The sequence below is a fragment of the Pholis gunnellus genome, assembly GCF_910591455.1.
Source record: "Pholis gunnellus genome assembly, chromosome: 12".
NCBI classification, from domain to species: Eukaryota; Metazoa; Chordata; class Actinopteri; order Perciformes; family Pholidae; genus Pholis; species Pholis gunnellus.
Window position 1 is genome coordinate 22,349,032 of NC_136539.1, and position 71,210 is coordinate 22,420,241.

The 71,210-nt window shown below is 40.7% G+C and overlaps 7 protein-coding genes across 7 annotated transcripts in view; all 7 read left to right on the forward strand.

The window, feature by feature from the left end:
* Positions 1–864: 864 nt before the first annotated feature.
* On the forward strand, positions 865–11,720 carry LOC306704096 (uncharacterized protein; the record flags this gene model as incomplete). Its single annotated transcript, XM_079170309.1, has 8 exons — positions 865–937; positions 1,009–1,110; positions 1,597–1,776; positions 8,128–8,229; positions 8,600–9,199; positions 10,153–10,295; positions 11,206–11,312; positions 11,564–11,720. 8 exons carry the CDS (start codon positions 865–867, stop codon positions 11,718–11,720), a joined length of 1,464 nt encoding a protein of 487 aa, XP_079026435.1.
* Positions 11,721–15,473: 3,753 nt separating this feature from the next.
* Positions 15,474–19,367, forward strand: LOC306704429 (uncharacterized protein). Its single transcript, XM_079170780.1, has 6 exons — positions 15,474–15,560; positions 15,632–15,733; positions 16,445–16,666; positions 16,988–17,130; positions 18,094–18,197; positions 18,458–19,367. Exons 1-6 carry the CDS (start codon positions 15,488–15,490, stop codon positions 18,609–18,611), a joined length of 798 nt encoding a protein of 265 aa, XP_079026906.1. The 5' UTR covers positions 15,474–15,487; the 3' UTR covers positions 18,612–19,367.
* A 5,199-nt stretch (positions 19,368–24,566) lies between these two features.
* On the forward strand, positions 24,567–27,990 carry LOC306704097 (uncharacterized protein; the record flags this gene model as incomplete). The annotated part of the gene is made up of 5 exons (XM_079170310.1): positions 24,567–24,639; positions 24,711–24,812; positions 25,262–25,494; positions 27,449–27,552; positions 27,837–27,990. The coding sequence occupies 5 exons, from the start codon at positions 24,567–24,569 to the stop codon at positions 27,988–27,990; spliced, it is 666 nt and encodes a 221-aa protein (XP_079026436.1).
* Positions 27,991–29,155: 1,165 nt separating this feature from the next.
* Positions 29,156–33,958, forward strand: LOC306704098 (CD209 antigen-like protein C; the record flags this gene model as incomplete). The annotated part of the gene is made up of 7 exons (XM_079170311.1): positions 29,156–29,228; positions 29,300–29,401; positions 30,234–30,344; positions 31,090–31,232; positions 31,902–32,011; positions 33,066–33,532; positions 33,667–33,958. 6 exons carry the CDS (start codon positions 29,156–29,158, stop codon positions 33,220–33,222), a joined length of 696 nt encoding a protein of 231 aa, XP_079026437.1. The 3' UTR covers positions 33,223–33,532; positions 33,667–33,958.
* A 574-nt stretch (positions 33,959–34,532) lies between these two features.
* vtcn1 (V-set domain containing T cell activation inhibitor 1) lies at positions 34,533–38,895 on the forward strand. Its single transcript, XM_079170663.1, has 5 exons — positions 34,533–34,687; positions 35,468–35,532; positions 36,823–37,182; positions 37,522–37,773; positions 38,388–38,895. Exons 1-5 carry the CDS (start codon positions 34,656–34,658, stop codon positions 38,498–38,500), a joined length of 822 nt encoding a protein of 273 aa, XP_079026789.1. The 5' UTR covers positions 34,533–34,655; the 3' UTR covers positions 38,501–38,895.
* Positions 38,896–39,179: 284 nt separating this feature from the next.
* On the forward strand, positions 39,180–47,653 carry trim45 (tripartite motif containing 45). The gene is made up of 8 exons (XM_079169640.1): positions 39,180–39,936; positions 40,421–40,709; positions 41,392–41,537; positions 41,710–42,026; positions 44,029–44,158; positions 44,885–44,999; positions 45,479–45,605; positions 46,159–47,653. The coding sequence occupies exons 1-8, from the start codon at positions 39,464–39,466 to the stop codon at positions 46,311–46,313; spliced, it is 1,752 nt and encodes a 583-aa protein (XP_079025766.1). The 5' UTR covers positions 39,180–39,463; the 3' UTR covers positions 46,314–47,653.
* An 11,363-nt stretch (positions 47,654–59,016) lies between these two features.
* Positions 59,017–71,210, forward strand: part of man1a2 (mannosidase, alpha, class 1A, member 2) — a 94,149-nt gene continuing 81,955 nt past the window's right edge. The window contains exons 1-2 of the mRNA XM_079170620.1: positions 59,017–59,183; positions 60,652–61,195. Coding sequence (XP_079026746.1) covers positions 60,882–61,195 — 314 coding nt within the window. The 5' untranslated portion in view covers positions 59,017–59,183; positions 60,652–60,881. The remainder of the gene's footprint in view (positions 59,184–60,651; positions 61,196–71,210) is intronic.

Consider the following 71,210-nt stretch of genomic DNA (forward strand, 5'->3'; position numbering starts at 1 on the left):
TGGATGTTTAATCTCATTGTTTCATGTTTTTCTTTGGGCCCATTCTGGAATTAGCTGCAAACAACTTGTTTCAACCATCAGAAAGAAAAAAACAGATAAATACTGAGAGGATTTAGTTCTCACACATGTTGTTTGAAGATAAAAGGCCTGCTTTACCACTTCTCTTTTCTTTCTGAGACATTGTTAAAATACAATGAAGTGAAGAACACCTTCCTGAAAATGATTCTGAAATGGTGTCAACTTTTGTGTGTTTATGATCATCAGCGGACAGCTTCCACATTTCAGGGAAGAAAAAGACAGACTTTATATTTTTTAGGTAGTTTACTTAATCAGGTTTCATTTATTAAAGCTTGACTTTACAGGTAAAGCAACTCAAAAACTGTTTTTAAGTTGTTCTTTCTGCTCTGTATGTGTGTAATCTTAGAAATAAAACCTTTTAAAGTCTTCCTCAAGTGTTCTGTTCTGTGTATATCTATCTATATAGATCTATATAGATAGATATAAAATATATATATATTATATATATATAATATCGATCTATACAGATCTATATATAATATAGATCGATAGATTTATTACAATGTTGCAATGCTACATAACTCTATTCACACATTTCTATATTCTGTTTTTTGTAGATTTATGTAAATGTTTTGTTTTTATTTCATACTTTCTTTGAAATTAATTAAATTAAGTAGAATAGAAGCATAGCAGACACATATAGATATGATAATATTGTGGCAGAGGATTGTCACAGAAACTCTTTTTACCACAATTGAAACTTGTGACTTCCTCAAAAGTGAAGACATTTAGAAGTTGAAACCAGCAACACGTTCATCATTTAACAGCTGAACGTCTTCATGAGCGATGGAGGAAATCTACGCCAACGTTGAATATGACAAGTCTGAAGTTTCCTCAAGACCTTCAAGAACTCACACAGGTGAGAATGATCAGTGTGTGCTTCATCCTCTGATCACTGTTTGTGTCCTTTACTGTATTTACTGTGTTCAGGTCCCAGGAGCTCAGAGAGCAGATCTCATGGAGCTGTTGTTCTGTCTCTGGGGCTGCTGAGTGTTTTCCTGCTGGCTGGACTCATCGGCCTCGGTGTCCACTGTGAGTCTGATCTTCATCCAAGTTTGATCTGCTCTGAAAGATGCTTTACCTAAATGTCTATCTGCCATCCTCGCTCCTCTGTGACGCTTTTCTTTTCTTTTGTCATTTTCTTACTGTTGCTTGTTTTCCTTGAAGCACTTTAAGATTCAACTGAAATTAAACACTTACTTCTTGGGGTAATAGTTTTGTAGATATATTTGTAATGAATATGAATTTCTCCATCTCACAGCATCATGTAGATGAACTCCTCTGGTCGATGAAGAGCATCGCCTTTCGCCAACTTTTAAATTGACACTAAACCATGTTTGAGTTCAGGTTGCTGCTTGTCATTTCAACATTTGCTCAGTATCTTTATATTAGCTGGAAAAAATGACGCAAAGTAGCTCAAATGTTTTGCCCGTCGCGTCGCCTTAAATGATCACCAGTATGAATACATGAATACCCCAGTATGAATACATGAGGTGTTATGATCTTGATTTATTCCAGACCATAACTCAGTGGGTGGATCAGCTGCAGATCTGTCCACTATCAAAGCCAACCTGACTGAGCGTCTCCGGGCCAGTGAAGACGAGCTGTCCTCTGTGTCTGAAGAGAGAGACCTGCTGAACGCCAGCCTCACTAATCTGACCAAAGAGATGGACAGACTTCAGCGTTGGTGCAAACAGAGTGAGTGCTTGTCTGTGTGGGTTCTTCTGAGTCATGTACCTTTAATATATGACGCTGTTATATCAGCTCTGTGAACTATATTTACAGTCTGTTTAGTTAAACATGAATGTATTTATGTACAATTCACCTTTTCCAAGTGTTGGTAGCATTTTATAGCTAAAAGCCAGAGATTTAGTTTTAAATGTGGCTTCTGTCTCTTCACTTCAACTGTTCCCTAAAAAGTCCTAATTTTGAAAGACTTTCTCGTCCTTTAATGATTCTGATCAACTTAAGAACAAGTTGTACATGTGATTAACATCCAGTACAATATTAAAGTCATAGAAAGGGTTAGGACCATACAAGTGTTTACTTCTGCCTCCTCCTTATTCCATATATAATATTGATATGTTTATATTGTTATCAACATGAATATTTTAGTTTTTCTTATTTGTTACATGTACATATACATTTTTACTTTTTAGGCAGAGGAAGGAAGATTTCAAGTGATTTATTTTCATATGCACAACTACAGAGAAGCAATTGTTTGCAATGAAAACCTTAAATCTCAGTCTCCCTACAACAATTAATTAAATATGTATTTTTTTAAATCACACAAGTACAAATGTGTGTATGAGACATAAAACAGTTCAGAAGTTCCAATATAAGGATAAAATGTAACATGTATAAAATTAAATAATGTATTTGTGGAAGATAATAATTGCAAGATGCATAAACTTTTATGTAAACAGGTATTTAGTTCATTTCTCTGTGTAATGAGAAGTAATGAATCTTATATTCAGAGATGTAGAACAGTAAGTTAAAATAAAGTGATGTGTGTCGTAGTGATGCGCTCCACAGATCAACAGTTCAGTGGTCTCAGCAGGAAGTCAACAAAAACACACAACTTCTTCATTTTAAGGACGTGGGTCTTGTCTGATCTTTATTGGTTTATGTTTGCATCATTTTTACAGAGAAAACGTGTCCTGAAGGATGGAGGATGTTCAGTTGTTCCTGTTATCTTGTCTCTACACGGACTGATTCCTGGGGAAAGGGCAGAAAGGACTGCAGAGACAAAGGAGCAGATCTGGTGATCATAGACTCGCTTGAAGAACAGGTAGTGTGTAGTAGTATATATTTATATTTAGTTTTTCCAGGTGACAACCTCTGGGTTTGACAAGTGAAGTCAAAGCTTCATGTGTTAAAGCTGCATTCTCTCTAATGTCCACCAGGGGGCGACTCCTCTGGTTGTATAGAAGTCTATGAGAAAATGACTCTACTTCTCTCTTGATTTATTACCTCAGTAAACATTGTAAACATGAGTTTATGGTCTCAATCTCTAGTTTCAAGTCTTCTTCAATACAGCATGATGTTCATTTAGTACATGATGGTCCATTTAGAGTCAAACAGACCATAAAGCAGGGGATGCTTTAGGGCGGGGCTACACAGTGATTGACAGTCAGTGTATTCATCTTAACACTTTCACAGTTTGCTTAAATACTTAAATACAATTCTGAATGGAGTACTTTTACTGAGTAGTGTAGTATTTCTACTTTTATTTGAGTAAAGATATGAGTACGTCTTCCACCACTGACCACGCCTGCTCCTTTTTCACCACGCTGCACTTTAATCTTTTTATTGTTCATATACTTTTTATTCTGGAATATATTTTTGGTTTTTATTTCATGGGTATTCATGCCCTCCTGTCTTTTCTTCTTTTTTACTCTGCTTGTATTCTGTATATTAGTCTATACAGATGTGGACACAACATTATGATGTATTATTTACTGTATATCATAATTATTAGATTAAAATATGGATCACTCTAAACTGCATTAAAAATTAAATAAATTGTTTTAATAAATACATTTAAATACAGACTTTCTGTCCTTTTTATCTTGAACAGAAATTCCTCTTAAGCATCGTCACACATCGTTATTGGATTGGTTTGAGTGACAGAGACGACGAGGGAACCTGGAAATGGGTTGATGGAACTCCACTGACTGAAGGGTAAGACACACAACAATGTTCATACAACTATTGCTGCACCTACTATTATTATTATTATTTTTAGTAAAACTCTCAATAATTATTATCAAAATCAGACTTAACTGAAACATTTTTTTTGTAAGTGTTGCTGCACTGCACAGAGAATTCAACTCATTTGGTCAGAAGATAAAAAATCCTTGTTTTTATTTTACTAGAAAAACTTAAAAGCTGCAATATTACATGTTTTAAATAATCACCTCCTAGGTACTGGGACCTTAAAGAACCTAATAACAATGGAGGAGATCCATCGTTGGGTGAAGAGGACTGTGCTGAAATGTTAGTTGACAGGAACGCAGAAAGAAACTGGAATGATCATGGGTGTGATTACCCTTGGCATTGGATCTGTGAAAATCTGGCTTAATATTTCAAGGTTCAAGGGTTCAAGGATCATTTATTGTCATTATTAAACACAGGGATGTACAATGAAATGAAGTTGTAGCACATTTATAACAACAAACACAACAAAACAGAAACAGAAGTACATTCCTGTAGTGCATTTATTGAATTTGCTTCATAAGGAATGTAAACAGCAGCAACAAAAACAATTCTCTGGTCAGATAATATGGCCGACATCTTCACATTAAACATTCAACATGAGGAGAAAACATTGTCCATCAGCTGTGACTGTGTTTGAGCACCAAGCATCATGATGTGAACACAGAGTCCACCTCCTCTGGTCCCTCCAGAGTCCTGCTCTCTGTCCTGCTGTCCACCCGTCAAGTATTACATCTGTCAACATGTTATTATGATTATGCAAAAGGCTTTAAATGGTGTATGTGTGATATAAAGAGAGCATGTAAAGGGTTGGAGGTCAGGTATCAAGTTCTCAGTGTGATTGTTTTGTGTAAATCAACAGCTTTGTATCAGGAAAATGAACCACAGGAAGCTGTGATCTGTATCTGTATACATGTGCTGATGACTGCCGTGTGCAAAGAATTAAAGCTGCATATTATACTGAATAGATACTATAATGAAGCTTGACCCTGAAATGTACTTATTAGGGTAATAAAGTTGACTTAAACTCTTTTCTTCTACATTTAGAGGACTAGTCGTTTATTCTCACATTCACCAATGCACCATACTAGAAGGAACATCTCCTCAAAGCTCTTCGGTGTGTCTGTGTGCATTGTGTCCATAAACCATAAATAAATAATATGCAGCAGACTTTTCTTTTAAGCAGTCGATCATGTTCATCTAAATGTGCAAAAGCCAGAATGGTGATTCATATTTGATTCATTGTGCAGCCCGAATTCACACTGCACTGAAAAAGCTGCCACACTAACACAGACAGTACACACATACACACAGGAAGCAGTGCCTTGAATCATTACTACATTCAAAGTAATGTAGTAAATACATGATAGTGGAGAATGTAATGACTGACCTGCTGCGTGTATCAGTGTCGTACGATTAGTAACAGTTTCTCAGAGTGACCTCGTCTCTTGACTGCAGTGAGCTTGTGTGTTTTAAAGGTGCTGCACCAATGAACTGGCCTTGCTTCACATTTATAACTACCTTCTGATTGCTTTATTGTAGGATACAAAATGATGTAAATAAAGAATATACACTAACAAAGATCAAACGCAGAATAGAAATACAGTTTACACATCATGTTGAATTCACACAATCTCTCTCCATCGTTTCCGTGTTGCAGCGTTTAGCGCTGGCTAGACGATGAGAACACTGATGAGCTGATGTCTGTCAGATAAAGAGTGCTGGAGGAAGTATTCACACCCTTCACTGAAGTAAAAGTACTAATATCACACTTTCTTTAAAAATACTCCTCAACAAGGAAACGTCCTGTATTCACTGAAGTAAAAGCATTTAATGTCTTTAGTATTATCAGCTAAATGTGCTCATTATTCATTGTGCAGTAAAATGTACCTGTCAGTGTTTTACTAATATATATATATTAATGTTATTATTAATGTGCATGATACATTTTACAGCTGTCGATGTTTAAGGTTGTGCTCAGAAATGTGTCACAAACATTCAAAATAGAGTAGAAGTATAAAGTTGCATAAAATGGGAATAATCTAGTAAAGTACCTTGAATTTCTTTACCACTTATTGTCTCTTTAACACTTCTCTTTTCTTCCTGAGAAGTTCTTCCCCCTAAAAATACAATGAAGTGAAGAACACCTTCCTGTAATTGATTCTGAAATGATGTCAACACTTTATCAGGTTTCATCGTTTCATTTATTAAAGCTTGACTTTACAGGTAAAGCAACGTAAAAACACAGTTGTTCTGCTGTGTGTGTGTGTGTGTGTGTGTGTGTGTGTGTGTGTGTGTGTGTGTGTGTGTGTGTGTGTGTGTGTGTGTGTGTGTGTGTGTGTGTGTGTGTGTAATCATGAACATTATTAAAATCTTATAAATGTTCCTTGAGTCTCTTAAGATCTCTTCTTGTGTTTATGTCTGTTAAGTCACTTTCTATCTCAGAAAGACTGTTTGGATCTCTGGAATGTGAATACACACCTGCAGTTACCACTTATGGCCACAAGTGCCGCTAAAGAGAAAAAAACACATCTTCGAAATTGTAACTGAGAGATTTTCGGTTAAATATTTGTCTCTTAATGTTCAGCAATAGAGCAAGTTAGCATTTCACAAAATGTATAACGGAGACTCTGCTAGGTGTCCCTGTAGTTTTATCAGTGGCGGGCCGTGCATCTAATACCTTCACTGCTGTCCTGCAGCTGAAACACAGCTACGGTTATTATTTGTTTCGTGTAAAAATGAAGCTCAACACCTATAAATACACTAACTGCAGATAATACACAGAGAGTGCGTCTCCTCTCTGCTCTGACTGCAGTTGGGACTGCTGAGTGGCCGCCTGTGAGTAACTTGGGGCGGCTCACGGCAGCACCCGGTACTCGTTCACGACAGTGCAGAACGTGCGTGCTTTCACGTCAGAGTCAAAACACCAGAAAAGTCTCTAACAACACCAGAAAAAATCGTTGAGGGTTTGGAAAGTTGCCAGATTTAGCAAGAAAGTCGCCAAGTTGCCGACACTGGCACCGACTGAATATGTCCGCAGCGCAACATTGGACGTAACAATAGTTCCTATCACATATAAAACCAAATAAAAATCCATCTTCATAAAAACAAGTTGTACAAATAATAATATATAAACAAGCATATTAAAGCTATTAAATTACCAAATGCTGTTCACTTAAAGACAAACTCCATCCTCCTTTCTTTGTTGACAAAGAGTTTCATCCCACGGTTAAATCCCAGCTCACAAATCCGTTTCTCCTCCTTCAGCCATTGAGTGTTAAAAACACAAATCTAGGTAAAAAAAATAATAATCTACACCAAGCAAAATGCAAAAAATGTCATCATTTCTTCCATATCTTTCAATTTGAACTCTTACTACTCCGACTAAGCCTCTGCTTAAGTTTCGTTTTCCAATAGGCTCGCCCACTGACCAATCGCAGCACACGCTGCACCTCACTGCAGAGCTGCTCCTGCAAACTGAGCTGCACGTAATGCTGACGTAGTTGTAGGCCAGCTAGCAGGCTCTGACACGTCAAAGAATACGCCCAACATGTCAAACTAAAGATCTGATTGGTTGAAGACTATGACAATCAACAATATCGTCCCCATTCCCTTAAACTGCACATGGATTCACTGGGTGAGTCTGCAGGCCTGGGGCCTCTCTTCTTACCTAGAGACACAGTGGTGAAATCTGATTGGATAAAAGCTCTACTTCAAACAAGCTGCACTGGAAGCAGAGCAACTGAGGAACACAGTAGCTGTGCAATGAGAAAATAAGATAATGGAAAAATATTTTTATAAATTATAATACATGTAGTGTATTGAAGAAAAAATATTAAATTATAAAATAGCTATAACTTTGTGATTCTGTTTAGGCCAGCAGAGAAGGCCACTGAGTTTTATCATTCATGCATTTATTTATTCGCTTCGGCTTAGAGGTCATTAAGAGTCAGAAATGCATTTTAAAATCAAGATTAGAGGAGATTTTCAGGATGCATGTGTTCATGTGACTGCCGTTAAGCGGATGTTGAACTTTAAAAAACAGTTTCAGCAGTGAATGATGAAGAAAAACATACATTTTTTTCAAGTCGTGACTTCCTCTTTTTCTGGAATAAAAGGCAATAGATTCCTCATTTCATGTAGTTTGTGCTGCAGAGCTGACCTTCTATGAAATAGCTGGCATCCTCGAGAGCGATGGAGGAATTCCATGTCCATGAACATGACAAACCTGTCGACTCGAGCCCTTCCACCAATCGGACAGGTGAGAATGTGAACAGATGTGTGTTGTTTATTGTATTGATGACTGTGTTCACTGGTCTTCTCTGTGTTCAGGTCCCAGGAGCTCAGAGAGCAGATCTCATGGAGCTGTTGTTCTGTCTCTGGGGCTGCTGAGTGTTTTCCTGCTGGCTGGACTCATCGGCCTCGGTGTCCACTGTGAGTCTGATCTTCATCCAAGATGATTTTTTTATTGACTTTTCATCTGTTGCTTGTTTTCCTTGAAGCACTTTTTAAATATGTTTTTAACAGCACCACAGAATAGAATTAAACACTGACCTTGTGAAGCACTTCTTTTGTATATATATTAGTTATGAATATGAATGTTTCCACCCTAGAGCATCATGTAGTGATGAAAGCACTACATGATGCAAATCATGTAGTCAAATAAACACCTGAGTGTGTTTTCGATGTTTTCTCTCCACGAGTCTAAAAAGAAGCAAAGTAGCTCAAAGTTGTTGCCCGTCGTGTCGCCTCAAATGATCACCAGTATGAATACATGAGGTCTTATTATCTTGATCTATTCCAGACCAAAACTCAGTGGGTGGATCAGCTGCAGATCTGACCACTATCAAAGCCAACCTGACTGAGCGTCTCCGGGCCAGTGAAGACGAGCTGTCCTCTGTGTCTGAAGAGAGAGACCTGCTGAACGCCAGCCTCACTCATCTGACCAAAGAGAAGGACAGACTTCAGCGTTTGTCCACTAATCTGACCAAAGAGATGGACAGACGTCAGCGTTTGTCCACTAATCTGACCAAAGAGAGGGACAGACTTCAGCGTTTGTCCACTAATCTGACCAAAGAGAGGGACAGACTTCAGCATTTGTCCACTAATTTGACCAAAGAGATGGACAGACTTCAGCGTTTGTCCACTAATCTGACCGAAGAGAGGGACAGACTTCAGCGTTTGTCCACTAATTTGACCAAAGAGATGGACAGACGTCAGCGTTTGTCCACTAATCTGACTGAAGAGATGGACAGACTTCAGCGTTTGTCCACTAATTTGACCAAAGAGATGGACAGACGTCAGCGTTTGTCCACTAATCTGACCGAAGAGAGGGACAGACTTCAGCGTTTGTCCACTAATCTGACCAAAGAGATGGACAGACTTCAGCGTTGGTGCAAACAGAGTGAGTGCTTGTCTGTGTGGGTTCTTCTGAGTCATGTACCTTTAATATAAGACGCTGTTATATCAGCTCTGTGAACTATATTTACAGTCTGTTTAGTTAAACATGAATGTATTTATGTACAATTCACCTTTTCCAAGTGTTGGTAGCATTTTTTAGCTAAAAGCCAGAGATTTAGTTTTAAATGTGGCTTCTGTCTCTTCACTTCAACTGTTCCCTAAAAAGTCCTAATTTTGAAAGACTTTCTCGTCCTTTAATGATTCTGATCAACTTAAGAACAAGTTGTACATGTGATTAACATTCAGTACAATATTAAAGTCATAGAAAGGGTTAGGACCATACAAGTGTTTACTTCTGCCTCCTCCTTATTCCATATATAATATTGATATGTTTATATTGTTATCAACATGAATATTTTAGTTTTTCTTATTTGTTACATGTACATATACATTTTTACTTTTTAGGCGGAGGGAGGAAAGTTTCAAGTGATTTATTGTTATGTGCACAACAACTACAGAGAAGCAAATGGTTGCAATGAAAACCTTAAATCTCAGTCTCCCTACAACAATTAATTAAATATGTATTTTTTTAAATCGCACAAGTACAAATGTGTGTAAGAGACATAAAACAGTTCAGAAGTTCCAATATAAGGATAAAATATAACATATATAAAATGAAATAATGTATTTTTGGAAGATAATAATTGCAAGATGCATAAACTTTTATGTAAACAGGTATTTAGTTCATTTCTCTGTGTTATGAGAAGTAATGAATCTTCTATACAGAGATGTAGAACAGTAAGTTAAAATAAAGTGATGTGTGTCGTAGTGATGCGCTCCACAGATCAACAGTTCAGTGGTCTCAGCAGGAAGTCAACAAAAACACACAACTTCTTCATTTTAAGGGCGTGGGTCTTGTCTGACCTTTATTGCTTTATGTTTGCATCATTTTTACAGAGAAAACGTGTCCTGAAGGATGGAGGATGTTCAAAAGTTACTGTTATCTTGTCTCTACACGGTCTGATTCCTGGGAAAAGGGCAGAAAGGACTGCAGAGACAAAGGAGCAGATCTGGTGATCATAGACTCGCTTGAAGAACAGGTAGTGTGAAAATCTATATATATTTATATTTAGTTTTTTACAGGTGACAACCTCTGGCTTTGACAAGTGAAGTCAAAGCTTCATGTGTTAAAGCTGCATTCTCTCTAATGTCCACCAGGGGGCGACTCCTCTGGTTGTATAGAACTCTATGAGAAAATGACTCTACTTCTCTCTTGATTTATTACCTCAGTAAACATTGTAAACATGAGTTTATGAGACAAACTTCAATGTTTCCATTTTATACTACTTTATTGATATACTCTTACATACATTTTTGGGGCAAATATTGTACTTACAAATAAAAACTGCATTTACTTCTAAGCTTTAGCTACTTTGAGATTTCGATTATTTAAACACATTTGTATCAACAAATAAACTATCATGTAATATAATAATAATAACAATAATAGTATAGACTGTTTTATGTTTAAATGGGCCATTCTACACAATGAGAACTTTTACTTTTGTTTTAAGTATATTTTGATACTTAAGTACTTTTACTTAAGTTAATACAATTCTGAATGGAGTACTTTTACTGAGTAGTGTAGTATTTCTACTTTTATTTGAGTAAAGACATGAGTACGTCTTCCACCACTGACCACACCTGCTCCTTTTTCACCACGCTGCACTTTAATGTTTTTATTGTTCATATACTTTTTATTCTTGAATATATTTTTGGTTTTTATTTCATGGGTTTTCATGCCCTCCCGTCTTTTCTTCTTCTTTTTTACTCTGCTTGTATTCTGTATATTAGTCTATACAGATGTGGACACATTATGATGTATTATTTACTGTATATCATAATGATTAGATTAAAAGATGGATCACTCTAAACTGCATTAAAAATTAAATAAATTGTTTTAATAAATACATTTAAAAACAGACTTTCTGTCCTTTTTATCTTGAACAGAAATTCCTCTCAAGCATCGTCGATACACGTCGCTATTGGATTGGTTTGAGTGACAGAGACGACGAGGGAACCTGGAAATGGGTTGATGGAACTCCACTGACTGAAGGGTAAGACACACAACAATGTTCATACAACTATTGCTGCGCCTACTATTATTGTTATTATTATTATTATTTTTAGTAAAACTCTCAATAATTATTACCAAAATCAGACTTAATTGAAGCATTTTTTTGTAAGTGTTGCTGCACTGGACAGAGAATTAAAGTCATTTGGTCAGAAGATAAAAAATCCTCATTTTTATCTTACTGGAAAAAGTTAAAAGCTGCAATATTAAATGTTTTAAATAATCACCTCCTAGGTTCTGGGCCCTTAATGAACCTAATAACGGTGGAGGAGATCCACGGTGGGGTGAAGAGGACTGTGTTGAAATTGTAGGTGACAGCAACGCAGAAAGAAACTGGAATGATGTGCAGTGTGATATCTCTCGTTATTGGATCTGTGAAAATCTGGCTTAATATTTCAAGGTTCAAGGATCATTTATTGTCATTATTAAACACAGGGATGCACAATGAAATGAAGTTTTAGCACATTTATAACAACAAACACAACAAAACAGAAACAGCTGTACATTCCTGTACTTCATTTATTGAATTTGCTTGATAAGGAATGTAAACAGCAGCAACAAAAACAATTCTCTGGTCAGATAATATGGCCGACATCTTCACATTAAACAATCAACATGAGGAGAAAACATTGTTTATCAGCTGTGACTGTGTTTGAGCACCAAGCATCAAGATGTGAACACAGAGTCCACCTCCTCTGGTCCCTCCAGAGTCCTGCTCTCTGTCCTGCTGTCCACCCGTCAAGTATTACATCTGTCAACATGTTATTATGATTATGCAAAAGGCATTAAATGGTGTATGTGTGATATAAAGAGAGCATGTAAAGGGTTGGAGGTCAGGTATCAAGTTCTCAGTGTGATTGTTTTGTGTAAATCAACAGCTTTGTATCAGGAAAATGAACCACAGGAAGCTGTGATCTGTATCTGTATACATGTGCTGATGACTGTCGTGTGCAAAGAAATAAAGCTGCATATTATACTGAATAGATACTATAATGAAGCTTGACCCTGAAATGTATTTATTAGGGTAATAAAGTTGACTTAAACTCTTTTCTCCCACATTTAGAGGACTAGTCATTATTCTCACATTCACCAATGCACCATACTAGAATGAACATCTCCTCAAAGTCCCCTAAACCTACTATATTACAGTCCACTTAACAAATAAGATAAGATAATATAATATAAGATAAGATAATCCTTTATTAGTCCCGCAGTGGGGAAATGTACAGGATCACAGCATCAAAGTGGACAGTGCACACAAGGTACATGGTAAAAAAAAAAGAAGATCAGCAAGTATTATAAATAAGTAATAAACAATAAAGAATATCAACTAAATAAAAAAGTTAAAAAATCCACAATAACTAAATGTAACTAAAAATAAAAATATTATACATACAGACAGAGTATTTTTGTATTGCATTGTATTTGTATTGTGTAATTATTGTACAGATTTCTTTAGCTGGTTGTGCAGCCTGACAGCGGCATGAAGGAAGGACCTGCGGTGGCTGAAGGAGCTGCACAGAGCTGCCAGGGCGTCTCACATGGGATGGGAGGTGTTGCTCATCAGGGATGATAGTTTAGCCATCATCCTCCTGTCTCCCACCACCTCCACCGTATCCAGTGGACACCCCAGCACACTGCTGGCCTTCTTGATAAGTTTGTTCAGTCTCTTCCCATCGGCTGCCGAGATGCTGCCGCCCCAGCAGACCACTCCACAGAAGATGGCTGATGAAACCACGGAGTCAAAGAAGGTCCTCAGGAGAGCTCCCTGCACTCCAAAAGACCTGAGTCTCCTCAGCAGATAGAGTCTGCTCTGACCCTTTTTGTAGAGTGTGTGTGTGTGTGGTCAGTCCAGTCCAGTTTATTGTTCAAATGAACACCAAGGTACTTATAAGATCTCACGATCTCAATGTCCTTTCCCTGGATGTTCACTGGTACAGGAAGAGAGCGTTTACCCCGGCGGAAGTCCACCACCAGCTCCTTGGTTTTACCAGAGTTGATCTGGAGGCGGTTCCGCTGGCAGCATCCTATAAAGTCCTGGTTCAGTTCCCTGTATTCCCCGTCAGCACCGGCAGAAATGAGGCCGACGATTGCAGAGTCGTCAGAGAACCTTTGCAGGTGGCAGTTAGGAGAGTTGTGTGTGAAGTCCGAGGTGTAGATGGTGAAGAGGAATGGAGCTAGGACGGTTCCTTGTGGGGCCCCCCGTGCTGCAGGACACCAGGTCAGACTCACACTCCCGTATCCGCACATACTGTGGACGGTTGGTGAGGTAGTCCAGGATCCATGCAGTGAGGTGGTGGTCCACCCCGGTCTGCTCCAGCTTGTCCCTCAGAAGCAAAGGCTGGATGGTGTTGAAGGCAATGGAGAAATCAAAAAACATGACTCTCACAGTGCTTCCAGCCTTTTCCAGGTGAGAAAGGCATCTTTGTAGCAGGTAGATGACAGCGGAGTGGAGGAGGGGGGGGGGGGGCAATCTACAGGGGGTGCAGACAATGGAGGTTGCAGCAGCAGGGAGGACTGGATGGGGGGAGGGGTGGATGACTGATTGAATCTATAAATGAATGAGTTCAGGTCATTCACCCACTTTTGGTCCCCCTTAGGCTATTGATTGGGCCCCTTGTAGCCAGACATCGCCTTGAAGCCCTTCCAGACCCCGCTGATGTTCTTCTGCTGCAGCTGGTCCTCCATCTTCGTCCTGTAGACCCTTTTCCCCTCCCTGATCTCCCTCCTCAGCTCCCTCTGCACAGTCTTCAGCTCCTCCTTGTTTCCTGATCTAAAGACCCTCTTCTTCTCCTTGAGGAGGGCCTTTATTTCAGGAGTGATCCAAGGTTTGCAGTTGGAAAAATACCGTACAGTCCTGGTGGGTACGGTGTTCTCCACACAGAAGTTCATGTAGTCAGTCACGCAGTGAGTGAGACTGTCAATGTCCTCCCCATGGGCGTCACTGAATACTTCCCACACAGTAGAGTCAAAAGAGTCCTTCAGAGCCTCCTCGGCTTCCTCGGACCATCTTTTTTCTGTGCGAGTCACAGCTGGCTGCCTTTGCACAAGAGGTTTGTACACAGGCAGGAGGTGCACCACGTTGTGATCGGATCTCCCCAGGGGAGGTAGAGGTGATGAAGAGTATGCCTCCTTGGTGTTGGCATAGAAGAGATCCAGTGTTTTATTGTCTCTGGTGTGGCATGTGACGTATTGGGTGAATGTGGGCAGAGTGGAGGATGGAGGGGCATGATTAAAGTCACCAGAGAGAAGGAGGAGGGCATTGGGGTGTTGTGTCAGCAGCCTGCTTGTCACAGAGTGGATGACGTCACAGGCTGCCTCAGCGTTAGTGGAGGGGGAACGTACGCAGCTATCGAGTTTGGCCTCATGCTAATGGCTAACAGCCCAATGTCCGTAGTACAGGTCTGTTCTTTAATAGTGATGTGCACAGGGTTACACTATCTATCATTAACAAACACTGCCAGACCTCCTCCCTTCCTCTTACCGCTCTCCGTTTTCCTGTCCGCCCGTGTGAGAGAAGATTGCCATCAAGTAGGCTGTGTTCATCACTTGTTACTTCCTCTCTAGTTAAACTTCAGAGAAAACTATTGAGACCAACAAGACTGGGTTTAGTCGTTTACATGTGTCGTAGTTCGTGCTGCAGATTTGACCCTTCATAAAATAATTTTCATCATTGGAGGAAATCTATGGCAAAGTTCAACAGGACAATCCTGTTGAATCAAGACAGTTAATAAACAGACAGACAGTGTGTTTATTGGTATCTGTCATTATTACGGTTACTGATTTCTGTGATGGTGTATTATGGTCATAGCAGGTAAAAAATATTAAATACGGAGCATGGGGAGAGGGTAATACTCTAAAAAATATGAACTTTAAAGATTAATGTAAAAAGAGAACGTGTTTGTTCTCAGAGATAAAGTTCATTCGTTGTGCTGCTGCCCAGCTGAAAGAGAGGTGGTGATTACCCTGGAGGAGCTGGTGTGGGGGAAAAGGAGAAAACGTTTGGAAAGAGAGAAACGTTAGGAGTTGACGAAAAGAGTTGTCACAGAAACTCCTTTTAGCACCTCTGTAACTTGTGACTTCCTCAAAAGTGAAGACATTTAGAAGTTGAAACCAGCAACACGTTCATCATTTAACAACTGAACGTCTTCATGAGCGATGGAGGAAATCTACGCCAACGTTGAATATGTCAAGTCTGAAGTTTCCTCAAGACCTTCAAGAACTCACACAGGTGAGATTGATCAGTGTGTGCTTCATCCTCTGATCACTGTTTGTGTACTTTACTGTATTTACTGTGTTCAGGTCCCAGGAGCTCAGAGAGCAGATCTCATGGAGCTGTTGTTCTGTCTCTGGGGCTGCTGAGTGTTTTCCTGCTGGCTGGACTCATCGGCCTCGGTGTCCACTGTGAGTCTGATCTTCATCCAAGTTTGATCTGCTCTGAGAGATGCTTTACCTAAATGTCTATCTGCCGTCCTGGCTCCTCTGTGACGCTTTTCTTTTCTTGACTTTTTGTCATTTTCTTACTGTTGCTTGTTTTCCTTGAAGCACTTTAAGATTCAACTGAAATTCAACACTTACTTCTTGGGGTAATGGTTTTGATATATTAGTTATGAATATGAATTCATCTCACAGCATCATGTAGATGAACGTCTCTGGTCGATGAAGAGCATCGTGTTCTGACAACTTTTAAATTGACAGTAAACCATGTTTGAGTTCAGGTTGCTGCTTGTCATTTCAACATTTGCTCAGTATCTTTATATTAGCTGGAACAAATGATGGGATGTTCTTGTAAATATACAACAACAGTGTTTGGATTTGTCTTTGTCTTTTAAGACAATTATTTCTTGCATTTCATATTTTTTGTAATGTATGTTTAAATATGCAAATGAGCCATTATCTCCACATTTTTGGTGAAATTAGGAGAAATCTACAGATTTAAAATGACAACGTAGTAAAATAAACACCTGAGTGTGTTTTTAAAGTTTTCTCTCAACGAGTCTAAAAAGAAACAAAGTAACTCAAATGTTTTGCCCGTCGCCTTAAAACAGCACCAGTATGAATACATGAATACACCAGTATGAATACATGAGGTTTTATTATCTTGATTTATTCCAGACCATAACTCAGTGGGCGGATCAGCTGCAGATCTGTCCACTATCAAAGCCAACCTGACTGAGCGTCTCCAGGCCAGTGAAGACGAGCTGTCCTCTGTGTCTGAAGAGAGAGACCTGCTGAACGCCAGCCTCACTCATCTGACCGAAGAGATGGACAGACTTCAGCGTTTGTCCACTAATCTGACGGAAGAGATGGACAGACTTCAACGGTTGTCAAGACAGAGTGAGTGCTTGTCTGTGGAAACTATTTTCTTTTTTTTTCTGAAATAATGTATTTGTGGAAGATAATAATTGCAAGATGCGTAAACTTTTATGTAAACAGGTATTTAGTTCATTTCTCTGTGTAATGAGAAGTAATAAATCTTATATACAGAGATGTAGAACAGTAAGTTAAAATAAAGTGATGTGTGTCGTAGTGATGCGCTCCACAGATCAACAGTTCAGCGGTCTCAGCAGGAAGTCATCAAAAACACACAACTTCTTCATTTTAAGGGCGTGGGTCTTGTCTGATCTTTAATGGTTTATGTTTGCATCATTTTTACAGAGAAAACGTGTCCTGCAGGATGGAGGATGTTCAATAGTTCCTGTTATCTTCTCTCTACACGGTCTGATTCCTGGGAAAAGGGCAGAAAGGACTGCAGAGACAAAGGAGCAGATCTGGTGATCATAGACTCGCTTGAAGAAGAGGTAGTGTGAATTCTATATATATTTCTATTTAGTTTTTCCAGGTGACAAACTCTGGGTTTGACAAGTTTGAATCCAATGTTTCATGTGTTAAAGCTGCATTCTCTCTAATGTCCACCAGGGGGCGACTCCTCTGGTTGTATAGAAGTCTATGAGAAAATGACTACTTCTCTCTTGATTTATTACCTCAGTAAACATTGTAAACATGAGTTTATGAGACAAACTTCAATGTTTCCATTTTATACTACTTTATTCATATACTCTTACATACATTTTTGAGGCAAATATTGTACTTACAAATAAAAACTGCATTTACTTCTAAGCTTTAGTTACTTTGAGATTTCGATTATTTAAACACATTTGTATCAACAAATAAACTATCATGTAGTATAATAATAATAACAATAATAGTATATACTGTTTTATTATTAAATGGGCCATTCTACACAATGAGTACTTTTACTTTTGTTTTAAGTATATTTTGATACTTAAGTACTTAAGTTAATACAATTCTGAATGGAGTACTTTTACTGAGTAGTGTAGTATTTCTACTTTTATTTGAGTAAAGATATGAGTACGTCTTCCACCACTGACCACGCCTGCTCCTTTTTCACCACACTGCACTTTAATGTTTTTATTGTTCATATACTTTTTATTCTGGAATATATTTTTGGTTTTTATTTCATGGGTATTCATGCCCTCCCGTCTTTTCTTCTTCTTTTTTACTCTGCTTGTATTCTGTATATTAGTCTATACAGATGTGGACACAACATTATGATGTATTATTTACTGTATATCATAATGATTAGATTAAAACAACATGGCATCTCTTTGAGTAGCTAGTACGATTTATAAGTGAATGTTATCAGAGTGTTTAGATGGATCACTGTTAACTGCATTAATAATATGTTTGAAAATGACATTAAAATGTAAATACAGACTTTCTGTCCTTTTTATCTTGAACAGAAATTCCTCTCAAGTATCGCCATACATAACTCTTGGATTGGTTTGAGTGACAGAGACGACGAGGGAACCTGGAAATGGATTGATGGAACTCCACTGACTGAAGCGTAAGACACACAACAATGTATATATTTAAAGACAGATACATATACAACTATTGCTGCATAATACTAATTTATTATTATAGCAAAACTCCCTCAATAATTATTACCAAAATCAAACTTAACTGAAACATTGTTTTGCAAATGTTGCTGCACTGCACGGAGAATTAAACTAATTTAGTCAGAAGATAAAAAATCCTCATTTTTATTTTACTAGAAGAACTTAAAAGCTGCATTATTAAATGTTTTAAATAATCACCTCCTAGGTTCTGGGGCGTTCCACCTGATAACGGTGGAGGAGATCCACGGTGGGGTGAAGAGGACTGTGCTGAAATTGTAGTTGAAAGGAAGGCAGAAGGAAACTGGAATGATGTGCGGTGTGATAGCTCTCGGCATTGGATCTGTGAAAATCTGGCTTAATATTTCAAGGATCATTTATTGTCATTATTAAACACAGGGATGCACAATGAAATGAAGTTGTAGCACATTTATAACACAACAAACACAACAAAACAGAAACAGAAGTACATTCCGGTAGTTCATTTATTTGCATCATAAGAAACAAAATCAATTCTCTGGTCAGATAATATGGCCGACATCTTCACATTAAACATTCAACATGAGGAGAAAACATTGTCCATCAGCTGTGACTGTGTTTGAGCACCAAGCATCATGATGTGAACACAGAGTCCACCTCCTCTGGTCCCTCCAGAGTCCTGCTCTCTGTCCTGCTGTCCACCCGTCAAGTATTACATCTGTCAACATGTTATTATGATTATGCAAAAGGCTTTAAATGGTGTGTGTGTGATATAAAGAGAGCATGTAAAGGGTTGGAGGTCAGGTATCAAGTTCTCTGTGTGATTGTTTTGTGTAAATCAACAGCTTTGTATCAGGAAAATGAACCACAGGAAGCTGTGATCTGTATCTGTATACATGTGATGATGACTGCCGTGTGCAAAGAAATAAAGCTGCACATTATACTGAATATAATCATGCTTCACTGCAGAGCTCCCTGTAGCCTGGAGTCACGTCCCTTTAATTCACGAGGCTTGTTGAGGGACTTGTAGCTGCCCAAACATGTTAAAGCATTACCAAAGATTGACTGTTTTGATATCGTGTAAAGATAAAAGCCTGGAGAAGTATTGAGCTTCTCTCCACGTCTGTTAGAATGAGACGCCCCCCTGTGTGTAAAAGTGTCCACTGCATGACAACTGTTGCCTTAGTGAAGACTGTGAGCATGTACAACCTGTTACCTGTTTGTCACAAAGAATGATTCATGATATACGTATGTGACACATTTCTCTTCAGACTCCAGGAGTACACAGAGGCTCTTCTTTACAAGCTTTAAATAGATTATCCTGTGGAATAAAAGACAGATATTCAAATGCTTCTCACCCTAAATAGTCACGACAGCTTTTCTTTGTCAGTGATCTCTGTCTCAGGCGGTCCCTCATTCAAAGGTCAGAGGTAAAAAAAAAAAAGCTTTGTTTGTTGTGATTTATTAAGTTTATTAAGAACTTAAACTTAAAGTTTAAACTTAACTTAACTTAACTGACATCATGTACCTGCACAACTCAGGTGTTGTTAATGAAAAATCCACTTTTTTTATTTTTATAATCAATTAATAACTCTCCAAACCAGATTTAGTTTCATCTCGTTACTGTTTTATTCCCCAACATGTTTCAAAGCCCTCTCTTCTAACTGGAACTAAATACTAAATTCTAAATTCATTTTGTTTCTCTGAAAGTAATCACATTTAAAATAAATTGCTTCAGTCTGCAGCCTAATATTTTAGAAGTTTCCATTTGTAAATTACAATCTCCCTAAACACATGACCTCGCTCTCCTCGATGTGCATGAAATCACTTTTGCACCTCAGTGATTTTCAACTCAGCTGACCGGTTTGTCTTTGTGAAGCCGACGTCTGCATGACTTCACAGATTAAAGAGAAAACACCCGTTTATTTTGAAAGAGAACTGATGTCAGGCAGCTATAAATGTTAGATGTTAGATATTATAAGACCTCTAGAAAGAGCAGATCATTATCGTCCATTCTGTAGATATTTCTCTTTCATCTAATCGTCAGTGTTTGACTTCAGACAATACAAACAAATGTAAAAGGAGCTGATTTGCTTTTAGTGACTGGGTTCTGGGGTGGAACCCGCTGTTAGTGTTGAGTTTGCATGTTCTCCATTGTGTTGGCGAGTGTTCTCTCAGGGTTCTCCATCTTCCTCCTGCAGTCCAGAGGCCTGCAGGTGAGGTTAGTTCTCTCTAAATGTACAGAAGGTGAACGTTGTAGGCTCTTTGCGGACGTCCACGTACAGACAACTTAGCCTCGGTTAAGAGGGATTTATGAAGCCGAGGGTCTCGAGGTTCCACACGGCCAAAATGACCCGTCGCAAGGGTTCTAGACGGATGGGACGAAGAAAAGTGAGAACTTTGAAGAGTCGGTTTGCAGCGAGGAGAAACCGGCATGAATATTATATCAGATCAAAATGTTTCCTCGTCACGATTCAACGTCAGCTCATGTCCGTGCAACCGCCTTTACTGAAAGTAAAACCGAGGCTTTATACTCCCAAACAGATGTTTATTTTGTTGTAATTTTTAGATAATAGAATCACTTTAACCTCTTATGATTTTTTTAAAGTTTTAAATAATAGAAACACAACTTGTCTCCCTTTCTCCTCGTGTACATTGTAATTCTAAACAGACTTTTATCAGTGAAGCTCATGTGTGTCCATTAATACTAGGATTGGGGTCCACGTGTCCCTGTGACTGTCAGCTGGTATCAGCTCCCTCCGTAAAGGACAAAGGGTTACACATCATTGATGGAGGTGTAAAGACACGCACCACAAGACCAACAGAGGAGACAATCGGCACAAGACGTAACCTCGACCAAACCAATTTCAAGCTTCCTCTGTGGCCCTCATGACCGGCCCTGTATAAAGACGCGGCCCCTGTAGACTCAGACTCATCAGTTCCCATTAACGCTGCTCTACAGGAGGAAGAAACCATGAGGACTCTGCTGCTGACCTCCGCTCTGATGGCTGGACTGCTTGGCTCTCTATCTGCCATCCCGGTCCCGGTCCCGGTCCCGGTCCCTTACCATGCTTTCTGCGGATCACTCTGGTACGTAACGCGGTCTGATCTGGTTTTGTGGCATTAGACTCGTACACAAGTAAGAGACCTCTGTTTTGTTTTTTTCTTTGAGCAATATACTGAAAGTTGGACCTCCACCATTCAAATGTGCTGCCGGGGTTTTAGCAAAAACTCCAATTAGAGATCATGTCCTGTTTCTTGCAATCGACACTGTCTTTATCTTTTTAGAATTGATGTGTGAAGTCCTTCTCTTAGCTTTTAACACTAAATGGACTCGACCGCTTTTACATCACAGACTTCCCGTTATAAACTTGTGCTTTTGTTTCTGAATCTTAAAGCACTCAGTGTTGCATTCTGTGCATAAAGTTGCTCTATGGATAAAGTTCATTCATTCATTAGAGCAGATTTTATGCTCGTTTTTGGTGGTTTTTTGCTTTGTTTTAACGAATGTGTTCAAACTCTTTTCTTCCGCAGGCTCTTTGGGTTGCCTTGTGCACAAATCGCCTCCAGACTGGTGGAACAGATCGAAGCCTTCAGCCTCCAGAGAGGCTGTGCCGAGTGTCAGTACACGGTAAGAAGCAGTCTTCTGGTAACGTTCAGTAAACGTGTGCTGTGAACGGTCAGTCGTCATATTCACGCTGCTGTCTGTTCCAGCTCGTGTCCGCCAGCCCTCTAAACATCAGAGCCAACCACACATCATCAGGCGGCCTTCAGACTGAGAACATAACCTTCACGCTGAGCCCCATCTCAATGACCAGCGGCTGCCGAGTGTCTGTACGTATCAGTGACGCTCGTTTTATTACATTAAATATACATTCTGGCAACATGAATGACATTTAGCTAATAAATAAATAACCAGACTTTAAAGGCTGATGCCGACATTACTGTATTTTTCCTACTGACAACAAATCCTATAAATACAACAAAACAAAGAGTTTCTTTTTAAAGTCTTCCTCGGAGACGTACATCTTTTAAAACGGGTCACTGTATAGTTCACATTTTTGTTTTAAAAGCTATTTCCTCTCTGTTATTTCCGGGTCACTGTAGTTTTTAGCAAACATTACTCAAACTGGAGGAAATAGAACATTTGTTGGGAACTAGGATTAAAACACATTTTTGGTGTACTGGTGAGTATTTAATGCAACAAGATGGTGTATGTGAGTCTTTTTTTTAAAGTGTTTGTAATACTTTTAGGACAATTAATTAATGATGTTAATTTGGTGAATTAATTCTTGTTCTATTGTTTCAATATCTAATTAACGGCAGACTTAAAGGCTTATTTCAGAGTGCCTTTACAATATAGCAGCACAAATACAATTTTATTCCCTTATATTATGATAGACAAGCTGATGCAGCTAAAGAAAATGGGTTGACAGCAACCGAGGAAATCTTTGGTTTAAATGAGGTCTTACAACACAAAGCCCAGATTTATTACTCATTTTTTTAAAGCAGTTATAAATGAGTTTGAGGTCATAAATAAAAGCAATAAATAATAACAATAATGTATGTATTTATTGTACCAGGCTCAGTCCGTTTCTGTCGGTTTCACCAGCCGTCTTGATGGCGGCCTCAACTACTGCAACCTCCGCAACCTGCTGACAGGTGAGTGTAGAACACGGATCTCTTCCCTCTACACAGAACACGCTGCTCTGTGAGTGAGAAACACGTTTCCTCATCGAACTTCCATCCGTTCTGTGTTTGTGAACGAATGTTTGGGTTCCAGGGTGCGGACTCAACTACGTGCCGGGCTTCATGGAGCTCACCAACGAGTGGACTTGCCTCGGCTACTCGCTCTCCACCTGTACGGCCTGACAAGCTCAGACGAGGGGATTACTTCCAGACATCTGCATTAAGTTATCAGCATGTTTTATCTACTGTTACTCAAACGGCTGTAATTCATAAAATTGACATTAAATCACTCCTGTTTGGATTCGTCCTCACTGGCAGTTTTGAAATGGTGCTGTTTGTTCTTGCATCTCTTCTCGCATCTCTGACCGTTAAACCCTTAACATCTTCTGGTCTTTTGAGGTCTTCTGACATTAAACTGTTGCGCAGTCGATGCTGAAATGCAAAGAGTTCAAGCTTTGCTGTCGTCCTCGATTACGGAGCGGCTTCTTCTTTTATATCGGTTCAATCTGGAGACACTTCCTTCTGAGGGAACTCATATTTTAGATTGACATGTGCACTAAAGAATAAAGGTGAAGAGTCAATGAGACACGTTTCTTGTAGACTAATGCATCCTATACTACAGTCAGTCAGATCTCTATTTTTTTTAATATCACCTGATTTATTAGCATAATACATGGTGTCTTATTCGGGAGAATATTACATCAAATATGATGAAGTTAGCAGAAGAATTACAGATATCATTTACACATAAAACAACAGAACAAATGCATAAAAAACAACCTGATGTATTTTAATATGGAAATAATAACGACCTCTCGTGGCGATGACAATTAGTGTAGTGTAGTTTGAGAGGAACCAGACACAACTTTGCTCTTCAATTTGCCAAATACAAGTGAGACCAAAAATCTTCCCAAAAAAAGATATAAAAATACACTAATTTTACACCTAAAATCTGCCACATTAAGAAGCCACAGCAGCAGCTCTGCTATGTGCTACTGGATGTTGTTTTGGAGTGAAAGAAGCACAGATTCTTGACGTGGTTGCTTGATCAGCCATGTTTGTAGTTTTTAATTCTAATTATTCACGTGAGTCTGTCTGTGTGAAATCGGAGCCCTCAGTCACCAGAGGTGGTCTTTTTGGGCATTAAATACTATCACTTGCACTAGCTGTTGCTTAGTTATTGGCATTATTTTCATTTTCATTCAATCACACGTGTATTCCTGCAGTGACCATTATCACATATTATATACACATACTGTACAGAACACAAACATTTAAATACATTTGAACATTTCCCTTTTTCCCCCTTCAGTTATCTTTACTTATCTGTATATTTACATATACCTTTAAAAGCAACATCACATTTTTTGTTCGCATTTTTGGGTTAAACTTATAATAAATGAACGTATTTTATTCTAATGTTACAATGCTACATAGCTCTGTTCAAACATTTCTGTATCCTAGTTTTTTATTTTATTTATGTTAATCGTTTGTTTTGATTTCACACTTTCTTTGACAGTGTAAAACTGTATTTCCCTATATTTCTTTTTAGCACCTCTGTAACTTGTGACTTCCTCAAAAGTGAAGACATTTAGAAGTTGAAACCAGCAACACGTTCATCATTTAACAGCTGGCCGTCTTCATGAGCGATGGAGGAAATCTATCTCAACGTTGAATATGTCAAGTCTGAAGTTTCCTCAAGACCTTCAAGAACTCACACAGGTGAGATTGATCAGTGTGTGCTTCATCCTCTGATCACTGTTTGTGTACTTTACTGTATTTACTGTGTTCAGGTCCCAGGAGCTCAGAGAGCAGATCTCATGGAGCTGTTGTTCTGTCTCTGGGGCTGCTGAGTGTTTTCCTGCTGGCTGGACTCATCGGCCTCGGTGTCCACTGTGAGTCTGATCTTCATCCAAGTTTGATCTGCTCTGAGAGATGCTTTACCTAAATGTCTATCTGCCATCCTCGCTCCTCTGTGACGCTTTTCTTTTCTTTTGTCATTTTCTTACTGTTGCTTGTTTTCCTTGAAGCACTTTAAGATTCAACTGAAATTAAACACTTACTTCTTGGGGTAATAGTTTTGTAGATATATTTGTAATGAATATGAATTTCTCCATCTCACAGCATCATGTAGATGAACTCCTCTGGTCGATGAAGAGCATCGCCTTTCTCCAACTTTTAAATTGACACTAAACCATGTTTGAATTCAGGTTGCTGCTTGTCATTTCAACATTTACTCAGTATCTTTATATTAGCTGGAAAAAATGATGGGATGTTCTTGTAAATATACCATAACAGTGTTTGGATTTATCATATCTTTATACCTTTATGACTCTGTGATCAGCTGCAGATCTGTCCACTATCAAAGCCAACCTGACTGAGCGTCTCCGGGCCAGTGAAGACGAGCTGTCCTCTGTGTCTGAAGAGAGAGACCTGCTGAACGCCAGCCTCACTCATCTGACCAAAGAGAAGGACAGACTTCAGCGTTTGTCCACTAATCTGACCAAAGAGAAGGACAGACTTCAGCGTTTGTCCAAACAGAGTGAGTGCTTGTCTGTGTGGGTTCTGCTGAGTCATGTACCTTTAATATATGACGCTGTTATATCAGCTCTGTGAACTATATTTGCAGTCTGTTTAGTTAAACATGAATGTATTTATGTACAATTCACCTTTTCCAAGTGTCCAAAAGCCAGAGTTTTAGTTTTAGATGTTCTAAATTTGAAAGAGTTTCACTTCAGTTCCATTCAGTGCAATATTGAAGTTACAGAAAGGGGAAGGACCAAATAACTTTTACTTCTGCCTTCTCCTTTTTGGATACATACTATTGATTTATTTATTTTGTTTACCATTATTTTCCTTGTTTTGTTTTAGTATTATTTGTTACATGTTTGGAATAAATCTGTAAAGCCTCGTACGAACAGTTTAATACGAATACGTATGTTGCTACAGCCCTAGAAACGAATAATAACCATAGCTGTGGCGCCATCATGAGGTTATTAGGTCGTATTTTAGCTGCAGGACAGCAGTGAAGGCCCAGGTATAAAATGCACGGCCTGCCACTGAAATAAAGTGATGTGTGTCACAGTGATGCGCTCCACAGTTCAACAGTTCAGCGGTCTCAGCAGGAAGTCAACAGAAAAACATAACTTTAGGGATGCGGGTCTTGTCTGATCTTTATTGCTTTATGTTTGCATCATTTTTACAGGGAAAACGTGTCCTGCAGGATGGAGGAGGTTCAGTTGTTCCTGTTATCTTCTCTCTACACGGACTGGTTCCTGGGAAAAGGGCAGAAAGGACTGCAGAGAAAAAGAAGCAGATCTGGTGATCATAGACTCGCTTGAAGAACAGGTAGTGTGAAATTATATATGTATTTTGTTTTGTTTTTCCAAGGTGTCAACTTCTGAGTTTGACAAGTGAAGTCAAAGCTTCATGTGTTAAACCTGCATTCTCTCTAGTGTCCACCAGGGGGCGACTCCTCTGGTTGTATAGAAGTCTATGAGAAAATGACTCTACTTCTCTCTTGATTTATTACCTCAGTAAACATTGTAAACATGAGTTTATGGTCTCAATCTCTAGTTTCAAGTCTTCTTCAATACAGCATGATGTTCATTTAGTAAATGATGGTCCATTTAGAGTCAAACAGACCATAAAGCAGGGGATGCTTTAGGGGCGGGGCTACACAGTGATTGACAGGTCTCTACAATGGCATTCTCCGGTCTAGGAGTCGTCCGTGTTTTCAACTTAAAGTTGAACTTCAGTTCATGAAAGTTAATTGTTTGATTGCCTAAAAATGTCTTGTTTAGTGTTCGGTGGTACTTTGCTCCATCCTCTCGTGTCACTTCTGGTTTTAAAAAAAACAAGATGGCGACGGCCAAAATGTCGAACTGGAGGCTTCATAATAGTCCACAAACCAATGGGTGACTTCAGAGTGACCACGCCCACTTCTTACAGACTATGGTGATTATAGAGGATGTTGTATATTGTAGAGCTTGTAAAGCCTTCTGAGACTAATTTAAGTATTTGTTCTGCTACTTTATTCATATAGTTATATACTCACTTAATACTACATTGTACTTACAACAAAACAGCAAAAACTACATTGATTTTTAAGCTTTGGTTACTTTGCAGATTATAATGATTGATACAAATTGTAATCAACAAATAAGCTATGATGTAATATAACTGTACTTTTACTTAAGTCATATATTGAATGCAGTATTTTTACTTGTAACTGGAGTATTTCTAAACTGTTGCATTTCTACTCTTCATTAAGCAACGAGCAAACGAGTTTTTTTATTCATAATTCCTGTTATTTTATATATTTTTTCATGCCTTTCCATCTTTCCTCATGAATTTTAACTTGTTTGTAAACTGTATATTAGTCGATACAGATAATATCACATATTTTTGTGCTAGTACGATTATTGAGTGAATTCTTATCAGATTGTTCAGATGAATCCCTGTAAACTGCATTAATAATATGTTTAAAAAGGAACATAAATACAGACTTTCTGTCCTTTATCTTGGACAGAAATTCATCTCAAGCATCGTCACAGATCGCACTTGGATTGGTTTGAGTGACAGAGACGACGAGGGAACCTGGAAATGGGTTGATGGAACTCCACTGACTGAAGCGTAAGACACACAACAATGTTCATACAACTATTGCTGTGCCTATTATTATAATTATTATTTTTAGTAAAACTCTCAATAATTATTATAAAAATCAGACTTAACTGAAAACATTTTTTTGCAAGTGTCGCTGCACTACACGGAGAATTAAACTCATTTAGTTGGAAACTATAAATCCACATTTTGTGTTCACTGGAAAGACTTTAAGATGCATTAAATGTTTTTTTTGGGTCCCTTTGGTGAAGTGAAAAATCCTGTGAAAGTTCACCAGCTTAATCACGTCCTAGGTACTGGGGCGGTCCACCTGATAACGGTGGAGGAAGTCCACGGTGGGGTGAAGAGGACTGTGCTGAAATCGTAGTTGGCCAGAAAGCAGAAAGAAACTGGAACGATCTGTTGTGTGGTAACTCTCTGCAATGGATCTGTGAAAATCTGCCTTAATATTCATGCAAAAATTAAGACTTAATAATCTTTAAAACTTTCCTTATCAAAAATATACTGCTTAAGACTAAATACATCAACGTTATTTAGCGCTTTTTATTCCACCTACAGGAATCTCAATTATCTCACCTATAGGAGTTTCATAGTACTTTCACCTTAAGGTCTTTTATAGTATTTCCACCGATAGGAATTTTTTATTTATTCCCTCTATGTCTTTTAACAATTTGACAGTCAAATCAGAATTATGTCACTCAGAATTTTACTATACTTGTCATTAAACCGTGAATTAGTTAGTGGGGTTCAAAACACTGTTACTGAATACAAGTTCCTATATTACGGTTTTAGGACGTCCCGGGGAACATTCCACACCTTCGCAGCCGTCCTTTCCTCCTCACACACCGACAGCAGCAATGCAGAAAGTTTGCTTTACCTTTGTGTTGAGCTCATGTTCAGTCTGTGAGAGAGCAACGCTCGCCCCGCTCGGGCATGTGGTCCCCGTGGAGTCCTCCTCCTGGCTGGCTCGCCAAATGTTGTGTTTTTTTTGTCGTTGATGAGCCGCTTCTTTGACTTTACCTAACGGCTGGCTCAGTAACTGTTCTCTATGTGACTCGTGGTGAGACACCACAGCATCTCACTCTTAGGAACTCAGTAACGAACCCCCACAGAACACACCAGAGATTGGATTTTCTTCAGTTCATGCAGATTTATTTGCATCACAAAGTGTACAAGTAAACGGAGCTGTCCAGAGTCAACTAACTTCACAATAGCATTGTTCATTATTTTATACCTCCATTCTACCCTAAGATAGATAGATGGATAGATTTATTACAATGTTTCAATGCTACTCTGTTCACACATTTCTGTATTCTGTTTTTCTGTAGATTTATGTACATTTTTTTTTTTATTTCACACTTTTTTGACAATGTAAATGTATATTTCCCACGCCAATAAAGCCCCTTTTGAAATCGATTAAATTGAATAGAATAAAAAGATAACCAACATCTATTTATAGATATGGTGTGTCTGATAATATTGTGGCAGAAGATTGTCATAGAATACTACTTGAAGCGCCTCTGAAACTTGTGACTTCCTCAAAAGTGAATATATTTAGAAGTTGAAACCAGCAACACGTTCATCATTTAACAGCTGAACGTCTTCATGAGCGATGGAGGAAATCTACGCCAACGTTGAATATGACAAGTCTGAAGTTTCCTCAAGACCTTCAAGAACTCACACAGGTGAGAATGATCAGTGTGTGCTTCATCCTCTGATCACTGTTTGTGTACTTTACTGTATTTACTGTGTTCAGGTCCCAGGAGCTCAGAGAGCAGATCTCATGGAGCTGTTGTTCTGTCTCTGGGGCTGCTGAGTGTTTTCCTGCTGGCTGGACTCATCGGCCTCGGTGTCCACTGTGAGTCTGAGTCATGTTTGACTTCACTTATGCTTTGTTGCCCTCCTTTATGCCCTTCACGTATGTATAATGTGTTTTTATTTTTATTTTCTGGCTCATTTGCCTCCATTTGTTTTGTTTGTTTGAAATTTCAAAGTCATTTTTAAATATATATATTCATACATAAGACATATACAACAAAGTACAAGTACTTTGATATCGCACTGAAAACAAACTGTTAAATTGTAAAAAATATATATACTTACATCTCTGAGGGCCATTAGTAATTTGTCATATTGGGCTGTATACAAATCGAATCTAATTGAATAGAAAAAACAGGCTTGTTACTTCCGTGTGAATATGTTTGTAGGAAATTATTGTTGTTTTTTTGCATGTCCTTCCAACATCAGGACCAAATCTCATCCAAATAGACGGGACAATAACGTAATGAGATAATGCCTCAACTTGTAATACAAAAAAAGTCTTAATGTAAGTAATCAACTGGGGAAATTTCATGGTGATATTCATTAGTTATGATGTCAACCCTATTAACCTGTTGCATATCCCCTCAGTGAGTAATTAAACAATTGTTTTTGTCGGGTTTCCTTAAGATGTTATTGTTTTTAAATTGATTCAGTTATGAAAGACAAGACTGTTACATTTCTCTTTTGTTCTTAGATTTAGTTTCCTTTTGTATTTTCTTTGTCAAAGACAAATGTTATTGTTAATAAAACCAAAACAGATCAGGTCCCATTGACATAAATGTCCTTGTCATTTTTAATCTTCCACCCGCTAGTTATTTGGTATCTGAGATCCAGTAACAAACATCAGAGCGTCTCTTGGTTTGCTTCAGACTTGGTCTCCGTTCAGCGTTCAGCTGCAGAGCTCTTCACTCTCAGAGCCGACCTGACTGAGCAGAGAGACCGGCTGAACGTCAGCCTCGTGGGAACGCTGAACCGTCTGAGTAAGTGAACGCAACACAAACAGCCTCGTCTACAGGAGCCACATAGTGAAAATAATCTGTAATCTCAGTTCTGCAAAAACGGATCTACGATCAACAGGTGCGCTGTCAAACATGTGGAGTCCAATAGACTCTGTTCACATGTTGACTGTTCAGAATGAGGCTTTATCTGCAACAAACAAATGAACATAAACAGAATACAGAAATGTTTGAACAGAGCTATGTAGTGTTGCAACATTATAATAAAATATATAATACAAATAATAATACAGATAATATTGCTCTTTAAGACATATGTAAATATACAGAATAGTAAAATTGTCAATTCTCAGATAAATCTAACTAAAAAATACAAATAAAACTTGTAGGGAGTATAGTTTTGTACCCGTCTTTTATCAGATTTTTGTCTCGATATTACCGTTTTTTTGTCACCAATCCTGAATACTAATCAGGCAACATTTATTGTCATATTATTTGTGTGTTGAAATCTCCTTCCAAGTCTCAAATGTATTTTCAATCAGTGTGTCATGACAGATGTGTGAGGGAGAAACAAAGTGAGAGAAACAGAGACACACATTTGTGTTTTCCAACTGCTTTCACGTACCTGCACCAATTCATAATAATTAGATATGTGCAAGTATAAATTGGAAACGTCTGGACACCAAATATGTGTGTTTTTTAGCCTCCATACTTGCATCTTTGGCGCATGCTCTTGTCTGATTGTATTAAGTTTCATCGTTTCCTGCAGAGAGGCCGTGTCCTGCAGGATGGAGGATGTTCAGTTGTGCCTGTTATCTCGTCTCTGAAGAGTCCGGTTCCTGGGACAAAGGAAGACTAGACTGCAGAGACAGAGGAGCAGATCTGGTGGTCATCAGCAGCACCGAAGAACAGGTAGAGCGTACCATATGTGTGTAACTTTCATACACAATTAAATGTGGATAAGACAGAGATGTTGTTCATAGGTTAAGGTAGTTCAATCACACAGCAGTGCAGAAATCTTGGTGTAATTGTAAAGAAGTCTTGTGTGGACGAGTCTCAAGTCAATGTATGTGCGACAAAACTCCAGACCCCATCTTTGCCACAAATTTAAGAGATCAAAATGATTAAAATTCGTCCACTTTCTATTTCAACAAAGGATACGTCCACGAATGTCTGAACCAAATGTTGAGATATATAGAGGAGAAAACGTGCACCTCCTGGTGGCGCTAGAGGACGAAGAATATCCCCAAAGAGGATCATTATAAAATAAAACAAGAAAACAAATCATAAAAGGAAGAAGAATATTGATATTGAAATGAATGGATTGGAAATGCAAGTAGCATCAAGCCTTGAATTTCCACTTTGAACCACAAACGTCCACCTCATGATGGCGCGAGGGGAGAAACAGAAACAGAATAACCAGCAGTTTGTTGTTGTTGTTGTTTTTTTTACCGTAACAAATCATACACATTGTATTTGAATGATTTATTAAAGTTCAGTTCATGCTGTTCTACGTTCAACACCTTGAAAACCTGACATTTACATGTAATATTAAAACAAAATGTTATTTTTGTTGAACAGAGCTTCCTCTCCAACGTCACAGAGACAGAAACTCAGGCTTGGATTGGTTTGACTGACAGAGTCGAGGAGAAGAGCTGGATGTGGGTTGATGGAGCTCGGCTGTCTCTGAAGTAAGAAATGTTAAATATGAACAAAAACACAAACGTTACTGGAATTGATTTATTGTGGTTGTGCACTGGAATCAGAAATAACACTCAGCATGTGAACAGCATGTCTGATGGTGAAATATCTTTTACCCAGTAAAACCAACAGATGGTGCAACGCTTCTTTATATAAATTATTATTATTATTCCCTCATTTAAGATTATTTGTGTGAAAATATAAAAACATGTAGAAAAAGAGACTTAAGTACGGAAAGGTAATGCACTCAAAAATATTTTCCCAGTTTTTCTGAATTGGTGAGATAAGAATATTGAAACTTAATGAAAAAAATAATCTATAAGATGAAGATTTTAAAGATTTTTCCACATTTTTGATTGTGCGGATGCTGTTATTAATTTTGGCTCGGTTTCATGGAGGCAAACATGTCCTGCCTGGTTGGTTTAGTCCGGCTTTATTTAGGTTTATTATTTGTATGACATACAACGTGTCTTTAAGGACGTTAAATTCTCAATCTGATCAGCTGGACATTGCGCCGTTTCTCGAGGATCGGTTGGACCGATATGTCGTACTTCACTGATAACGATCGGGTGATATAACGATCAGGCAGTCGGGACATGTTTGCTTCCATGAAATCAAGCTGTAAATGAGAAGCTCTCACAGGAATCTGAGGCTCGTCAATTCAAACAAACGGGTTCAAGTGAATGCATCGCGCCTCCGTACTTAAGTGCCTTAAAGCAGCATTTATTGGTCTTTTATTGCTTTGAATTGATTTTTGGCCACTTGGGACAAGTTGAAAACACAAAATTACAATAAATCATAAAAAAAACTGAGCAAAGCAACATCAGCATCATTCATTGGAGGTGTGTTTGTTTCCACCTCTTGACTTTAAGTCTAATATTCAATCAAAGTGCACTTCCATTGAGCGGAATGTTCCACTGAGTTCACCGGCTGGTTGCTAACTCGGGCTCTCTGTCCCTGCAGCAGCAGCAGCAGCACATCGTTTAAGTCTTAACATTTCCTGGTGAATAGACATGAACAACGTCATAACTGTTGACCTGTTAGGTTCTGGCGGAAAACTCAGCCCGACAATGGTGGTGGACACGGTGAGCTCGGGGAGGAGGACTGTGCTCATATCACATCTGGAGAAAAGAACTCAAAGAACTGGTATGATTCGTCTTGCGGTGTCAGTCTGAGATGGATCTGTGAGAAAAGGTTGTAGGATTGGTGCATGATGAAGTTTTGAGATAAAACATTTGTGAATTCATTTCTTTTTTTCTTGGATTGCAGACTTGATGGCTTGCTTTATTAATAAGGAAAAAACATTTATAATTTGGTCCTCAATCCACCTAAAGATGGCTTGTTTCTGCTCAGCAAAGTCCATCCCATAGTAAAGCTTCTGTTGTTCAAGTCTCTGCTCCTGCGTGTGAATCCTCTTGTCTCTCAGATTCTGCGTCAAATGTCTTATTTAACATCTGGACGAGACAGGGATCAACCACAACGTGCCACCCTTCAGCACTTTCACAATGATGGTACAGTCTGCTTTCACTTCTCAAATAACTGAGGAGGATTTTCCCACACAGATTTTTATCGGTAATAAAAAAAAACTGATTTTGACTACTAAAACTTCTCACGGTTCTATTTTTTGTATTTGGCGGTCAAAAAGGTTCAAAGAAATCAAGCAGCATGGGTAAAAGTTAAACCGCCATCACACCTGCATCAAGTGTGACGAGCACGTCTGTAAAGACCAGATTGGTTTCACGCTGCAGCTCCTGCTGTGAAATAGAGAAAAAGAAACACTGTAAAAGTGTCCCTTTGATAGACATTACATGATGAAGTGCATTCCCCACGAGGAACCGTCCTCGCTCCATTCCTCTTCACCATCTACACCTCGGACTTCAAACACGACTCTGCCAACTGTCGCCTGCAAAAGTTCTCTGACGACGAGGATGGAACCGCCTCCAGGTCAACTCTGGTAAAACCAAAGAGCTGGTGGTGGACTTCTGCCGGGGTAAACGCTCTCCTCTGATACCAGTGAACATCCAGGGAAATGAACTTTGTGTCTGTTTCAGGTTTATGAAATGAATGTGCTTTTGCTCATATCACGTCTGTGAGATGGTAATTGAGGGTTTCTGTCCTCTTTCTCAGGCTGGTGGCGCTTGTTTCATTCATTTCTCTTTTTTTCCACCATGACACTTTAAAACGTACTCCACCTTGAGTAAATTGTTGGAGGAAACTCACAGTACTTGTCATTCTTTTACCATTATGTATACACGGACTATCTTCACAAAATGGTAGCTAATACTACTGTATATAACAACCTAACCTTTTTAAAGAATATACTTTTTTTTTTTTAAATGTCACTCTGGGAAACAAGCTGCTGAATTGGAGCCATTCATCTTGTTAATTAGTAGCGTTCAACCTTTATTTTCATAAGATAAATGAGCTCCTGTGACGACACGTCAACAAGTATGAAGCACACGCCTTAAAGGTAATATTTACTCATGGTGTGGTGTTGAACGTGCTGCGAGGGAGGCCAACCAGCACGTAGTCCTTCTGTGGGAGCAGAAGAAGTCCGTCTGGCGTGACCGGACCTTTGACTTCAGCCACAGGATCGAGTCAGCTGTTCTTCTCCGGAGGTTTCCGTCAGCAGACATGGCGACCATCGGGCAGATCATCTTCTGCAGGTGAGGCCACGAGGTTTGAGTGTTTTCTCGACTGCTGGTGGTTCAACGCGTAAAGGTCTCAGCAGTGGTGGGAAGTAACGAAGTACTGTTAGTACTGTGGTTCAGTGGTCTTTTTATTATGCTACTGTATACTTCTACATAACATTCCAGAGGGCAATATTGGACTTTTTACTCCACTTTCTTTTGAACAGCTCTAGATACTGGTTTCTTTTTCAGTATAATTAATTATTAAACCAGCGATGTCTCCTATAGGAGCCCCTTGTCTCATTCCAGATGTCTATTTGTTGGCTGTTTCAATAAAGTGACATTTGACTTATAAAACAGTTTAATGTAAACGACAGTTCAAGGCCCAAAGAGGTGAAATGATCTAATATTTCACAAAAAAAGGCAAACATTTCATGATCCCGTGCAGGGGTCCCATCAGGGACTAAACTACCAAACTGTATATGACAATCTAATAATAGTGTAATAATATATTCGGTCATCGGTGGTTTTTCTGCAGAACTTTTGGTGCTTTAAGTACGGTTTGCTCATAATACGTCTGTACTTTTACTTCAGTAAAGTGTTTAATGCAAAACGTATACCTCTAAAAGAGTACTTTTATACTTCTACTTCAGTAAATGATGTGCAAACACACTTCTTTCACCGGTGGACGTCTGCAATGTCCACAGCAGTCAAAGCTTCTTGTTCTGGTTGCTGTGAAGTTGATCTGCAAGTTGATTTTAGCCGCTCGTCTGTTCAATGACACTTTCCTGTGTTCGTGTGTCTCTTTGCGTGCAGCATGATAATCCTCATCGTCATATTCGGGGCGGCCATCATCCTCATCTTAGCCTTGTCCTTCTCAGGTAAGAACATCCGGATTCCTCGTGAGATCCTGTCAGTGTCCTGTCAGTGGCAGGCTCTGTCGGGCCTGAGGGGACACGTGGCGTGTGTGTTCAGCTCACGCAGTTAATTCTTTGTGTGTGTGTGTGTGTTTGTGTGTGTGTGTATGTGTGTGTGTGTGTGTGTGTGTGTGTGTGTGTGTGTGTGTGTGTGTGTGTGTGTGCAGCTTTATGTGTGATGTTCTATGTGCATTTGAATGCTGTTGAATTTCCTTCTAAGATAATTCAATTTGTGCGGAGGCATCCATTGGAAGATGATAAGAAACCTGCACACATCTTGTTCCTGTTTGTTTAATGTAGACCAGGTTTGACCACAGGTGTGGTTGAGTTCAGGCTTCCGGTAGGAGGGTGAGGTTACTAATCATGTAGTCAATTATCAGGCTATCAATCATATCTACATGGAATAATAAGGGGAATGAAGAAGCTGTGTGTTCCTAAAGGAACAGTGTGAGGGGTTTAGCAGGGTTTATTGGCAGAAATGGATTATAATATTCATAACTATGTTTTCATTAGTGTATAATCACCTTAAACTATGAATCGTTGTGTTTTTGTTGGCTTAGAAAGAGCCATTTATATCTACATAGGGAGTGGGTCCTCTTCACGGAGTCGGCCATGTTTCTACAGTAGCCCAGAACAGACAAACCTAACACTGGCTCTAGCGTTTTGCTTTTCCACATTACCTGAAGGTAGTGATGGGTACCACAACTCAGTAACAAACGGGCCCTGCATGGTGCTCAATTATTAAAGACCAGAGAATTGATAAGCCCCGACGTTATTGGTCCTTTTTTATAATTTTCTAATGTTTAGGTGTAATTTATTATCAAGCTTCAGCACTGAGCTCCTTCAACTACACACACACACACACAGAAGACACAAAGTATCCTCATGCAACAGTTTGAATGATATCCTACGAAGTTACTCCTCATTTTTCAATGATCCTGTTTTAAATTGTAAGTTTTTAAAGCAATTATTAAGTCATGAAGAAGAAGCAGTATCAATAAGAGTAGCTGCCAATAGTAATACAATCCTAAAGATACCTATCCCTACCTGAAGGCCACTGTAGTTTGCTTTGATGAGGGGTGAGCAGGGCTTAGTTGGTTGCATTCTGCCACCTCACCACTAGATGGCACTAAATCCCACGCACTGCCCCTTTAAAACAAATCTTACATTTGCACCAAAAGTGAGACTCTGTCAAAGCTGATAATGTATTCTCCAACATGAGTTTGTGACTGGGTCCTGGTCCTGGTCCCACAGGACAATTGTCCGAGGTGATGAGCGACAACATGGCGCCCACTGCCAACCTCGGCAACGACGAGCTTCTCAGCTGCTATCTGAACACAAAGACTCAACCGGCCAGAGTCACAGAGATGTCGGTCACCTGGCAGAAGACGGGGCTGACGGGGTCCGTTTACCGGTATCAGAACGGAGAGCCGTCTCTCGGCGACCAGGACCCGCAGTTCAAAGGGAGAACCCAGCTCTTCCCCGGCGCTTTGGTGGAGGGTAACGCCTCTCTGCTGCTGAGGGGCGTGGGACGAAGCGACGGGGGGGAGTACACCTGCACCATCAGCTCCTCTGGTGGTGGTGGGAAGGTCAAGATTCACCTCAAAACTGCAGGTAGGATGACTCGCCTTTCCAGTTTCACTGTGTGTTAGCTTTGACGGTGAATCTCTCAGAGAAAATGTAGATGATATAAACATGTGATATGTAGCTATAAGCAGATATAACGTAAACACACTAAAAGTACAACTTTTTGTGTGTTTTATCAAATGTTTATATACTGCTTATTAATGCTAAATAAGGGGTTAAAGGAAACATTGGTAGTCTACTAAGCTCTTCCCTCTCTATTCTCTTTAACTGTATTGTTATACCCTTAATTACACTTCATTTATTTTCTTTTTTTCTGGATGTTTTATGATGATTTGAAAAGTCAGATTCATGCTTTTATTCTCTCAGCCTTTTCGGCCCCCACATTTAAATTCACCAGCGGCACCCTGACTGCTGAGGCTCCCCGGTGGTTCCCCAAACCAAACGTGACATGGTCGGACTTTTACGGGAACGTCCTGAATGGAAGCACGAGCTTCACTGAGCAGCCTGTGGGGATATTCAAGGTTGTCAGCACGCTGCAGCCAGTCAACGTCAGCGAAACATACAGCTGCAGGACTGAAAATGATCTGGTGACGGCCGTCTCTAAAGCAACCGTAACAGGTAATCTTCTGCAATATGAATGTTTTTACAAGGATATCTGAATGTCAGAATCTCTTGAGTTGATGTGTCACGAATTGGCGTGTTGATTGTTGGTTAAATCAGGTGACAACCTCTGGGTTTGACAAGTGAAGCCAAAGCTTCATGTGTTAAAGCTGCATTCTCTCTAATGTCCACCAGGGGGCGACTCCTCTGGTTGTATAGAAGTCTATGAGAAAATGACTCTACTTCTCTCTTGATTTATTACCTCAGTAAACATTGTAAACATGAGTTTATGGTCTCAATCTCTAGTTTCAAGTCTTCTTCAATACAGCATGATGTTCATTTAGTCAAATAGACCAGAAAGCAGCTTTAGGGTCCTGCTTTAATTCGGATTAGATTTAGTATTAATGTGTCTCTGAGTTGTCGCTTCAGCTTCATGGAAGTGCAACACTGACATGTTCCTGTAATTTTTCTGACGTCTAGCAGATTTATCTACATAAAAAAGTATAAATATATTCAGGTTTTTATCAGCGTGCACAAAGGTAAAATCCAAACAAAAACTTGACAAAAGCTTAAATGAGATCAAATTAAATACATATAAAAATATAATTTGAATCTCCTCTCTTATTTTGCAGGTCCTGGTGTTACAGAGAACACATACTTCACCTTCAGCGCTGCATCCTCCCTGCTGACATCAACACACCTGAGCATTACGACCAGTGTCCTCTGCATCTATTACCTCACCTAATTACACACACACACACACACACACACACACACACACACACACACACACACACACACACACACACACACACACACACAGACACACACAATGAATGCTTAATTTATTACAGAGGGCGTTGTTACAATGTAACATAAGTTTTACCAGAATCAACATTTCTTTTTTACTTTCTTAGGTGTATGTACCAAGTTTTAAGTTAAGGCGCCATCTAGATTTTCTTTATAATATAAGTCATAAAATAGGATGGATAGCCATCGATGTGGAGAAACTGCAGAAAAATAATATAATAAAGAATTTAAACAATATATTAAATGTCAGCGTATACAATGATCTTATGATATAAGTACCCTATAACCCTAACGTTGTTGTATGACTGAGTTAATTAATAAATGCATTGTTCTGAAGTGGGTCGATTTCTTTCAAAGTTTGTGATGTCAAAGGAGAAAATGCAGCTTTAAAAAAACATATACATGTTTTTCTTTTTCATAAAATGATAGGAAACATTATAAATATCTGCCATCAGATCAGTTTTATTTCTTGCAAACAATAAGACAGTGAACTATAGAATCTGTCCATCCAACATGTTGCTCTGTCCTGCCAGTAGATGGGGACACTCAGAGTCCCAGACTGATACTGACGAGTCCTGGAAAGTCTTTGGACCACCCCCTGATAAGTCCAGAGAGGCTTCCTATTGGTCTAGTTGTGAGTGAGGCGTCAAATGTCCCAGGGAGCCGTGAACGCAGCCAACTTCTCCCGAGGAAAAGTGGGACTTTCCGGTGGGATTTGAGGCGCTTCGGTGTAATTACAGAGTGTTTGTAGTCACAGTGTGGAAAGCTGCTGGTGTAGTTCCATGTGTTGTTCTGAGGGAAGTTCTCTTTCGGTCCTGACGGGTTGGTGGAGCTCGGTGGGTCTCACGGTGGGTCTCACCGGTGTGTTTGTGGCACCAGAAGTCTCCAAAAACAGACGATGTCTCAGTCTGAACGGAGAGAAAACGCGGAGGAGTCGAAGTTAAGCTCGGAGCCGCAAAACGGAGTCCTGGTGAACCCGAGAGCGGTGTGTAACGGCTGTAAACGCTTGTACCGGGACCCTAAGATCCTCCCGTGTCTGCACACCTTCTGCTCCGACTGCATCGGCCAGCTGGAGCCGTTCTCGGTGTCCTCGCGCAAGAGTCCGGAAAACGGCAAGAGCGAGGCGCCGCAGAGGGACCGACCCGCCGTCACCGTCACGGTGCTCTGCCCCGACTGCGACTCCGAGGTGGACATCCCTCCGTCGGGACCGGGAGGGCTGAGCACCGACCACCTGGCGCTGGACGAGGTGTTCCTGGAGACCCTGGTGACGGACGGCCCGCTGGGATGCGACCTGTGCGGCGAAGTAGGCGCCGAGAGCCGCTGCGACGTCTGCTGCGTCAACCTGTGCGCGTTCTGCTGCCAGGCGCACAGGTAGAGTCTCTTCTATTCGGTTCTGTTCTATTCTATTCTGCTGCCAGGCGCAAAGGTAGAGTCTCTTCTATTCGGTTCTGTTCTATTCTGCTGCCAGGCGCACAGGTAGAGTCTCTTCTCTTCTATTCTAGTCTACTGCCAGATGCACATGTAGAGTCGGTTCTATTTTATTCCATTATATTAATTAATACTGTCTCATATGAGGAAGAAAAGCTTAAAATCCTCACATTTGTGAAGCTCTAATCAGCCGATATCCGGTTCTAATGTGTTTCATTTTGAGCTGTCGTACTAACAGACTAACAAGGTTAAACTCTTATTTATCTATTCTACTCTGCTGTCCAGCTCAGAGGTAAGTTCTATTCTATATTATTCTGTATTTTTACGTCGTATTCTCTTCTCTTCTCTTGCAGTAAACTTCTGATCTCCATCTCTATTTTTTTTTCCAGATGTGATGTTGAACTGGACCTTTTTATTCTCTCCTCAGGCGGCAGAAGCGAACAGCGTCTCACTCCGTCCAGCGTCTGGAGGATCTGAAGTCTCGCGGTCGTCTGTGCCGCCCGGTCCTCTGCTCGCTGCACCCCGGCCAGGAGCTCCGGCTCTTCTGTCAGCCCTGCGACCTGCCCGTCTGCCTGGAGTGTGCCGCCACGCTGCACCGCGACCACGGCTGCTGCCCCACCCGTGACGTGATCGATCGACACGGAGAACGCATCCGAGAGGTGGTCACGGTGCACCTGAGACCTCGCATGGAGCGCCTGAAGGACTCACTGCAGAAGGTGCAACAGAGTTTCATTTAGACTGAAAGCAAAGTTTATTTTTAGATGTGTTTGCTCGACTCATTTTAGCTCACTTCATGTAGTTTTATGGTTATATCGTTAATCACAAGTTCAGGCTTCACAACAGCCGTGGATGGATCACTGAGCAGGTCTACCGGGAACAGATCCAGGAGACCAAAGTGTTAGTGGTTCTTCTGGCCTTCACATACAAAATATCACTGAAAGAGACACAAACCAACAGGAAGAGACACAAAAGAACTACAAAAAGACACCAAATATCCACAAACTGACACAAATAACCTCAAAGAGTCATAAAATGACAACGAAGAGACACAAAACAACTGCAAAGACACAAAACGACTGCAAAAAGACACAACATGACTACAGAGACAAAAAACAACAACAAAAAGAGGCTAAACAACTATAAATTCTGTCTTGGTCCGATGTAGGAGAGGTGGTTAGACTTCCTTCACGTCATTGTCTCATAATCCGTCTTACCACTAGGTCCACATTAGACCACGTGGATTTTAAAACCTGTAATTCAACATGACGTAATAACCCACAAACCACCTCCTTTAAGTTTTGAAGTCATAAACTGAAAACCTGTCGTAACAATAATGTTTCTTTCCCCACTCGATTTAAAAGTATTTTCAAACTAAACCTTTTGTTTCCACTGTTACAGGTGGAAGTATCCCAGGAGGCCTTGCAGGCCCGCGTGGATGCCACAGCGACCGAGGTGAGGGCGTTTGCGCGAGCGTACGCCAGCGCTGTGGAGAACCACTGCCTGTCTCTGCTGCACCGCCTGGAGGAGCTCCGTGTCCAACGCAGGTACGGCACCACCGACATGTTCTATTCTTATGGGAGGTTAATGGAGTGTACGATTATCTTAAAAGCAAGCACGGGGCAGTATGAAGCATCTCAAGGAATATTCCTGTCAATTTAAAAAAAGAATACCTCAAAGTGGGACCACTTTGCCCATTTTATGTTATTACTCCGACAGGAACCAGCTCCACCTGCAGGCGGCTCAGCTGCAGCAGGCTATGCTGGACGTCGGCGGCGGCGTGGAGTTTGCCGAGAGGCTGCTGAGCTGCGGCTCGGACGCGGAGATCCTCAGCGCCAAAGGAGTGACCCTGAGGAGACTGACCGGCCTGGCGGAGACCGGCTACGACCCCCACCCGGCAACCGTGGCCCCCGATGACGGCAGCGGCATCAGCTTCATGGCCAGGGAGCCAGCGGGGGAGGTGGAGGGCTACCCGCTGGTCGGCGTCATCAACTCCAAGACGGTGGACCTCAGCAAGTGCACCGTGGAAGGAGACGGTAGACCCGCACTCATGCAAATATGTTCTGTTTTAAGAGAGCTTAAAGCTTCTTCTAATGTTCCGTACATCACTAAAAGTGTTTTCTTTAAACATGTATTTCAGAGATTTCGGTAAGCTATTTTATCTTAATTAGGTTAATTATAGTAATTCTAATCCTTTTGAATTCTCTTCATTTACATTTTTTTATTTTTTTTATTTTACTGTCTATGTAGCCTGTAATTGCTCATTTTTTATTTCTAATGAGCCACTGACATACTTTTGAGTTTGAAACTACTTTTATAAAACAACAACAACAACATGGAGGCTCATAGTCTGAACTAGGAAAACAAACTTTATTACTCATTTTAACTTTGACAAAGGCAGAGCAGACCATCCTTCTGTTCTTACCTTTCACAATAAAAGCCCTGTCCATGTGACATTCAGAGTATATTCGCTATGCCCCTTTTATCCTTAGAATTGCTGATCCGGTCACTTTTCCTCAACATTACATTATTCACGTTTTCAATCAGTGTATCATCAATTGAGTTATGTTTTGTTTTTAAAAGCTGTGGTTGTAGTATTCATCCAGAGCACCAATTATTTTAGATATTTATTTTGTATTTCTATGCCACAACTATCTCCAGAGCTCTCCCTGTGGGAGAAGCTGCAGGCGGGAGGTGGGGAGTGAAGGGGATCGGGTAAGGGTGGGGGAGAGGGGGAGGGAGGGAGGGAGGAGGTCTCTGGAGCAGTTAAAGACTATTGTTAACCTTCCTGGGTGCTTCGGCTCAAAGACTGAAAGAATTCCTGTGGGGCCGAAGGAATGTGGAGGCGACTCAACAGGCCCGAAGGCAGCGAGGAGACGTTGACTCTCAAACAAGGAAACACCTCCAGGTGACCATGAAAGAGGCTGCGGGACATCTTCAGGAGGCAGGAGGAAAGACATGTAGTTCAAACTCCAGAGTGACAGAAACACACACACAACCTCAGTTTAGACACGATGCTCGTCAGATAATGACGCTCCTGCTACGCACAGTAGCTACAGGGCAGAGAAAGGTCAGATTTGTGTGTCGACTGTTAGAAAGCAGAACTCTTTCAGGTTTACTGGCGATCATCCGCCTCCTCTCTGTGTGATTAGGAGGGTTTGAAGAGGTGGATTTAAACCAGCTGTGTCTGTAACGGTGACAGATGCCGGGAGCTTTAATCCACTGATGATTCACACGCATTAGCAGCAGCAGTGATGGTGTGTTTTTTAACACAATAATGAGATTGATATAAATCTTCTCGTCTCAATCTCAGGAAGGGAAAAAACACCATCTGCACACGTGACACAATAGTAGCAGCGGGGATGCTAGCAGTAGAAGCTAAAGCAGCAATAGCTTCAGTAACACAAACTGAACACAAACGATGTCGGCTATAACACAACAACAACAGCAGCTGATGAATATCCTCAGCGATGGTGAAAGTTAACAAAACACTTAAGTAATGATGGGATGTTTTTTTTAGTTCAGGTCTGCAGCAGCAGCTGTGTCTGGAGTCACACTGGACTCCGGCTGCAGCCCCCGTGTGTTTAGGGGGGAAAGTGGCCGACGTCGGCGCTCGGTAGGGGGTCGTTTCGAGGGGTGAGATGGTGTGTGTGACAAGACGAATGACTCGGCGTCTCCAGTCTGTGGCGTGTCTGAGTGATCCAGTGTCTCTTTAAATGGGATCTTGGTTTTTGGTCGTCACCGTCTTGTTTTTTTACAATTTTGATGCCATTTGCGTGTCCGTCTGTAGCTTGGAAAAATGTGAAATAAATGTAAATAAATAAAATGTGAATTATGTCCGTAATGCTACATATACAACACAAGGGTAAATAAAAAGTGCATTGAACACTTTTTTAGTAACATACTTATTATTCGCTCGGGTGGAAGGTGTGAAGTCTTTTCAAGTCAAGAGGCTAAAGTACAAGTCAGGTCACGAGTCATTGGTGCTAAAGTCAAGTTGCAGCTGACCTTCTGACCTTTAACCCCTCCTGCTCACAGGTCTGCAGAGGGGCGTGGAGGGTCAGCAGGGACACTTCACGCTGGTGTGCCGAGACTCTGCTGGGGAGCAGGTGGAGCGAGGTGGAGAGCACGTCCTGGTCAGCATCGTCCACAAGGAGAAGAAGGACTGGTGAGCGGTCAGAGAGTCCGACCTGCTGTGTCAGCATTTTAGCTTTTTTTAACAGGCCGGTTAATAAATGCATTTCAACGGGGGCACAGTGAGCTTTTAGTCATCGACGATCCAGTTTTAGTTTCATAGTTGATGAACTTTTTCCCCGTCTGCCTCTCAGCTGCTCAGAGGTCAACAGAGCTCTGCCTCTGTGCTATTTATGTTCCTTATGTTAGAGGAGACGCTCCCTTTAAAGACCTCCACAAGATCACTCCAACAGCCTTTGTTTCTAAATATTCATTGCATTTTCTCATCCTCCATATTATCCATATAGTATTTGTAATAATAACAGTCACAAATAAACAAACAAAAAGAAAACCTGGGAGCTCTGAGGAGTGAATATAATATAATATATAATATAACAAACCAGAGTTGGTGATTGTTGGAACAGTGGAACGACTACCAAAGACGGTTTTGATGAGTTTTGTTTAGTTTCTGTCCAGTTTTAATGAAATGTGTTTCAATGATCAGCGAGGTTGAATTACTGTAGTCTGACTGGAGTTTGTTTTATTTGTTATTTATTACCAGATACCCGGGTACCTAAACTTGTTTTATTTATTATTTATTACCAGATACCCGGGTACCTAAACTTGTTTTATTTATTATTTATTACCAGATACCCGGGTTTTATGTATTGTACTGACAGTAGAACCTGTTTCTCTGATGATTTCTGTTCCTTCCCTTCAGCTCGTTGGAGGCGACGGTGGCCGATAACAGCGACGGATCCTACAGAGTTTCATTCACAGCTGAGGAGACGGGAGCTTACTCGGTGTGGGTCTGTGTCAGAGCTCAACACGTCAAGGTACCAGACTAATGGAGGCACGCAGGGAATGCATGCAGACGAAACGTTGTTTTCATGTTTTCGTTATTTATTTATCGTTCTATAAACTGTTATTAATCGCGTGTTGCAGCTGAGGACGGCGCGTTAGAGCAGGTAAATGTGAAGACGGGCTGAGTCGTGGTGTTCAGGGCTGTTCACGTCACTCTGACACGTTAAAACAACAAACGTCTCTGCAGGCGAAAGCACATGAAACCGGCTGACTGGGAGTTTTTTTATTTATTTTATACATTTATACTTATTTTCGGATACTTTTATTTCCTAATGCCACATTCAGTCTGTATCACACATGTATTGGTTTACTTATTTCCTCACTTATTTATTTCATAGGCATATTCAGTTTCATAGACAGTTTGAGTTATAGAACTACAGACAGACAGACAGACAGACAGACAGACAGACAGACAGCTGACTGAGCGTCTCTGTCCCGTCTCGTCCTGCAGGGTTCTCCGTTTCTTCTGCACGTGAAGAGGAAGTGGAGGCGTCACGGCGGGACGTTTCACTGCTGCTCCTTCTGCTCCAGCGGAGGAGCCAAAGAGGCTCGCTGTGGCTGCACAGGAGCCATGCCAGGTACACAGAGGAGGACCTCAAAGGGTCCCAGTGAACAAAACATAGTCCACGATGTTCTTTAAAAAGGACAGATGAAGGATCAGTCTTCTGTGTTCTTTGATTGGAACGCCTTCTGTGAACAGGTTTTGTGATCAGATCTCTTTTACTCTCCGTGTGCATTTTGTATTCAAACAAGCATCAGAGATGCTGAAGATACAACAACAGCTAAAAACAACGTTTTTTATGAATCACTCAGCCACGAGATGTGCTACATTTTGAGAAAAGAGGCACAATTTTCTCTTCTGTCATTATCACAAACATCATTTCCTTCTCCACCTAAAGCCGACACGACCACAAAGAGACGGATGAGTAGAGGGGGGGGGCAAAATAAATTACAGTTCTTCAGAGGCTGATGATGAGATACAACATTGTAAGAATATTTAAGAGTGTAATTATTCCACCGTAATAGTCATCCTGTTCACAGCTGCACTGATTTTGCTGCACATGAAGTCAGATATACAGTAGCTTTAATATATATAGTTGTTAATCTTATCTCATGTCTGTCTGTCTGCAGGAGGATTCAAAGGCTGTGGTCACGGTCATAAAGGACACCCCGGGAAGCCTCACTGGTCTTGTTGCGGCAGCACGGCGGAGCAGTCCGAGTGTTTGCCTCAGAGCGTGTTGGCTGCAGTTTCTCCTCACGGACACCTCCGGACCGTTGAGCTCTGAGGGGACGAGGAGACGAGGAGACGAGGAGACGAGACCTGTCCAGGTGATGCGAGTTAATAAAGGCGGATGGCAGCAGCCGAAAGGTGACTTTTGGTGTCTAAGCTCAGCCAACCGATGACGAGATGGAGAAAAAGACAATGAAATCCAATCGCAGCAGCTTGTGTTTCCTCCTGAATCACATAAAACGAGGTTTAACCAGGATTATCTTTATTAGTTCTCAACAGAAAGATGTGTGAAACCGTAGATAAAAACCTCGCTGAGGGCAGATCGTCCTCTTATTCAAGAGAGAAATCTGTTTCTTAATATCTTCTGTTTTAAACCTTGAAGCTGCTGTCGACTTCATAAAGGTGCTGAAATCAGTGTTTTATATCTTTAATGTAAAACTCATTCAAATAGAAACATTTAGAATCACCAAACTGTGGTACTTTTGTATTTTTATATCTTTCAGTCAAGGAAAATATATTTTGTAATTTAGTGCCTAAAAACCAATTGTAATGCTGAAATATATAAAGAAGTATTGTTAATACTCCACACTGTCACAAAGACAGTACATGGTACTGTACATGCTACAGAACAGACGTTACATTAAGGATCACGTTCATTATTCTGAAGTCACGACTGGTACGAAATAGAGCCGGACGATATTATCGGCCCAAATATTGAACTATAACTGCAGAAGATTTTTATCGGCATAAACGTCGGCTAATAAGTAAGATTCTGTGTTTGAGACGATTTACAAACGGTCGACGTTACGGAGTTCATGAGAGAGAAATGTAAAATACAAATTCTTGTTCTTAACTCTTTAATAAACTAATTTAAGGGAATCTCATCAAAATGTCAGTTTTCAAGAATTAGTGTTACAGTTAAAAACAAGAACTTAAAGACTTTTCTCTCTATTCTAAAGTAAAAACGTACTCTTTATCTTTCTTTCAGCATATTAAATAATAACTAGTTAGCCACTAAACATTGCCATATATTAACAAATAAACACTACTAATGTATTGTTCTATCTGGAAACACTGAGACCTGGAAGGAGCAGTCGGCCTCCTGTTGGAACACGAAGCTGCTCCTCTCCGGAGGACACGATGAGCCACTGAATGTGTATTTTCTGTGTCCTCGTCTTCGGTGTGAGAGTAAATAAATGTTTATTCTGCTGATGCAAATACTGGAGGAAGACTTCTCTTTTTGATTTGAGGTCCGACATCGATCCAAGACTAAAGAGTCGATATGCTGCTGCTGCTGTTCACGTACATTCATCTTAGTGGTGCTTTTGTCTGCTTCACTAGTTTTTACTGAGACGTTTAAGGCTGTACAATGAAAATAAACACACTGTAAACACGCGTTACCTTGCCTCTTTTCTTCATGGAACTGTGCTAAAGGAACAAAAGGACTATTTGCATATCAATATCTCACCCTGTTACCTTGAACCTAGTTCTTCTCTCATGCCTCCACGGTGAACAACGAGTTAAAAAACACGGACATGTCTTAATGAATGGAGGTAAATGAAAGCTACGTTTTAATAACGGCAAACTATATCAAAACATCTGTTCACAAACTCTCATACAACTTAATCCAGTGAGGCTGGGAGCGCTCGACTGGATAAATGAGGTCACGATCATTCTGTGAGAGTTTGTAAAGAGATGTTTTTGTTTTTAAAAGTAATTCATCGTTACTTTTCTCCGTTTTTTTTATTCTTCTTTCAACGTGAAAGCATGAGGGGTTATTGATATGCAAATGGTTATTTTGTTAGGTATTCTTTTAACAGTGATATAATCCAGAATTATCCATCTCTTGATAACAAACTACAAAACAACATGAGAACAAAATGTAAATATAGAAAGTTTAATTTAATCATGAACGCTCGTTAGTTTATTGAGCGTGACGTTCCCTCTTTAAACCACCGGGTGGCAGCAGAGAGCTGCTCTTTATTTTTATATGTTTAACCATCATGTCTCTCGCTGCCTGCGGCGTGAACTTCTCCGCGCTTGTTCCTACAAATCATTCATCATCAGCGTTCTCAATAAGCCGTCGTTCTCACAGCGAAGAGCCTCATGATGAATTCTGCATCATCATGAAAAAAACCCCGTCTTAAGCGGCTCAAGATTGACTCTCAGTGTGAATGTTTGATGACCTGTTCCACTAAAACAAACCATCGCAGAGGAAGTTACATCATCAGCGGTGGCACTGCTTCATCACACACACACACACACACACACACACACACACACACACACACACACACACACACACACTTCAGTTACATGAGGGCAGACGGGGGTTAAAGATGATGGAGCGGTTTAAAACCTGCCTTTAGTATTGATTTCTCCATCCCTTCTATCAGTGAAGTCAATCCAGTAGGAACTAAGCCCACTACACACACACACACACACACACACACACACACACACACACCAAATTGAACAATGACAGTGTGCACTACAAATGGCAGGATGCTCACAGCGGGGGCGGTGAACCCCAGAGAGAAGGACTGACGCCAGACCTCATAAACCTGCTTCACCCACTGAGCTCTCCACTGGAGAACCAACCATAGTGATGCAACATTGTCTCACAGGCATCTTTGGTTTGGTTTTATCTTTTACATTTACTGCCTTTGAGTTTTAGAAAGTTATGCAAACAGGCAAGTATAAAAGGATCTTCACCAGGTGTGTCTGCAACAACCTGAAATGTTTGATTGAATGAACACAACCCACCGCAATAAGCTGAAACTATCAGATGTGTTGTAGGTCTAATATAAGTGAAGATTCAGCAACTCGAATGGCAATGTTGTCGCTTAGAATTTGTTCAGAAACAGATCACCCGCCTTCCTAAAACACCCACAATCCCATTCACACGATGCATCTCCTGTCCCTCGAATGGCAAACAAGGGAAATATGCTAATACATTTTCATTTATTGTTATTTCACCTCAACAGTCCTCTAAAATCTGTTTCTGGACACAATGTAGGCGTGAAATTGCCATTCTAGTTGCTGAAACTCATATCTATAAGTTTGTTACGACTTTCGTTTGCGCAGCGAGCGATCTGATATTTGAAACATCACTTGCATTCACTACTACCAACGTAATCCCATAATCCCTACATTTTTACACTGAGTTTGGATTTTTGTGGGCCAGTTCATAAAACAATTCATTTAAGATTAAAGGAACTGAGGTGTGACACGTCTTCGCTTCTCGTCCATCCTGTTTGTTTGTTGAGTTCATGTGCAAATGACAACAACAAAAGGTTCAGGCGTACCTTTGACTTGTTGATGACGGCACTGATTGCAGATTGTCAGGTGAATGTTTATCTAACGCTGTAGCTGATACTTATAAAACGTTACCTGAAAAAAAGACCAAAAGTGGAAATAAAAACTCATCATCTCATTCTAAAATCAAAAATATGGCCTGACTTTCAAGCTGTGACAAAGACGCATGTGAAGAGAATAACAGAATGATGGCAGAGATGCAGGGATAACAGCATCATGTCACCTCAAAGCCAGTGTTGTGGCAGCGCCTGACATCCTTCTGTGGGAGACACTTTATCTCTGAGCTGCAAGAGAGCAGCAAGGACTTCCATCATCGTCAAGACCAGACACACACACACACACACACACACACACACACACACACACACACTGTACATTGAAGGTCACCTGAAAATGCACTCTGGGAAAGGCAGCTCTGAGAATATGAACACACTGTTACAGAATTCCCTGTTGGAGATTCCCTGTGTGTCGAGTTGTGAATAATTCATCGTGATTTGTTAAAATGAGCGTGGCGTCAATAATTCATGAGCGTCACAGAATCTAGTTTGCAGAGCAAGTTATGTAACAAACGAAGCAAAAACCCACCAGACACTAAACGCAACGAAGCTTCTATTGTTATTCTATTACTGCTGATCAGTGCTGCAATGATACAGAGTACGATTACTCAAATACAAAGGTATATATTTATATATATATATATATATAAGCCTGAATAGACGGTAAAATATATAAATCAGTCTGACACAGCAGAACAACAATAAAAGACGTGGATGCAGGTAGATGAGGGTCGACTGGCCGTTGCAAGATAGACAGACAGGTGACAGCAGACAGACCGAGGGTCGTACAGCGCTGACAGATTGAGGGCAGTGAGGTGCAGTTACGTTCCGGTAGTCCTGTGAACCGGAAATTTGTAAGATTAAATTTGATCCGGTTACAGACCTTTTTCCCCTGAGCTTTGAAGGAAAGTTTGGAATCAAACAGCAGTCCGAGATACTTGTATTCAGGTACGACCTGCAGCCTCTCCCCAGATACAAAAACACCCGTCTCTACACTAGCAGTGCTTGTTTACATACTGTTTTGGACGCATTTGATTGTCAACAGCATTGCTTTAACCACGCTGTTACATGAACCGTGGAGTTCATGAGTTCATTTGCAACTCGTGTCATTTTGTTACCACGTAAGTAAATTACAGTGTCATCTGCAAACATTCGGATGTTGGCGACAGGACGTGCCGATAGACGTTCGTTGATGTATAAAGAAAATAGCAGTGGGCCCAGAGTAGATCCTTGTGGGACACCTGTGGACAGACCCAGGGCAGCTGATTGATAGTTCTGTATTTGGACACACTGGGACCTACTTAGCAAATATGATTCAATCCTTTCAAGTGTACCCGAAGAAAGATTGTAGCGGAGTAACTTGGACATGAGAATACTATGATTAACAGTGTCAACTGCCTTCTTGAGATCAAGAAGTACAGCTCCAACAATGCCCCGTTTGTCCAATAGAAATTAGATTTTCTTTTCAGTGAAAAAAGCCATTGGCTGTCTTAGTTGAATAATTGGGTCTGAAGCTGAATTGCATTGGATGAAAGGCAAAAGAGCTGGTATTCACATGGGAGACACTTGTAACGGAGTATTGCAGAGGTGGTATTAGTACTTTCACGAAAGTAAAGAATCTGAATACTTCCTCCACCACTGCTGCTGACGCAGAGATGTTTTTAAAATCAGAACAATACCGGCGTTTATTCAGAGTGTGTTTGTACATGCTCTCTGTGTGCATTCAGGTTGAACACTGTGTAACCTGATTATAGACAGAGAGGTTAGGCCACAGTCATGACAGTAATATACTTACTGGGCTCTAAATGGAGCCTAACCAGCTCCCGCTGGGAAATAGTGGAGTTGGTAAAAGCCAATGAAGACCGTTTGTTTGTCTTTGAGTTCATGGAGCAAAATGAAGAACATCCACCATTTAAAAAAAAGATTACAGCTGCATGAAATCAGCGCAGATGCTTCGTAAAGGACGGGTCAGAAGAGTAGGACGAGCTATAGAGGCATTTTAGAATTTTAGAAAGAGCACATCACCACACTACTGAGCAATAAAGTGCAATCCATTAAACACACAATCAGAAATAACCTTTACCTCGGCCGTCAATTCTGATTGTAACATTTCAATTTGACATAAACGTTGTGAAAGTGCCTGAGGACAAACAGGTGTAAAAAAAAGACACTTATAGTCACTCTGAGACGCTGGTCTGTCTCTTATATGTCCTTATAAGTCGTATGTGTACATAACAAAGTACTTTTGTTACTTTTTTGATTTGTTTTGTTTTAATTTCATAGTCATTTAAAGCCAAATATGATGTGTGTTGTTTTTTACTAGATCTTATCAGCTGCTGTAGCACCAGACTTCAGATCAGTTTGTTTCCTCTGAGACTCCTTAATTCATCCTACATATCATATAGTTGTTGTTTTTTACTTTGTGTTTTGTTGTGTAGCGAAATGGAAAGGCAATCTGCATTTCATTGGGCAACCCTGTTGAGCTAAGTGAGCTAAAATGAAAGAAGCCAGGTGCGGACAAATGAACAGATTTGTTATTCAAATTTTCAAACAGATAGAAAGCAGCCAGCAGAGTAACACGTGTAAACCAGTTTGACTATTTATTGTCACATCTGTTTCCTGCAGGAGAACCTTCCCTCTTCATTTCAGTGCAGATATGATACAAACGTTAATCTGCTACTGGCTGCGTCAATAATTATGGAGATCCAATAAAATGATGAATATTGAATTGAATGCAAAGTAAACTCACTGACTCACTTAAATCAACTCCAAAAAGTGAGTAAACAGAAAGTCACTCTGGTAGATGAGTTTAGGTGTAATTTGTGTAAAGCCATACATCACTGACAGCATGATAACCTTATCGCACGCTGGCTCCTCTATATATATTTTGAAGACGTTGGGAAGGTGATATTATGGGTGAGGATGTGCCCTTCAATGGATATGTATCGTTTTCCAATACAACTCTGGCGCAACGGGAATGATTGATCACACCGGCTCAGAGCAGAAAACAGCAACCTGAAGAACACAATGATGAAATACGAAGAGTTGCGTGGGAGCAGACATGCAATGATTTAGACCGGATCGATGAGCCGCAGATCAAAGACAGACACGTGCAAACTGATTGGAGGGATGCCGGGAAGAGAGGACGTCTGTGCTGGTGAGTTCATTTCCCGCCGACCGATGTAAAGTGTGTAATTAATGCTGCATTTTTGGGTTTCTTTCACCTCAATCTCTGCATGCCACTTTACATTTCTCTCCTTTTTATTTCAGGGTGAGGTGTGACTGCAAAGCCACTATGAGGTGTCTCATCTGCTCACTTTGCATTTAAGGAGTTTTATTGCATAATGACAAACCTACTCTCAGAAAACAATGGCTGGAATGAAGGTAAAACTTTCTTTTTGCATGTAACCAAAGTCTGTGATGTTCTGGAGCTTTGAGCCGACAAAACTGCACCAAATGTACAAGTTTGTTCTGTTTTTACATCTTCATCAAGCTAATGTCGGTGTGTAGTCATTTTAATAGCAGACCACCTCAAGGTGTCACTCAGACAGAACCAGGACGTTCTGATGTAGCATTTCAAAATGAAAGCCCTTCAAATCCTCATTCATGAGCTCACTTCAAATCACATTCATCAGACAATTTGTCTAATTTCAGATTAGATTTTAGAGGAAATGGTGCGAAGTTACAAAATAATTTCACTTCAGGTTAAAGTTGTCGATTTTAGAGACTTTCAATTGTGAAGTTCTCCCCAATATTTGGAAAGAATATTAGAAAGCATGTGTACAAGATGATGCACAAGACATCCAGAATGAAACGCTCAGTTAAAACACAGACGGCTCCGGTATTGATTCAAAGATGATTTGATTGCTTAGAAGCACTTTGGTATCTGGAGGATACAAGTAAAACCATTCTGTATGAAATCAGATTATAAACAAAGGAAACTTACAACAATAATCAACGAGATCTGTTACCAAACTCAATCACTGTTCACCGACAATTTACAGGACCAACGTCCAAACTCTGACGAGAAGATTCATTAATTACAAATTACACAAAAACTCAAGATGTCAATAGAATCAATTTCTCTCTTAGATCGACTTAATGTTTACAGATTTGCATTTTACAGTCACACACCGTATTAAATATGACTTAAAATGACCACATACAAATATGAAAACAACACAAAATTATATTCTATATTACGAGTTTTTTGCTATTAGACACATATCTAACATATCTAATGTAACATGCAAGAGGCCTATGTTACACACACCAAAAATAAAACTCGATTCAATACTTCACTTAAAAGCGTGGGGAAGAAAGTCTCTCTCCGAGGCACTTCCTGTGACTGAATTGATGGTTTCAAAATCTAAAATGGGATCACCATCCTTCAGCATCATTTGTGAGATCGGTTAAGCATCCGTACGCTTGATGCACAACGAAGATGTGGACAGAGCTCTGTTTATCTACCCATCATGCCGCGCTGCCTGCACCGACTCCTGATCGCGACTCTTGGCGTCGCACCATTAACTGGAAAGTCAAAAATCAACAGTGCGCCGCAGAAAAACCCTTTCTCAGCACTATGTGCAGTTATCTCCGCCAGAGCGTGGGATTGATACTTCACACACACATTTCCCTCCATGGACATGCATACAAAAAAAAATGCCGCTTGTCCACCGGGGCCGGAGGTCGTCGTTTGACCCCGACGCTCTGACAGACGGGTTCCCTCAGGCGCTCCTGGTTGCAGCAGCGTGTCATTCGTGTCATATGTCACCAATTGGACAGGCGGCATCTCATGACACACTGAAGAATGTGTTTAGTCTTTTGCAGCATTGTTCTTTGTGTGTGTGTGTGTGTGAAATGTGCAATAAATCCTTCCCCACTCCAGCGATCCATCCCTCTGATGACGATGATCGAAGATGCAAAGGACACCCTCCCCTCACTACCACACACCCTCCTGCTCTGCGACTTGGCTGTGATTTGGAAACTGTAAGTCTTTTTGTGTCTGCTCAGCTCTTTTGGTTTTTGTTTTGCGTCCACGACGAGGGGTGACTCATGATTCCTCTCTGAAGAGAAGGACTTCACAGTGATCACGACGCCGTATCACACCGACCCACTAATTCACTCACCGAGGGGGGCGTCCTGTAAATCACCCGTCCCAGTGGTCCTATAGTTGTTGCTGCAGGGAGCGAAGGCTGCAGCCGGTGGCAGCTCAAGGACCCTGCTGATGGACTCTCGCACACTCAGCAAAAAAATAACCAAAAAAAAAACCTACTGGGACTGTCTTTATGGTTGAACTTTGTGCACGGATGGATTACCTGTCAGAGAAAAGCTCACTTTGCTATGTGGGCTGACAGTGTCCCAGTGAGGACTAACTGCCCGCTAAGCTGTTCTTCAATATGGAGCGCTCACAGTGAGAGACAAAGAAAAGTGAAGTGAGCGGCTGTGGAGATATCTATCTATCTATCTGTCTTACCCTGACCAATCTCACTCCTCATTCTGAAACCAATGCAACCAACGAAGGCAACAAGAACCGTCCAATCAGAGGCAGGGTCGCCTGGGTCCTGCCTTTGCCGCATAGAGTGCTGCAGGGATGACGTACTTCTGTAGGCTAACACAAAAGTTAGCATTGCTAACATTAAGTAATGGGATTCTCCCATCGGATTTAAAAGTTCCTCATAGTAACCTTAAGGTCAGAAGATCATGGTTTATGTTCTCATATAACGTGTAAGTGTAAACTCAACATTTCCTCTTGGTTTCACAGGGGACACGAACAGCAGCATCCTGGGTGAAAGTCCTGTGTTTCACATCCGTGTGGTCTATAGTTTAGCCTGTTGGGGGTTCAGTGTCTTCATCAAGGAAACTTCAACAAGCGGACCAGAACATTACACAGAAAGTTCATGGGAATGTCATTTGTTTCAGGTATTTGGTTATAACCCCAAAGAGTGGACAAATTAAAAGATTTGACCTGGAAGAGAAGTCAGGGGATCACCAATGTTTTAATGAATCATCCTCTGGACACCATGAGATCCAGAGGATTTATGCATCATTCATGTCTGCACAGAACATCACAGCAATCCTTCCAATATACTTCAGTATTGACCAAAGGAGCAGACTGAACAACGCTGCCTTTATCAGAGCCTCGATGCATGCACGGCTGACTGAACATTAAACATCTCTGTCCAGACTTTTCTGGATGATCTAGTTTTCACAAGAACTACTTTCCACCAAGGAAACCGTCCCTTTGAAAGCTGTTCAACGATCATCACAGTGGTGCTACAACAGTACTTTTTTTTTTGTTACACACACACTTAACACTGCCTGCAGACCGTCTCGTGCTTTTCAATCATCCACATCTGTGTAATACGTACTTGTGTTGAATTGGTGGGTTGTATGTTTATGTGGCCGGCTTGTTTCTACTGGAGTGACATGACTGAAGTTTGGTGCTCCACCTTTTTGTCTTTGAGAGTTTGTGGTACCAGGTTTGTGGCCCTCACCCAAGTCCCACCACAGGAAAGCCAGCTATTCAGCGGTGGGAGGAGTGTCATCACGGAGGTTTCTAACAAATTACACCCTTCACTTGCGGCTTTTTGGCCAGGAGTGTGTTGTTGGCCGGGGGTTAAGGGGGGGGGGGGGGGGGGGGGGGGGGGGCTATGAGGGCTGAAGAGAAGCTACTCAAAGCAAAGTGACACCTGTCTCAATATTCAGCGGCGTCTCTCTACCGAGACAGAAGACGGAGCACTCGTTGTCAGCGCCAAACTAAAGAAGTACTGTGCATACATCAGGGGACTGATGAATGATAAACTGTGTCCTTCTGGGCAACACAGCTCAGGCATTTGATAAAGGAGAGTGCCTCTGATCGGATCTTTCAATTTTGTGCGGCAGCCATTTATGATGTACATATGGAGGACGTGTAGTGAATGGAGCTGCTGCTGCTGCTGCACACAGCTGCCAAAACACGACCGAAACATCAGCTGAGTGTCTCTCTCTGATGTCTCATGCTGTTATTTGTCTGATTATTATTTTTTTTGCTTAAGAATTATGTCCATGCAGGTCTCAGGACCATCGCTGTTTGTGCACGTCTTTCACTTCAGGTCTTCACTTATGGTGTATCTTGGTGGTAAAGGTTAATGGGTAACTTTGGTATTTTTTAACCTGGAGCCTATATTTCCTCCATGTTGTGTTGTGTCTAAAGGGACTAATGGGGCAAACAGTTGTCGAAACAGGTCCAGTAATGAGGGAGAGCGCTGCAGACGTCAGCCGCTAAATTGGCTGTAATGTGATCGCTTAAAAAAGCAATTTGTCACCATCAAAAACAATTTTTCCCCATTAGTTGCAAAAACATAGGAAAATACTGCCCAGGTAGAAAAATACCCAAGTTACTCTTAAACTGAGGAAGGAAAAGTTCTTTATTTATTGAGGAAAAACTGTTGTTGCTCTCTGCTCATGTCAATCACAGGACTGAGTTTTGTCTGTTTGCTGTTACGGCCGGTGTGTGTGTGTGTGTGTGTGTGTGTGTGTGTGTGTGTGTGTGTTGTGCCTTTTCTCAGGTAAACTGCGGATGTGAAGACTCTCTCACTGTTCACACGTGGTGCTGTTCTTTCTGTACTTTTTGTTTAAGGATTTGTTTCTTTTATTTAAAAACAGCACTCTTTTAGCAGTATTTTCTCTTTTGTTAACTCCATTCTGTTCTTTCAGTAAAGAGCTCCTTTTTTTCAAATAAATAACTTTGTAACCTTAAAACATCGGGTTTTATGTTACTTCCTCTTCCCTAAATGATCCGCGTCATTCCATATGCTTATTCTGGACTTGATTCTATATAAATGGAATGACTTCACAAAAAAATAATAGAACTTATAGGGGTAAGTTAAGACACACAAATAAAATAAATTATAATAATAATAGTAATAAATATAAAATAAAATAAATAAAATAAATAAAATAAATAAAATAAATAAAATAAAAAATATGAATAAAAAATCATCAACGAAGCAGCAGAGACCGAGATATTTTGACTTTTAGTCTCGGTTTAATCTCTGAAAACACTGGATCCCACATTTCCCATAATGCATTTTGATAATACCTTTTCATTAGAGTCTCCCTGCACTGGTACAGACTTTCTATTGTGAAGGTGAAGTCTGCAGGCCCTCAGCTGCATGACCCCCATAAACTAAACACAATGACGTCATCGGGGATATCGCTCACGATTGACAAAGATCCTGAAGAGCCACAGAAGACGCGATTCAACTGTTGTACTAACACGGCAGTACATGGACTCAATTGTCTATTCATGTGTTTTTGAATAGTGCTTCTTTGTAATAATGATTTTTATACTCACAGAAATGTGTCATCCATCAGGTTTCCCGTTGAAGGAGAATCCGGATAAAGATTAAATACGAGCTAAACAACGGACATCATAAGCACAATCCTTTGCTCAAATGTTTTCCAAAACTTGGGTTGAACAAAAGTTGACTTTTAAAACTCTTTTCATTACCGTCTGCATGATGAAGTGGGTCATCTTTAGAGCTCAGAGGATTGAGGAAAGAACCAGAAGACGTCTTGTGCTCAGTTGTTCCATAAAATCTCTTTAAGTGTGCTGGAGGCCAGTGCTGGGTTATGCTTATTATCCTTATGAGCGCAACAAAGACCTCTTTTGTTTGCTCAGATGTATATCACATACTGTGTCTAAGACTCATTGAATTTAGTAATATCTGTGTGTTCAAAATGAGCTTGAAATGAAATGTAGTGATAATAATGTATATATTTGACTGATTATACTTAAACATATTATACTTAGGTCTTTTTACTTGCAACAGAGTATTTTTTACAGTGTGATAGTCTGTTGCTACTTTATTAAAATGTGTGAATACTGGGGCGGGCCCCTAATTTTAGCTAATTAAGTGAAATGATGCATCTCACAGCTGCCTTCCAGTATTTATTTTTGTATTACTAATTAAAGAAAAAGAGCATTTGGTCCCATGGTAGGTTGGGGCTGTGACATTCATGACGTTGCTTTATTATAAATCATAATAAACAGTATTTTTCGCGAACAAAATTGTCAGATGGTCCCTTACTCGAGCAAGGCTAAGTAGTTGATAATAAAATAAAATAAATAAAATAAATAAAATTAAAAATTAAAAAATAAACAAAAAAATAAACACAATGACGTCAGTATCTTTGTTGATTGCTCACGATCAACAAAGATACTTTGACATTTATAACGTTGCTTTATTATAAATCATAATAAATAGTAATTTCTTTTTTTTCTCCCATAACGAAATTGTCAGACGGTCCCTAACTAGGCTGAAGTAGTCGATGCTGGCTCTCTCGAGCAGCAGCAGCAGCAGCAGTCTGCAGTCAGCCGCCGGAGCTGTAACGCTATGTGGCTCTGAGAGAGACGGAGAAAACTGTTTTTTTCGCACCGGAGCAGGTTAACGACGGGACGGGGCTTTTGGACATGAGGACGCCCGCTGCAGCGACTTCTTCCAAAAGGGAGGACCAGGAATCCTGACTGGGATCGTGTCGTTCTTTCACCGAGCAAATGAGAAAAGGTGGTGATGCAGAGACCGCGTCTGTCAGTGGACAACCAGCTAGCTAGGTAGCTAGGCAGCTAGCTAGCGTTAGCAACCTAGCAAATAGCTAGCACTTATTTATCCACATATAATTAAGGCTTTAAGTCTTTACCACCCACATGTTAGCTAAAATAAAAAAAATATATATATTTTTGATTCCACATTTCTTTCCTCCGCATTGCTTTTTGTCTGTTTATTTTATTGATTTTTAAAATTGTTTTAATATTTTACTGCTAGCCACAACGTTAGCTGCTTGTTAGCCACATAGCATTTCTGCGTATCGAGCTAAATAATCACCTCACAACAGACTGGCTCTGTGAGGAGGATGAACTTGGTATTCTGTGTGGAGACGTCGGGACATCGTAGCTCCAGACAGACCCGATGGAAAACTACCAGATAAAAAAAAAAAAAAAAGATATATATATATATAATTTATGTTGTCATTAGGTGGCTCGACCCTTAATACGACCGTTTATATTTTAGCGTTTAAAGCTGCTATTCGCTTCATTTCCATCCATCCACATGAGCACTTAGAAGCAGTTGCCTTAGAGCGTCTTCTTTCTGCATATGCAGTATAAAGCCTGCGCCTTTTGGAATAACAGCGCATGAGTTGAGATGCAATCCTGCACAAGATAGCGTTACGTGCTGTGCAGTGTATTTAATTTAGCTTGCATGTCCTGCACAAAAAAAAAACAGGGTTGCCACACAACTGAGAATTGTCATTCTAGTCCACGAAGAGGATTTGTGATGTTTTCACTTGATCTCTGTCGTTCTTCGTCATTTATTTTATGTATTTATTCATCACGACCTGTTTTCTGATGGACAAGCTATACCACACGACACTGTAAATGTGATGAAACAGTAAGAATAGAAAGCTGGGTTCATTCCGGTTACAGGTATGTTAGTTTTTTGCAGAGATGACAGTATGTGCAGTAGTTTGGTGGCGATGGTTTCATAGATATTGCACATCATCTCTGATCTTCTGGAGAATATGTTTATTTTTTTTATCATCATGGCCAAAGGATTAACTGTTTTGTGATTCTGAAGTATTTCTTTTTGACACGTGATTAAATTCACCAAAGCATGAGAGCGGATTGTTTTATGACTCTTAATATTTCAGCTCTCCCTTTTGATATGTGACCTGTTTCTAGATTTGTCCCCACGCGCGCATGATCGTATTTTCAGCGCTGTTAGCCTGTCGGGAGTGTTTGGTGAGAGGATACCGGTGTTTACAAGGGACACGCTGCCAAAAGGGGGAGGAAGGAGGACTTAAGGACGAGCATGTAAAGACCGTTCGCTCTGCAGAATCCTGACTGCGTTGAGGGAAAGAGATGGCTAGAATGAAGAGAGGAACAGATGGCGGCATGTGTCTTGTAAACACTATAGATGTGTTTCTGTGACTTCATTTTAACACTAACTCTTTTTTTTCCCCCTTTTTGTTTTCCAGAATCGTCATGAGCGTTTTCCTGCCAACCAGTCACTCCTTCACTGAGGGACCTCGGCCTCTTTTGCTTTCTGGACGTATATCGATGCAGGGATGAGATAATAAAGTCGACCAGCTTGTGCATGCCGCTACGACAACACCTGTAGCACACCTGTAAACCCCTCCCCCCCCCACCCCCACCCCCACCCCCATCCCCCCCCTCCCAAAGATAACTTCAAGTCAACGGTGAAAACATGACGACGCCGGCTCTCCTGCCGCTGTCGGGCCGCAGGATACCCACTCTGTCGCCGGGCGCCTCCTCCTTCCCGCACCACAGGGCCACGTTGAGGCTCTCCGAGAAGTTCATCCTCCTCCTCATCCTCAGTGCCTTCATCACCTTATGCTTCGGGGCCTTCTTCTTCCTCCCGGACAACTCCAAGCACAAGCGCTTCGACCTGGGCTTGGAGGATGTGCTCATCCCCCACATTGACTCCCCCAAAGAGGGGAAGCACGCCTCTGGACAGGTGGTCATACACGGACAGGGAGGACATGACGAGCACAGGCACAGGTAAGGACCAAAGTGGTCTTTCTTTTAGTTTTTGCATCATCTGTGTATGTGACACTACCTGCCCTGTCACATGTTAAGGAGATTATTTTTTTTCCTATGAAGGATTAAGAGGAGAAACCGTTTTATTCCTTGGTTTATTTTGGGTTACATCACACTCAGACGTTTCCTCTTGAACACACGTGTGCTGACGTCACTTCTTCAGCTTCTGTCCTGACTGGTTAGACACACGTCAGCGCAGGTGTTCCTTCTTCTGACGTAGACGTTCCTTTTTTTTGCAGCTCTGAATACCTCCACCCTCTCTGTGTCTCCATCAAGTGTTTTAAATTATCGTACAAGAGACATTTCATCACCGTGGTCGTCTGTATCCTCTGAATGTCTCTCTGGCGGAAGTGGTTGACCGCGATGAGCTGGACTGTTTGAAAAGCTTACGTTACTGCTCGCCACGAGCCACATGCGGGTACGTTTTGGCTGCAGCTTTTCCGTGAGTTGTTTGGTTTGTGGCCGGTAGCCAGTCGTCTCTTTGAGGCTCCTCTCTCCTGAATCTAATTCATATTTCGTGAGGTGGCTGAAGTGTCTCGTGCGATTTGGAATCCACTGTGCTGGACAGGTTCCATGCCCTGCAAGCTAATGTTTCTCTCAGTGGACTGGAGTTATTTTAAAGTGCATTCTATCATATTTACATTTCAATACATTTTTTTAAATTACTTACTGTAAGCCATTAAATCAGCACTGGGGGCTGTGTTATGTAGAAGCCACATAGCTTCAATGTGTGGGGTTATCTTAACAAACATATCCGGCTCAGTGAGTGTTTTTTATTATTATTATTTTCTTATTACATATGCCATTTGATTGGCATACTTATAGGAATCATACGGCACTTACGTTTGTATTATTTTGTGATGACAAACGCGCCTATGAGCAGAAACAAAATGCCAACCAGTGGGTGGAAAGGATCATTTTATAGGGCAGGGCTCTGGTAGGAGGTCATTAGTTTTACTGAGGACTGTGAAAGGTGTTAAAAGCGTTCCTCAGTGGGTACCGCTGAGGGTTGCCTCCTCGTCCCCTGTGGGCCTCTCATTTTTCCACCCCGAAAGCCTTTCTCGAACTCCGGATTCTGCCGGCTTCAAATAACGTAATTATTTCAGTGAAGCGACGGGGAAGCAGCAGACATGGCCTCAAGTGGTGCTGTGAGTCACAGTAGTAACCTCAAGGGTTTCTTTTTTTATATAAAGGTGGGATGGTTCAAGATGTTCATGCTTGTCCAGAGGTGGCAGTTTATAGCCGTGATGGAATACGGGAGCGTTGGGAGCGAAATGTTGCATTTATGGCTGCACACATTTTTGTATGATACTTGTCTGTTGTCATTGAATCCCAGACAGATCCTTTTGCACACTTAAAGGTGCCAAATTAAAAATTCAGAGCATATCGGTTGCCTTCACACAGCTCTCAACATGCCGTCTGCAAGCAGCTAACAGTTTTTAACAGCGCTAACGGCGCTAACGGTGTTTACCTGAGGGGAACAGGTAGGCAGGTGCTACGCTTCCGCAAACCAGCTAACCAGTGGGGCACGCTCACGTGCACTGAAAGGCACGCTCACGTGCACTGAAAGGCAGGCTGTCCCGCCCTATGTCAACAAAGAAGCTTGGATTACATCACACACAGAGAGGGAGAGCGACCTCATTCTCTTTATATCCTTACATTGCAGATAGTATTTTGCTGCTATAGTGATGCTCTGAATATCGTACAGAGAACCTTTAGGTGAGCTGCCGTTGTTCTTGCCTTCAGCGTCCATATTTGTTGCCGTGATGAAGCTGTAGGTTTTGGCATAGAGGTGTTTCTCAGGTGGGCAGCAACAGATGGCTAAATGTATTTCTTCCTGTAAATAGACTGGATCTAATTCATTTCATAGCGTGTGTTATGATGTGTTATGAAATACATTAATATGGCTTTATAAAAATCTCTCAGTACATGTGTGTTGTGCTCCAGAGTGTCTTGTTAAAGTGAGATAGAAGAAGAAGCCGACATGTCTCTGGGATCATGACAACTCAAGGGTTTGAGGAGTGAGAATAAAACCTGCAGAGATCTCTTTTAAATTAGTTTTATGCAAATGTAATCCTAAAATGCTCCCTGTGCATTTAACCTCACACAAGCATTCATGTTTTTATTTTTTTATTTTTTTTTCTCATAGCGGCTTATGGAAATGTCTTCAGTGTGCTTGTTGATCTGGCTGCCTCAGCTGTTCCTAAAGTCCTCATTGTGTGCTCTAAAGGGCCGGGGTTCAAACTGAGGCACGCTAGCATTTAAAGAGGCCCTCGGGAGCACAGGCAGGCTCGTAATAACTTCACCTTTTACTTTATTTGGCTACAGAAAACCCTGCAGAACCAGCTCTCTGTTCACAGGTTCACCCTGTTTAATAGTCCTGTGGAAGCCTTTGAGGGAGCGCAGGTTATTATTCTATTTGCCGTGAGCTAATCCATCTGTTTTAGGTAATTCTTCAAAATGTCTAAGGTTATTGTTAAAGGGCCCTGCACACATCTGGCCTGTGCTGTTTGGCAGTCCTGTACTATGTTTTCATTTTGTAGATAACCATCTTTTTATATCTGTGGTGAAGATCTCTGAAGATACTCTCTGGGAGTTGATTGGTTGTGGGTTGAACTGGTTTTACTGGACACTTTTTGGGGCCGACAACCTTGCTAGCCTTTTAAAATGAATACTACATAATACAAAAAGTTGTCTAAAAATACACGAGCTGATCCTTAAACTCTGCTGGTGAGAATTCATATTTGTCTAGTCCTCAAATATCAAACTTTCTCCGATATCTCAAAGCTCATTTCTAGTAAAAACAGTATTTGGGCCAATTCAAACGGGTTCTGCCCTTTTTATGACCTAAAATATCATCTCTTTCAACTTGCAGAAGAAGTATATTTCCCAGTAGCTCTCAGTGCCATCTAAAAGTTTTCTTTGGGAGGTTTTCAGATGTTCGATGCTGAGCTTTCCAATCCAATAAAACAAAGTTTGATGTTATTTGATTTGCACATTTGGAATAAACTCCATTTCTACAGGATATTCCTCAGACCTTCATGCCAACCGTCCTTATTGGGAACAATTTTCTACTTTATTATAACTGCCAACTGATTATTGCTGCACAGCAGGAGGTATGGGAGGAGTATGGTGAGGGATCAGTGCCAGAGAGTGATCTTCTGTGCACAGATTATTGCTGCTGGCTAGCCCACTCGTTGCAATGAATCTCCTTCTTTTGAGACGGTGACGGAAGCCTCAGAGATCTCAAAACCTCATTAAACCAAGCTGGAACTAATCTGCATGGCTTAATAACACAAGGAGCAAGTGAGGAAGTTTACCAGAAGATTGATATGAATCACCAGATTGCAATACAGCACCCCTGGAATGATGCTGTCTCTGATCTGAACACGAGGAGCATCCTTTGTTGAACCTTAACTGGCAAGATTATGATAGCGATATAGTATTAGGAACCAATTAAAGTTACAGATTAGATAGACAGATACACTTAGAATAGCTATTACAGGCCTGTTACTTGATGCATATTGATGCATATGTCACAAAAAAATTAAATTGTGTCTCTTTTTATGTGATGGAACATGTTAGAATGTGTTTGGTAGGAACTAGTTGCTTAAACGTGACCATTTGGGTGATTGGATTGGTGCAACCATCAAGCAAATGCTTTGCATTCACACTGTGTGTTTAATGAATGTGTACAGAGGGACGTCTCCCGTGGCTGCATCGGATTATTAGAAGGATGTGGAGCCGGGATCCTGCAGTGGACCCGGGATCCTGCAGTGGACCCGGGATCCTGCAGTGGAGCCGGGATCCTCTAGTGGAGCCGGGATCCTGTAGTGGAGCCGGGATCCTCTAGTGGAGCCGGGATCCTGTAGTTGATCCATTTACAAGGTGAACTGAACTGAAACACCTTTCTGTCCGGAGTGCTAGAGGTCTCTGGAGTGTGACGCTCTGTCGAGCTCAACATAAGCGAGAGGCCGTTAATGATTGTGTTTTGGTCCGACTCAAACAATAAAGGAGTAGCCGGGAGCTGCTCTTCATCTGAGAGGCGGTGACATTTCAGTAACGGAATAGCTGAAGGCGGAGTAGTCGCAATAAGGAATGCTTGTCTTATTTACCTGCAGCTGAGACGATTGGCTCATTAATCCAGGAGTTACTTGACAGACAAAGAATCAACAATTATTTAGACATTTGATTGAGAACATTCACCAGCTGCTCCATATATGACGGTTTTCTACGTTTCTTTGTTTAACATCATTGCACATTAAACATTTGGACTAAAAAGCTATTTGCAGACGTCACCTTGGGCTTTTAATAGACTAAAAGATTAATGGGAAAAAGTAATTATCAAATGAATTGAAGATAATTGTTAGTTGTAGCCCCACATTTGACAAATCGTACGTCTACATTTGGAAACACGTTCATTAATAAATTTACGTCAATTCCGACCAAATCCCCCATTCTTACTCTGCAGCTACATCCTGTTAAATGGCAGATAAATCCTAAATAAAGCATTGTTTCTTGTGCTCTCTGACAGCAGTTCCTTGTCCTTTTCAGATCAAATGAAGATGTCTGAATTGTTATTCTGTCCAGGTTTTTAAATCACAACATGAGCATTCACGCCGGGTTCTTGCCAGAGCGCTCACTGGGTTCGACGGGCTCGCCATCTGCCACCAAAAATGAATCACAATTTGGCAGTTTGGTTGTGCTTTTTAGCGAATCACTCGGTGCCGCTGCGTAATCTTGAGGAAAATATAAATGACGTGTCCGTGTTTTCTGTCACAAGCACGAGAAATATATGCAATTTCTTTTGTGCAAAAACCAGCCTCTTACAGTTCAGAGATGGCTGAAGTCAATTCTACAATATCCTGTTTTCTGAATGATTATTTGGCCCCATGGTCCAGTAAATATCACAACATCCCACCAATGGCTCTTCAAGTGAACTTGAGTATGAATTGCTCATGCACGACGTTCGGCTCCTTTCTATCTGAATAGTAATAAGACGCTGATGGAGACTCTCGCGTCTGGAAGGTTTCAGAGTCAAATTTGACGAAAAATAAGACTTTTTTTTTTTCCCCATCTGCCCTGAAGCTTTAAATTTTCCCACAAAAAAAAATAAAAACCCGCTTTGTAGAAAGGAGTCACTCTGTCTTTACCCACGTGTCTTCACCCCTCACATCATATGACACCCAACTCTTAGCTACTGGCAAAGAGCGACATCACGCTATTAGATGAGCAATTTAAAAGAAAGTGTCTTTGAGCAGTGTGACATTTCATACCGGAGAAGAAGATAAAAGAGCTTCTTCTTCTTTTTTAAATAAAAGCTGACGGCACTTTTCGCTTCAGTAGACGTTTTGACATCACCGTGTCAGTGAGCCTTATTGAGAGCGAGACAAGTGGAACCATTGCTGATGACACTCACAGCCATTATATTAATGTGCGTCCTAGTTAGTGGCACATTATGTGGTATCGTACAAGCACCACACCATCAGTGTTATGGGCTCAGTTTTCTGCTGGTTTAAGTGCTTTTGCTTGTTTTTTTTGTTTTGTTTTTTGACTGCGAGTCATGTTCGGTTTGAACGCAGTGAAAAAGGTGAAGGAATAAATGTACAAGCACGACCTTGTCACACCGCGTCGCTGCCATGATGTAGTTTAGTAACCTGGTCTCGCTGCTTATTGCCTTGCCAGTTATTGTTAGTGTTGCGGGGGCCATATACCTTTTGCTTTTTTGCGCTCTGATATGGACCATAAATCAGCATCAAAGCCCCACAGATTGTATTATAAAAAGCCCGGGCCAACATCAAAGCGCGCTTATTCATCATATTTAGTGTGATCTTAGATATCATCTCTGTGTCTTCACGCTTCGTTCGCCTGTCAGCTGCAAAGTAAATCTAGGTTGGGCTGTGTTTGTGTTTGTATATTTCTCTAATGTGCTAATAAAGGAGCACCAAGGACTGTATGTATGTGCATCACACACACACACACAAGTACACACACACTCTCAAGCTAGCTCAACCTGGAAAGAACAACAGGGCGTTGGAACCGGTGTACGGAAAGCCAAAAGGGACATTAAACGCCTCTATTTCCAATCGGTCTGGAGTAAAGCCACACCAAAGGGAGATGCTGCAGTGTTTCTGAATAAAGCCTTCCACTTTGAACCTCTTTGTTGTATTGGTTTGATATGTTTGGGTCTTGTTATGTTATAGCATGATGGATACTTCTCTCATGCTGATACAGTTCATTGCTGTGAAATGGAAAGGCAGAAGACATTCTAGTACCTTTAAAACCTTGAGAACACAAAGCTGTTGCCAAGAAGCAGGTGAAACGAAGGTGCAGCAGTACTTACAATGAGTTGTATTGAATACATCGTTGGTGTTATATACATGGAGTGGTTACAACAGTAGCCTGACCCTTTCCACTAAATAGCACGTTGGTTGGATTTGTCGGATGAGAAGTTGTGTGTTGCCTGATTATAGAACTGTAGGCACAGGTGAATGTTAGAAACTACAGCTTAGCAGCTAAGACAAAGACTGGATGGGATTTAAACAATTCAAGAATTGCTTTAGAGCACAGCTTGGGTTTACTGGCTATGCGAAACAGAAGGAGGCGCTCGTCCCCATATGGAAAAACGACATAAAAAAATGGCGGTTTTGACTGCTTTTAAACGGTGTAAGCAGTTAGGTTTATAACATAAGTTGGGTGAAAATAGAGGCGTGTAATGGCCGCAGTTTAAGCTTATTCCCATCACCACCATTGCTTTGAAATAGTCTCATACTTCTGCCTTGACGCATCATGTTGACCTGTATCCTATTAAACAGCATGTAAATGCTGCTACGTCTACATCCCCACATCTGTGGTGCTCTAGTTCATCCATGAAACAAACCTATTCTCCCCACTTGGCTGGTGAACTATGAAAGCCATTGCCCCATTTGTTGCTGTTTTACCTGCGAGCTACAGCTTTAGAGGAGAATAGACCCTCCACATGATGTCTGCTTGTGGCTGGAACATTGTGTATTTTTTATTTTCCTGGTGTTATCCCATCGCAACGATGGTCGTACTCCATTTTTCAACAGTAGTGTTCACTGTAGTAGTTTCTGGCTTGCGGCCAGTGTGTCGATTTCCAATAACTCAAACTCTGCCCACATTTTCACTTGTTAAGAGTCCAAAAATGTGAATTATCGAAGCAATGTTTCATTTTAGCGACTTCACATATGACCGTCTGCTGAGTTCATAACTTAGAGCTTCATGTGTACCTTAAAGCGTATAAAAAGTAATTATAAAAAGAAGAAAAACATCACAATTACCCCGAGACCTTTTCTGTAATCTGGTAGGAACCAGTCTCTACTACTTACTACTGGCTTCAGAATAGATATCACTACATGCAGAATAAGATATCAATACAAATAAATCCCTCGGATCCGTGTTCATAGTCATTTCACCAAGACTCGTCCTAATTAATTTGTCTGTTGTCAGGAGATTTCATCTCGTACAGTCGGTATTAGAGCGAACAGCCGGCAGAATGAGGAGCGGACTTCATCGAGCATAATCTCCTCATTAACACGGCTGCTTATTTTTATTTAATTCATTTTGATCAGATCTGCTGTCTGTGTGTCTCTTGTTTTTGTTTCCATCATTTTCATGTGATCATGATGTTTTCTCTCAGCTGTGTGTGTGTGTGTGTGTGTGTTAGAGGTCTTGGTATTATTTCATGAGATCTCACACAGTCTAAATCATAATGTTTGTTAAACACTAGCAATGTTTTCATATTTATGCACATGTTGAAGTATCTCATTTAAAAGATCTGTATGGAAACGGCAAAATTCGATCCAGATGTTTTTGTATGTTTACTTGAGGTGGTGTTTTGCCTTTGTTGAGAAAGAGTTGGATGGATAATAGAGACGCTTTTTGCTGAATTAAGTTCTTGTGTAGCGAACCTTTTAACCCATCAGCTGTTTCCGCTGTCGTCTCATAACTTGTGAACGCTCGTCTTTGTCTCCATTTTTCCTCTCGGGGATGGTCACATGGTCAAGGCCACTTTGTTTTGTTTCCTGTTCACGACCTCTACTTCTTCTTCTACTCTTGTTTACTGGTGGATTATAACTACACGTAGATTTTAGCACCAACTTCTGACCAAACTACACCGTAGCCCAGTTTACTCGCTCCACACCAGCTGATGGAAACGCTCCTAATTCTTCATATTTTAATAATACAGTAAGTGTTTTTGAAGCAGCTTGAATCAAGACAACTTTTAACATTGTTACTTTAGTGGCTGTGCAGGTAAATGAGTGTTGTTCTCTGCATTAGAACCAGGAGAACACGTGTGATGAAGAGTATGACGACAGAGCTCTACTGTAGAAAGCAACGTATTTGGGCTGCAGTAGAATTTGTCACTTTGGCAAACAACTAACCGTCATTGGGAGGTCCTCACATTTAGATTTATCAAACAGCTGTAGCAGATGGTCTTTTTTTTGGGGTTGATATTCTACTCCGGCTGCTCTAATGTGGGGCATTAACGTTGTTGTGTTAATACTGTTCTGGCTTAATTCTGACCCGTGATGAGTGGATCACGCTCCTCTCTGAAACGCACCAATATAATCCCATTTAATAACTACAAAACTATAATTATGTTTATGTGCTGAAAAACCCCTGATTACTGTGTGTGTGTTCAGTGAATGGCATGTTTTCTTTAATGAACTGATATAAGTACATCAAAATGAAGATGCAGTACAACAACAATGACTTGTGTACTTTAGTTTAGTTTGATGTGTATTTACAAGCGGAGCCCGTGTGTTGGTTTTTTGCTGGTTTGCGTTACATTTAGAGGAATAATGAGGCAGAAAGTGACCCGGAACGGAGCGGAGCGAGCGGGGAAAAGGTCAGCTCTGCCTCGTTATAGCTCCATAAGGAACCTTCGCTGTATGTGCTGCTCTGTGGACACGTCACAAGTCATTACCCACACTCGGTCACGTTCACCACACACTGGAGACGAGATCACATGAAGATAACTCAAAAAGTCATGTCACAACAGGATACTGAGATGCAGACACATGATATACACAACAAACTACTCTAGAGTCCCAGTCAAAGACCATGTGTCGTAATAATCAATAATCAATCTCTGTAGTAACGCCATCTGTAATCTTAGGGGTTGTGTTTCAAAATAACATCTATTTATTTATATATGTGTAAAACCTAGTCTCAAGAAGGTTAATGGCACATTTTACTTGTTCTAAAATATAATAGAGACCTAAAACCTTTTACTTAAACTAGATAATCTCTCATTTTTAATGCAGTTTGAACCTTTGGGATTGTTTCTGGTGCCAATGATCTTTTTAAAACACAGGCAGACCTTTTAAAGTCTTTATTCTCTGCTTGGTATTTATATAATGTTGAATGACGAGCTGTGGTTTATTCCTCTAAATAAAGACTTTCATATAACTTAAACCACAACCTGAAGCATCTCTTCCCAAAAGACATACGTTTGGGACATTTTGCAAAACAGGTTTTCAGGGTTAAAGCTCATTAAAATGTGTCCTAATGAATGCAAGAACGAGACTCACATGACCCGTATGAAGACAGAGGACAGCGCTGTGAGTGATTTTAGCCTAATATCCGGACCTAATGAGATGCTAATCAAGAAATCGGCTTCGACCACCACGACTGTTGGCATGTCGAAGCTTTTTTCCACGCGTGGACCGAACGTACGTTTCCGTCGTGACACCGGCAGCCGTGCTGTGATCTCCTGGTCTGCGTCACAGACGTAGATGAAGCTGTTTGCGGTATCATTCGATCTTTTTTTGAAGCCGCTCTGTGATCACTCACGGAGACACGAAGCGAGGAGGAAGAGACGGATCCAGAATTTCGGAGAGTAATTGGAGATTTCGCAAAGCGTAACGGGGACGGAGCACGATGTAATGAATCACTGCTCCCGGTGGAATTACTTTTATAATGAGGAACGCTCTAGTGTAGAGGAAGGGAA

Excerpts from the sequence above, each read along its gene's own strand:
- LOC306704429 (XM_079170780.1), top strand. The coding sequence starts at position 15,488 with ATGGAGGAAATCTACGCCAACGTTGAATATGTCAAGTCTGAAGTTTCC. Across the intron at positions 16,667-16,987 it reads TCAACGGTTGTCAAGACAGA|AGAAAACGTGTCCTGCAGGA; the intron begins GTGAGTGCTTGT and ends TCATTTTTACAG. Across the intron at positions 17,131-18,093 it reads TAGACTCGCTTGAAGAAGAG|AAATTCCTCTCAAGTATCGC; the intron begins GTAGTGTGAATT and ends TATCTTGAACAG.
- vtcn1 (XM_079170663.1), top strand. The coding sequence starts at position 34,656 with ATGGCGACCATCGGGCAGATCATCTTCTGCAG. Across the intron at positions 35,533-36,822 it reads CTTAGCCTTGTCCTTCTCAG|GACAATTGTCCGAGGTGATG; the intron begins GTAAGAACATCC and ends CTGGTCCCACAG. Across the intron at positions 37,183-37,521 it reads GATTCACCTCAAAACTGCAG|CCTTTTCGGCCCCCACATTT; the intron begins GTAGGATGACTC and ends TTATTCTCTCAG.
- trim45 (XM_079169640.1), top strand. The coding sequence starts at position 39,464 with ATGTCTCAGTCTGAACGGAGAGAAAACGCGGAGGAGTCGAAGTTAAGC. Across the intron at positions 45,000-45,478 it reads TCAGAGCTCAACACGTCAAG|GGTTCTCCGTTTCTTCTGCA; the intron begins GTACCAGACTAA and ends CTCGTCCTGCAG. Across the intron at positions 45,606-46,158 it reads CTGCACAGGAGCCATGCCAG|GAGGATTCAAAGGCTGTGGT; the intron begins GTACACAGAGGA and ends GTCTGTCTGCAG.